A 72,089-nucleotide genomic window follows, 5' to 3' on the forward strand; every position below is an offset into this window, starting at 1 on the left:
GACATTGCAGCACACGCGGTAGTCATGTAATGTATTAAAGAATTTTGGCAGGCAACAGAATTCCTCATTAATACCTCCTAGTAGGGCTCCCCATAAAAGGTTTCAAAACTCAATAAAAAATTAATTAACTTTATTGTATTACTAGCTGAATGGGTAAAATCTTGGAAATGGACCAATCTTCTACTTGAAATGGTCCTTAGTAAAGTAAATCAAATTTACACTAACAAATGGCTGGAGGCGAAAATGGAAGGCATAAACCCACAAGGTACCGCTATACTAGATTCTCGATTCCAAAGATCAACATTATGGTAGGGTACCTGCACACTACCAACTTATTTTGTAGGTTGAAGGTAAAGGTGGCCACACACCATACATTGTTTTTACATTTCTTTTCAATTCAAGAATTACAATCAATTTTTCTGACTGATTGTAACATTAAAAAAATCTGACCAATGTACCACACACATGAGTTAAATTTTTCCCCAATTATGAAAAGAAATATTGAAAACTCAGAAACATTGCTTGGGTCTGTACATTAATACATTGACAATCTACCCTACACTATTCAATTTTCATAAAAATGGATCAGAAAAATCCACCGCTCCTGATCGACTTAAGATAGCCACACACAATTCGATAAAAACAATTGGATTTCCCATGGTTACAAAAGCTTTTTTTTTTTTTATTTGAGCAAGAAATGTAGATTTCCCTTTTTATAGATAAGTGGTAGATTTTTCTGATCAACTTTTCTGAAAATTGAATGGTGGAAATTGACGACGATGTGATTGTCGATTTCTTAATATACTGTATACACCCGAGCAATTTTCTCAGAGTAATTCAAATTGTAGTGAAGTCGGATCATTTTATTGTATTGTGTGTGGCCACCTTATGTCTAGCAAAATATACACAGTGGGCCATATCCTATTAACTTTTCTCCTGAGTTTTCTCCAAGGAGATATTTTCAAACCTTTGCAATCAAACACTTTTAAAGCTCCCACTTAGCTATAAATTACTCAAAATAAGTTTGTTTTTACTCATTTACCTAATTTTTAGTATGTTTTTAATTGCTAAATATGTTTGAGAGAAGATAAAAAAATATCTCCTGGGAGAAAACAAAGGAGAAAAGGTTAATTGGATAAGGTTCATTGTCTCCCTCGTATACATATTGCATGACTGGAATACAAATGAAAGGAGATTGGATGGACTTTCTCAGGGACCCCATCTTTGAATGTACACAAATATAAATAAGAATGGTTGAATCTGTCAAATTCCGAATTCACCAAAATTCCAAAATTTTGTGTGCAATTCTAAACTTCCCACTTTCTGAGTTTGCACTGTCAAACTTCAAAATATTTGTAACTTATTGAGAATAGAGGCACTCCAAGCTGTGCAATAATTACCCTAAGACACTGTTCACTGACCCGAGGAAGCGGGTTGACTCCTGTGAAATGCGTTGTCTGGTGGTTTTTTGTTTTTTTTTACAAATAAAGTACGGTACCTCTTTTTAACTCTATAACTATGTGTCATCCCAAGATTAAGTAACTCAAAATGCCTTTTCTACCTAGTAATGGGTGTGGTTATTAGTTTAGGCCATACACAGTAATTTTCCCCTTGTTGACCCTCACTACACTTTTTTGGTCTAGACATATACATCTGTACAGGGTGATTGGACCCATCACAAGTGGTTGCCATTATGCAACCTGGATTTGTAAGCACCATCAATATTGATCTTATTTATACTGCTTGTTTAACATACTACACCATAAGGGTCTCCTGGTCTCTCCTGTTCTTGTTTGCTTTTTCTGGAAGATCTTAGGATTTCCAGACATTCACAAGAAACTAAATCACTGTCTTAAAGAGACAGACCCCCATTGAAGGGACTTTGAAAAGTGTGCAGATCTCGGAACTGAAGCCTTGTTTACAGACACTATCAATGTCACCCTTAACATTCATAACTTCGTCATGAAGGCAACATTGCAGGGAACAAGTGCTGAATCGACACACAGCTCGACCTTTGCAGAGGAGGGACGATGGGGCAGCCAGGGCTGGATTTTTGGGAAGGCTAGTGAGGGCCCGGGCCGAGGGCGCTGAATGCCGAGGGCGCTTAGCGACAGGAGTCAGGATTGTCATTCCACTGAGTAGAGTAAATGGCCATCTCTCTCCCAGTTCGAAGCTGCCTGCCCCACTTTGCTGTGCGCTGCACGCTGTGACTGTGTGTGCTGTGGCGGTGGCCACGGACTGGACTGTGTGCACTGATGTGATCTGCTGCTGCCCCTTTCTCATCCAGATTCTGCTGTACTCTTCACCGCTGTTGCCAAGTCCCGATGTCCGTGCACAACAAAATCAGCATATCTCCACCTTCCTCCACAGGTGTGAATAAAGCTCAGTGGGCTGGGGTGGATCATTAAACAATGCGATGGAGCAGCTGTATTCTTGGCAGAGACAGCACCAGTCACCTCACATCAGATAAATTTCCTCTGGCATGTGTACGAGGCTTTACTATCATAACATATCATTTTTTACCCCCTATGCTCAAAACAGTAAAATATAATTTTTAGGTTGAGTGGTCCTTTAATTAAGATTGATGAGATGAGTGTATACAAAAATAGGTAGCTTCCTGCTGCACCATACACGCACCATCTGTTACTGTGTGCCGGTCACTCTGTAACTGGCCTGCTGTTTTACATCAGCTGCTCAGTGCTTTGCATCAGGGTAAGATTAGGTGACCTTTTGGCATACAACAATGGACACATTCTGATGTAAGCCTTCCACGCATCCATCGGCTTATGCGTTGCTGAGCACTGGAAGAACTTCATTAACTGTTTAAGATGTGCTCGAGTTTATGATCTGCAGCAACACAAGCTGCAGTGCTAGAAGGGTATACTTGTACCTCTAATATCTTCCAATGATAATATCTGATGCAATTAATGGTAGCCATACATCTAGCCATGATGGGCAGATTCAACCAAGAGACAAGTCTCTCTCTGATCGAATCTGAATAGAGAGACATCTGTTGGCTGCCCATACACCGCAGTTCGTTTCCCGATCAATTTCATGGTGAAATTGATCTGAAATCAGCCTTGTGACGTGCCATCCACAGACCCGACGCTGCCTCTCCTAATGTCCAATGTGCCCCCCAGTGCCCAATACAAGTAGTACATTACCTGTCTGTGTCCACCGCTCGCCCCGGGCTCCATCCTCAGTCCATACACGTGTCCCACGTGGTTGCCGGAGTAACGTAGGCATGTGTGACATCACACACTTGCCCAAGTGTACGCTGACAACCATATGGGGCGTGTATATGGATGAAGAACGGAGCTTGGAGCCATAGGTAACGTATACTGCACTGGGTGAGAGGAAGAACATTGGACATTAGGGGGATAGCGTCGGGGGTTTAGTTGTGTCCGTCGTTCGTCCCGATATCACTTGTCATTACTGCAGTGCACACAATTGGCCACGACGGCCCAAATTTTTACAGCATGTCTGATCAACATGCTCGGCCCGAAATTGGTCGCATCATTGATCGGGCATGTACTTGGTGGCACTGATTTTCATCCAATTCAATAATAATTATCAGATTGGATTGTTTATTGTCCGCCAAGTTGATAGTCGATGTATGGGCACCTTTACTGTCGTCTATGGTAGTCTCTTTCCTAAGGGCTCATTCACACTATGTGCAGTGCTGTCATAGTCGTGTGTGATCTGCATAGTAACATGAAAATCCATAGGCTGTCATGTTACCGTTCACAGCACAGTTGGTGTTCCCATGCGTTGTGATGTAGCACATCCCGGAACGTTCTAACAGACAATGCATGCAATTTACCAACAGTTTGTATTGTGGCTACTGATGTCCACGTTAAAAGACATGCGTTAGAAAAATGTTCACAAATTTGCGTTTTGCACACCTCGCAACACTATCGCATGATGCAACTTTTCGGCAACATTGCGTTGTGATCATTTTGTAACGTGCACAGTGTAAAAGGAGCCTGAGGGTACGAAGTGCAAAGGACCCACCTGGAGCGGTCCTAAACCCATGATCTACGGATGTGCTGTTCCACTTGGGCTTCCATTATAGGGTCTGCTTTACATATGTTTAAGGTTTTTTCCCAATTATTATAAGCATATATGCCAAAAATCCAAGGAGAACATTATTTGGTTAATAGGAATACAGGTTAGAGAGTCTTTGTTTTTCCTTCTTACCCATTTGGGAGAATCTCCTTCACCTCTTGTCCTTTCAGGAAGTAGGTAAATCTTTTTAGCCAGATACAGCATTTGTCAAGTTTTGTTACTGCCCCTCATTTTCTATATCCTAGGACCACCAAGTTGGTATTTGAAGCCATGGAGGTCTAACGGACAGGAAGTGAGAAAAAATGTTCCTAGAGAGCCACAGAGAGCAGTAAACTCTCAAAAGTCGATCTAAGCCGCCCTTTTCAACACTATAGAAAACTAAAATATATTTTTCTTAAACTTGACATGCAGGAAAACCCAGTATGCCTGACATACTGATGTTCTGTCTTCAGTAGGATTTGATTCACACTCCTGGAAGCAGCATACAGCAAGTCGAGTTAGGACATCTGATCTGCATACTTCGTCTAAGTCATCCTCAGTTAGCTGAACCAGATGATCAGCACATCAGTATAAAAAAATGATGTTGACAGTGGGACCCTTAATATTCCCGCAGTTTAGGTTTCTGCGCGCATTTTTCTGCGTACGTTTTCTGCCAACCAAGTGTGTTTCAATGCAGGAAAACGTGCATGTTTTTTCACAGCAGCTACTGTAATGTAATTGATACAGAAAACTGATAAAATGTGCAGAATCATGATGCAGAGTGTCAGTTTTTTTTTCTGCACACGAAGACCACATTAAGTGTGAACTAGCCCATTGATAAACATGAGTTCTCAGTTTTTCAGCGCAAAAAAACGTGTACAAAAACTGTCAAGTGTGTTCCCTGCCTTAAAGGGACACTTCATAAAAAAACCTTCTACCAGCCCCCTGCAGCTGTCCAGTGCCCACGTAGACTTGCTCCGATGCTCCTGGCCCCGCTGGCAGCCACTTCCGGTTTCGGCGACAGGAGCCGACAGGCCGGGAACGCGAGTGATTCTTCACAATCCTGACCGTAATAGCACCCTCTATGCTGCTATATGATATATGCTATATGTTATAGCAGCATAGAGGGCGCAATTACGGCCAGGATTGCGAAGAATCACTCGCGTTCCCGGCCTGTCGGCTCCTGTCGCCGAAACCGGAAATGGCTGCCGGCAGGGCCAGGAGGATCGGAGCGAGTCTATGTGGGCACAGGACAGCTGCAGGGGGCTGGTAGAAGCCACAGGTGAGTAAAATTCATTTTTTCAGTTGGCTTAAGTGACCCTTTAAGCGGTCCTGGGGCTGCCGCCACGGCCACACCCATCGGCGTGACGCGGTCGGCTTGGAGTTAAAAAGGATATAAATATGGCAGCCTCCACATGCCTTTAACTTCAGGTGTCCTTTAAAAGAGAAGTGTTTAATTAAGCCCCAGACTCTGTAAATCTGAAAATGTTCTTGTGCGCTATCAAGCCACTTGGAAAAATCCTGCAGATCACTGAAGCCTGCATATACTGATTCTCACATGATCACTCCTTGGCTCCTCCCATCTGATGACTCATGCTGTCTTCTCTCCTAAGCATTGACTGAGAACTGACAGCGTTTACCTTCCAGAAGAGAGGATTAAGGCGTAATCACATGGGAATCAGCAAGTTAAGCTACAGATCAGAGAGTTAAGTAGTCATGCACTTTTCCTGTGGCTGGATAAGACAGAACAGACTTTCAGGGAGAACAGAAACAGAATATGTGCTTTTATTGTGGTTTTTTTTAATGGTTTCTGTTTCAGGATATAGCAGTAAATTCCTATGCATGGATCTAACACAAAGTCTCCTTAGAGGAAACCTTAAAGTGACACTGAAGTGAAAAAAAACTTATGATGTAATTATTTTTACGTGTAGTACTGATAATTGATAGAACATTAGTAGCAATAAAAGTCTCATATTTTAGTTTTTAGATCATTACCTTTTTATAACATTGTATAATTCTGACATATTTACAAGTACAAGTCACACTTTGGGCTTGATTCACTAAACCGTGATAACTCATATCACGTCCGTTTTCACATGTATTTTCGCGTTTGTGCGTAATCGCGAATGGACCATGCGGGCTGGTATAGCTCAGGGTGCGAATACCCAGTCGGCCGGGGCTCTGCATTCTGGCTATTCCAGCCTGCACGGGGACAAGGGGTTACAGAGGCTCTGTAGGGGGGACCCCACATCATTTTTTTTTAAATTTCCCACAGTCTGAACAAAACAAAAGAAAAAAAAATATTTTTTTTTAAATATTGTTTCCCACTATCTTTGTAACATATCCTGCAAATTTGGTGTTGCTAGGATGTAAGGGGCTTTTGCTATTAACTGCTAAATTGTTTCACTAAGAACTGTCATTTACGCATTTAAATTTCACTTTTTTTCCTTTGAAACTTTAAAATCGATTTTCTCAAAAAGTATAAGGTCTTTTTAAAAAAAAATTCCTCTTGTTCCCACTGTTCTTCTTAACATAACCTGAAAATTTGGTGTTTCTAGCTTTTAAGGGGGCTTAGCTTTTAAACGTTAAAGTCGGCGGGCAGACATATTTTCAAACGACAGCAAAGCAGGGCTTAAAATGATAAATAACAATCAGGCAGGACAAAAAAAAAGCAGGATTTAAAACGATAAATTACGCTCACAAGGTCTGCGCCATTTTAACCTTTAAAAGGATAAATATTGTTTTCAACAAATATCGGGCGGAAGCGTGCGCCATTATTTAAATGGTGCCATTTTTCACTGTACGCCAGTCTGCTATAATCACTTTTTTCTGTCCCAGTTCCCTAATTAGATAATCAAGGAATGTGCAGAGAAACAAGGGTTTAGCGCTGTAAAACTAAAGCTCATAACTGGAGAGTCGGGACAAGAAGTAAAATTTCCCTAACATAGGTACTGACAACACTGGCTGAATAGTGTGATTGTTAAGGACTCTGCCTCTGACACAGGAGACCAGGGTCTGAATCTGGACTCTTCCTGTTCAGTGAACCTGCACCTATTCAGTATTGAGACCTTGGGCAAGACTCCCTAACACTGCTACCTCTTACTGAGCGCGTCCTAGTGGATGCAGCTCTGGCGCTTTAAGTCCTCCAGGAGAAAAGTGCAATATAAATGTATTTTGTCTCGTCTTGTCAATAACAAACTGACATTGGTTTAGGCCTCCCCCATGCCATCCAAAAGTAACAAAAAAAAGTTTGGCTGCTGCAGTGAGACCTTAAATCATGAAATGTTGTGTTTCTGTGGAATTTACTGTGTCCTGAAGGTCTTGTAGGTTTCACTGGCTTGTTGTATACTTACTGTAGTTCTAGAGAGTGTTGCATAATATCAGCTAATGGGAGAGTCATGCTCTGCATTCCTGAGGTCCAGGGAACACCTCCAGTCTCACAGCAGTACGCAGCGTCCTTGTCATTCCAAAACAAAGACATTATCAGTGTACATTTTATTACCATAACTGTGAAGGCAAGGAAATGGCAATCATTAATCAGAATTAAATGGGGGGAAAACGTTTAATGCCTGACTTTGGTTAAGAAAGGACGTGGAAGATTGTCTAGTTCCATGACATTTACAGAGCTAGTAAGTTTTTTAGAAAGATGTGAGGGTATTCAAGGAAGCTGAGCGAGGAGAAGTGATAAGAGGAGAGGAGGGAAGAGAAGAAAGGAAGGAAGAAAAGAAAGGAAGGAAGAGAAGAAAGGAAGGAAGAGAAGAAAGGAAGGAAGAGAAGAAAGGAAGAGAGGAGAAGAAAGGAAGGAAGAGAAGAAAGGAAGGAAGAGAAGAAAGGAAGGAAGAAAGAGAAAAAGGGACATATGCAATTCACTTTTTCTCCTAGGTGATATTTTTAAACTTGTCAATAAAATACATTTTAAGCCACCAGAAAGCAAGAAAATACTCAAAATAATTTTGATAGAACTTTCTCACCTACTTTTTGGTAATTTTTTAGTTGAAAAGTGCTGAGAAGTTATTTTAAAGCGAAGATGAAAAATTATCTCCTGGGAGAAAAGTCAGGTGAAAAAGTGAATTGCATATGGACCAAGGAGAGCAAAAGAGAAGGAAGGGAGGAAGAGATGCGAATAACTTTTTCTCCTGAGTTTTCTCCTATGTGATATTTTCAAACAAGTCTATAAACAACCTTTTAAACCACCAGTAAGCAAGAAAATACTCACAATAAGTTACTGTTAACTTACTTTTTGGGACTGTTTTTAATTGCAAAGTGCTGAAAAGTTATTTTAAATAGAAGTTGAAGTATTATCTCCTAGGAGAAACCTAAGGAGAAAAAATGAACTGCAAATGGGCAGATGAGATGTAAAACTTAGAAGGGAAGAACAAGGAGAGAAAAAGATAAAAAAAAAAAGGAAAGAGAAAGGAAAGAACTGTAAGAAAAAGGAAGGGAGTGGATGGGAGAGGAGAGACAGTGGAAGTTAAAGGAAAGGAGAGAAAAAAGAAGCAAAGGAAAGAAAAAGTGAGAGAGGGAAAACAAGTGAAAAAAGAAAAGAGAATAAAGAAAAGAAGACAAAGAGGGTAAGATCATAAAAAAGAAGGAAATAGAGAGGAGAGAATAGAGAAAATAATTCAATCCAAGGACCGCACTCACCAGGCTGACCCCTGGCAGAAATATGCCAAACCCCAAGTGGTGTTATCTCATAGAACTGGGTGTTACAAGTGTTTCAAATGCAATGTGTGCACAGCACTGAACACGGGAGGGTACTTCGTACATCCCCATACTTGTCAGAAGTACAACATTAAGCAATATCTTAACTGTGACTCTGACTTTGTGGTCTTTCTCTTGAAGTGTCCCTGTGGCCTTGCCTATGTTGGGAAGACCACGGGGCCATACAAGAAACGATTTCAGAGGCACCGCAGTGACATCAAAATGGCACTTGAGGCAGAGGGGAAAGGTAGGAAACCCGATGCCTCCAAACTGGTCGCATTGCATTTTTTGGAGGCAGGGCACAGCATGCATAGTTTAAGGGGGATGGCCATTGAACAGGTAACGGCCCCTAGAAGGGGTGGGGATCGTAAAAAGCGTCTACTGCAAAGGGAGGCGTTTTGGATTTTTACATTAAATACTGTTAAGCCTAATGGCCTCAACAGCAATAATGGGCTTGCATGCTTCTTAGGTGAGCGATGATGTGTCTTTATTATGTTTTGTTGCAACAAGTTGTTTTTAATGTTTTTATGAATGTTTATATATATTTGATATTTTTTAGGGTGGTCACATGCACTTTAATGGTTGTCTTGATATCTCCTGCAGTATATCCTTTTTTCTCCATCAATATGAATATTTGCATGTAATTTGGCGGCAGGTGACTGGACGGGTTGTGGTGGAAATTTTCTACATAACAGTTTAGTCCTTTTTCTATATAACAGTTTAGTCCTTCAGTCTGCTAGGCTCTATAGTCCAGGTACCCATTTGGAGGACATTGCGTTTGTGAGGTCGTATTTTGTCACTGCAAACAGGTCTATACCCGGTGGGTTGTGACCTGTTGCTATGGTAACGCGATACGAAGCGCACGCATGCGCGTAGAATTCAATGTGATGTGGCCGCGTGAACTTCCGTGATTATGGCGCAGGGCAGTATGCGACGTTACGATTACACGCCCCTTGGAGACTGCATTGAGCGGCTGGGCTATGCGCACGTCATGGCGTACATTGGTATGCCATATGACGATGCGGAGGTGCGTACGTGTGACGCATGACGCTGTTGCGTTTTGACTGGTGTATTCTCAGAGTGGCTGATTGGCTGAGCATGACGCCGAGCATGACGCCCATTATGCTCACGGAAGATGAGCGGTGTGTGGGAATTTACAGCGCGGCTGATGGAATCCTGGAGAGGAGCAGACTGATTGACAATGGGGTGAGCCAAATAGCATTGCACAGTGTTGTATTTTGAAAATGTAACGTTTTATTGATTGATGGGAACGCCTATGGGTGGGATCAGTAATCTCTGTTTGGGGGTATTTATTGTGGTTTTTGTATGGACAAAATGTATTTGTCTTTGCTGCTATCTGCCTTGATAAAGGGGACCCTGAGTGGCCCCGAAACGATCGTCGGCCTATGCAGGTCAGACTATGTATCTACACACATGTGATGGGACAATAAATTGATGTAAATTGCTCCGTGAAGTCTGTGTGCGGACTCCTTCATGACTACTAATAGAGAAAATAAGGTAAAGGAAAGAATAATTAGAAGATGGTACAGGAGAGGAGAAAGAAGAATGGAAATTAGTGGAAGGAATAAAGGGAAGAAGAGAAAGAAGAGGACAAAGTAGAATTAAAAGGAGCGGAGGTAGAAGAAGAGAAAGGAGAAAAGAAGAAGGGACAGAAGATGAGAGAATAAAGAGAATAGATAATAAAAAGAAGGGAAAGGAGAGGAGGGAAGAAGAGAAAGGAGAGAGGAAAGTAGGAATCTTGTGATAACAGAAAAGAGATGAGAGAAAAGAGGAAAAGATAAGATGGAGGACTGGAGAATAAACAGAAGAGAGGAAAGTCAAGGACAGGAGAGAAGAAAGGAAGGGACATAAGAAAATGAGAGAAAAGAAATGTGCTAGTTAGGATGATTAAGGACCTGAGAACTCTCTACTATCCCCACACTCCACCACTGCTCTGCCATCATTATCTCTGTACTGCTAAGCAAATACAGAGATGGATCTGCCTTATTTGCTTATAGCAGAGTCACAGATTTTGTAATATTGGGTCTTGCACAAGGCAACCAGCTGACCAATCTGTAACTCTGCCGGGGTCACCCACAATGCAGAGAGGGCAGCGAGGAAGAAGATGCTGCTCTGGCGTGTTTGCTTTAGTTAGCACACGGCAACCGCTTACAACACAAGAACGGTTTTGCTGATCCCAGAGATGTCTGCAACAGGTGATTACAGCTCAGTACTGCGATACCTGCCAGTCAAATCTCCCCAAATAAAGTAATCATTACCTGCTCAGTTTAAAAGATACTTTCAGGGATTAATGCTACATTCCAATCATGTATATTTCAGTGCTATGATGGCTACAGTAGGGTTACTGAATCACCACCGACATAAGGCTGAACTGAAATCTCTAGGCACACAACTTCTGGCACCCATAACTCCATTCTCTGACATGTGCTGGCTGTCCCTGATCCCTGGCTAGCTCGGCTGTCACCTCTCTCACCACCTTCCGCTGCACACCTACACTGACCATCCTGGCGCCGTGCTCATGTCATTTCCCCTGAAGCCCCATCCAGCCCACCTATACCTGCCCAGCATCAAGTGCTGACTGGCTATACTGGAAGCGGTGCATGCAGGTGCATCATAAGGGCTAAAGATTCAGGGCTTGAGCCCCAAATCTCCACCCACTGTGCCCAGAATGTCAGGCCTCGTAGTGCCCATCATGGTGCCCTGAACCATAGCGGCGCCAGTATCTGTTGCTATGATGCTGCACTGCTGTCTTCTCTCTCTGCTTCCCCCTGCTGTGTCCCCTTTAGGGCCCATTCACATGGGCTTCTGTAGGCAGCACATTTAGTCAATGCTTAACTTTTTTTCTGCCACCAAGAAGAAAAGCTTTTGGCATTGGTTCCCGTTGTTGCATCTCGTTTTGAGCCCCATAGGTGGGAACAGTACTGATGAGCACAACCATCATGGGACACTACGTGCAGCCGCTCAGGAAGTTAGATCAACTGCGACGTTCGCTCAGTCCCCGACAATCAACAGTAAAGGCATTGAGGTAAATGCTGCCATGTAACCCAATGCATAGTGGGATTGATCCTCGCAATAAATGACGAGGACGGATGCCTGCAAAAGCCCATCTGAAATGGTCCTAACTTGAGCAGAGTACAGTGCGGCGGTCAGCATCTCTCACTCACCTGCTACAGGCTCCCGCCAAACGCCCCTCTATGCTCAGCATGCAAGGAGCTGTTAATAGTATTACTGGTTATGTTGGCTTTTGTAAGTTAGGCTAAACCAATAGCAGTGGCGTAACTAAGGAGCTTGGGGCCCCAGTGCGAGTTTTACATGGGGCCTCAAGCACTGTATTGATATGGAGCCCCAAAACCTTCCAATGACAGCTGCAATGTCTGAGAAGTGTAATCAGAGCAAGGAAACGGTTTGGTAATGATTACCACTATTCAATGCAGATATAGAGGTGTTCATTACCAGCATAGAACCAATGAAAAGCTAATAAGACGAATGGAGGGCCCCTAGTGGGCCCCTCAGGTCCAGGGGCCCCAGTGCAGTTGCAACCTCTTCATTTCCTATTGCTACGCCACTAGTTAAATGTATAGCTTACCCCAAATAATAAACCACAGCCTTTAAAATAACAAATTGAGTGGTTGTATTAATTATTGTGTGTTATTGGCTCCTATGCACCAACCCATGCAAATGCTGTCCAGCTTGGAATTTGGCCAATCAAGTTGCACTTCTTGGTTACTTTAATTGGCCCAATTCCAGACTGCATACAATTTACATTCACTTTGCATGCAAGCTGAAATTATTATCATCTCTGACTATCTCTAGTATTCCCAAATAATGATAGCAATAGGAATAAATTACTTCCTCTCAGATCATAAGACACAGCTGCCAGAACATTGACCACATGAGGTTTGTAGAAACATAAATATTGTACAAGTTTGGTTGCACGTCACTGTTTATAAGGCACTGTTGCTTAGGTTGCTCTGTACAGCTGTTAAAGAGGAACTCCAGTTAAAATAATGTAATAAAAAAAGTGCTTAATTTTTACAATAATTATGTATAAATGATTGTCAGTGTTTGCCCATTGTAAAATCTTTTAAATCCCTGATTTACATTCTGACATTTATTACATGGTGAAATTTTTACTGTGGACAGGTGATGTAGCTGCTGCTTGCTTTTTTGGCAGTTGGAAACAGCTGTAAACAGCTATTTCCCACAATGCAACAGGGTTCACAGACAGGAAACTGCCAAGAGTACGTACACAGAATTTCTTTGTGGGAGGGGTTTCACCACAATCTCAGCCATACAGCGCCCCCTGATGGTCTGTTTGTGAAAAGGAATAGATTTCTCATGTAAAAGGGGGTATCAGCTACTGATTGGGATAAAGTTCAATTCTTGGTCGGAGTTTCTCTTTAAGCTGTTAAAAAGAATTACTGACTGGTGAAGAAAGTTTCCATTCAACAACTGCGCTGTTTGCTGTTAGAAAACAGAGCAGTCGTGTCAGTTTATGAAATGCTGAGATCAGTACCATGGGATGTACTTAAAGAGAAACTCCAAACAAGAATTTAACTTTATCCCAATCAGTAGCTGATACCTTTTACATGAGAAATCTGTTGCTTTTCACAAAAAGACCACCAGGGGGCGCTGTATGACTGATATTGTGGTGAAACCCCTCCCACAAGAAGCTCTGAGGACCGCGGTACTTTTGACAGTTTGCCACAATGTAACAAGGTTCACAGACAGGAAATAGCTGTTTACAGCTGTCTCTAACAGCCAAAACAGCTAGCAGCAGCTACATAACCTGCCCACAGTAAAAATGTCACCATGTAATAAATGTCAGAATGTAAATCGGGGAGAGGAAAGATTTTACAATGAGCAAACACTGACTAAATCATTTATACATAATTATTGTAAAAATTAAGCACTGTTTTTATTACATTATTTTCACTGGAGTTCCTCTTTAAATGAGGGATGCCAGCAATCTTAGTGTTTGACCGAAGCGCTTCTGCAAGAGGTTCCATTACTAAATCAAATAAAAGTGGGGAGAGGGGACACCCCTGCCTTGTGCCGTTTGTAATATGAAAGAGTTCAGAGGTCATGCCCGTTGAGTACACTGTAGCTGTAGGGTTTGAATACAAAGCCATTATTGCTTTGCAAAAGGGTTCAGGCAGACCAAAAAGATTAAGTGTATGTTCCAAGTAGCCCCAATGTATCCTGACGAATGACTTCTCTGCGTCCAGGGCAAGGAGCAGAGAAGGTATATTCGACTTTTCAGCACACTGAATAAGATTAATACATCTTCTTGTAGTATCTGAAGCCTGTCTTCCCTTTACAAATCCCACCTGGTCTTTATTGACTAAATACGGTAATATTTTCTCTAATTTATTTGCTAGGATTCTAGCGTATAGCTTTATGTCCGTATTTAGCAGCGATATTGGTCTGTAATTAGAAGGCAGAGAAGTATCTTTACCTGCTTTTGGAATGGTAACAATAGTAGCTTTAAGCATCTCTTTGGGAGCAGCTCCCTCTTTTTTATGACGTCATTATAGCATTGACAAATGAACATAAGTCACTGGAAGAAACACATAAAGTATTGGTCCACTTTAGCAATATTTCCTACTATAAGGTAAATTATTCAAAAATCTCAAATCATGGGTATGAATATTCCCAATCAAATACAACTAGAACTACAAAGTAGATTCCCATACACATGGGTTCAACACTCAACAAATTATTTGGGTATTACATTGACTTCTAGTTCCCTATTATACTCAGAAAATTAACTACCACTTTTGAAACAGATAGAAATGATCACAAAGACTATAGTCAGTATCGGCTATCTTGGTCAGGCAAAATCGCTTTAGTTAGAATGATGCTCCTTCCTATTATTCTATATGTATTTAGAACTGTAACTATTAGGCCCGGTTCACATTAGCGGTGGCCGTCCGGAATCGCCGTGCCGGAGCCGCACCGCTTGCAGAACGGACGGAACGGACGCACGGCATAGCAATGAAAGCCTATGCGTCCGTTCACATGCGTCCGTTCTGCCGGACCGGAGCCGGACCGGATCCGGGCCGGATCCGGACTCCGGCCTCCGTTCCAACATGCGCTATTTTTTGATCCGGCTCCTCCGGCAGCCGTATCCGGGGCGGAGCCAGACTCCACCATCCGGCCAATACAAACCAATGGGAACCGGAGAGCGCACAACACACTGGCTGAGAAATCCGGATGTTCTACCCCACTTCCTATGCGGATTGTTGCGGCGATATTGGATGGGGACACATGGGCAAGCATTTTGGAGTGGAGCAGCACAGCTGGATCCGGATCCGGAGATGTTGGCAGCATGTCGCAGGTGGAGGTGAGTGCTAAACAGCAGAGGGCCTAATTCCACAGGTCCCCCTTCTGCTGACCTCCCAGACCCCAACATTTTTTTTGTTTTTTACGTTACTTTTGCCAAACGGATCCGGATCGCATCCTGATGAACACCTGATGCAACCTGACCGGATCCGGATCGGATCCGGATCAGAACCGTACGGTTCCGATCCGGATCCGGTCCGGATCCGGTCAGGTCATCCGGTCCGTTTGGCAGACAACCGCAAGTGTGAACCGGGCCTAAGTGTCCCTAAATCCCTGAGATTACATTCCATAATAAAAAAAAATATTTGGGTGAACAAACAACCTAAAATAAATTTCAAAACACTAACAAACAACATCTCTTCGGGAGGAATAGGTCTACCAGACTTTTACCAACACTAATTAGCAACTACTCTAGAACAATCCAGGAACTTCTTTGTAAAACCAAGAGACACCTATTCGACATTAATGGAAAGCCAAGTAAAAAAACAATCTATGCCTGCCTTAATTATCAAAGCTATGTTAGGTAAAGCCGAATTCACTCATATGTTATCGTCCCAAATATGTACTCTAAAGGCCTGGAAAAATTACTATCAAAAGACACTGAGTAAACCTTTAGCACAAAGCTCTACTATACCTGTTCAGTGGTTAGAATATTTGGTGTCGGACCTCAATCTTTCCTTATGGAAGTCAGCCGGTGTGAGATACTTACATCACCTTTTCAACGGCAATTATATGAAACCATTCGAGGTAAAACAACAGCAGTATCACATTCCTTTAAACCAACTGCATACATATAGGAGAATATCACATCTTTTAAAAGCATGAAATGCTGAGAGAGGAAGTGGAAACAAGGAATTTTTATGTTCCTCAGCATGCTGGTACTGTGTGTCCCTCACCTGTCCTCAGGCTTGCAGAGAACAGTGTGGTGTGACCTGCTCTTCTGCGATAGGCGGAGCTTTGTGGTGAAGGAATGTAGAGAAATAGGAATAAAATGCTTTTAACAAATATGGTGTGCTGCACTTCAGGTTATCTTGTCAGGTATTACTTGACATTCAAGGCTCTAAACCACATGGTACCCAAATACATAGCGGATCTATTGGAACTTTATGGCTCTCCACGAATCTGGTTATTCCCAGGATACACTTAACATCTGGTGCTCAGGCCTTTTCCTATGCAGCCCCTACTCTATGAAACTCACTTCCACAGTGCGAAAGGCTCCTTCTCTGGACAGCTTTAAGAAAAGGCTAAAAACTCCCCTCTTTTCCCGAGCCTTTGAGACTGGATAACGCAGGTCACATCAATTTGAGTCCCCAGGGAGAAAAGCGCTATAAAAATATTATTGTTATTGTTAAACAGGAACTTTAACCCAGGATTGGAAGGCTTGTGACAGGAGTAGTACTTCTAAACTGTCGTACTTTGTAGGGCCATTTCATATTTTGTAAACTTAATTTTAGATGTCAGGTCCAGTTTAAAACTTAAAGTGAACCTCCAGACTAAAAATCTACTCAGCAGCACTGAAAAGGCTTGGTGTTTCTTTAACAGTTTCACAGCATCAGAACATTGTTTTTCTTACCCAAGCTTTATTTTTAGCTGCATAGAAGAAAACTGCCCGGGCATTTTTCCCCTGATGCTGTGCAAAGCATGATAGGATTTCTGATGTTGTTCTCGTTTTGCTGTTTTGGTGCATTTTTTTTTACATTTTGAATTTGGAATTTAAAGCCTAGCGTGCGCAGCTGGGAGGGGTGATCAGGACACAGGACAGTTAGAACTGTGTCTCATACTCCCTGTCACCTCCTTTCAACCAAAATGCCCCCATGAAATCACAATCATTTGCCTGTTCTTTTAAAATAGGGTGGGTACAAGATTATATAACCTATCTATTTTAATTAACATAACTAATGTAACTTAATGACAGAACGTTTGTTTAGGCTGAAGTTCCCCTTTAAAGTAGAACCAAGGTGACCCCCCCAAAAAAAGTTAGATACTTACCTAGGTAGAGGGAAACCTTTGGATAATACAAAGGCTTCCTATTTCCTTCTCACCCCCACTTCTGAACATATCTGTAACGATTGTGGAATTCTCTCCGTGATCAGCGCACAGGACGTGCGCTGACACTGCTGAAATCCTCCACAAGCGTGTAATTTGCGGGAACCCAGCAAAAGGTGCAATGCACCTGTAGAGGGAAATTCCTGTCGGCAGGTGGAGCTGTGGAGTGCAGAGGAACAGCTCCTCTGCCCTGCCACAGACGCCAGACAGGAATTGTACGAAGGGAAGAAACACAGGGCAAGATAGCCCTGAAAGAGAGAGATCAAAGCGACAGAGGGTATGTGTGTCCACCAATCTAGTCGCCACCCTGCGACGATGAACATACAACCATGAAGATCAGGTGAGAAGGCAATCGCAAGAGATGGCGATTGCTAACAGTGACACAAGACCGAATAAGCACAGATGAGGAATGTATGTATGTCCACCAATCTAGCCGCCAACCTGCGACGGTGGACACACAACAGAAGAAACCAAGTGAGAACGCAATCGCAAGAGAAGCGACTGCGAATGAGAACGAGCACAGAGACAGATTGTATGTGTGTGCACCAATCCAGTCGCCAACCCGCGACGGCACACACACAACAGCAGATACGAAGTAGGAACGCAATCGCGAGAGAGGCGATTGCCAGAGGTGACACAAGGCTAAAGCAAGACAGGGCACGAGAGTAGCAAAGGCACAGCAAATCATGCAATGAGAAGATAAGGAAAATAACAAACGCTAACTAAATGCGAACACCGCACTCATTCGCAACAGCGAACGCGTTTACAGTGCGGTCTCCACGTGTTAAGCACAACAGAGACAAGCACTCCTAACTAACCACCGACAGACAAACATGAAACAGAGGACGCGAGCGCTTGCTTAACGGTTACCTCACCGAGCCTCCAGCAAGCGTTCGTATCATACAAGACAGATACACGAAAACAGGAATAAGTGAGAGATACGATCCACTGCTCTTTCCGCCAGAGCGAGTGCGATCCAAGTAAGGCAACAGAGCTAGCAGGATCCACTGCTCTTTCCGCCAAAGCTAGTGTGATCCAGGTATAGCAAGAGAGCTTAGCAGGATCCACTGCTCTTTCCGCCAGAGTGAGTGTGATCCAAGTATAGAAACAGAGCAAGCTGGATCCACTGCTCTTTCCGCCAGAGCAAGTGTGATCCAGGTATAGCAAGAGAGCTTAGCAGGATCCACTGCTCTTTCCGCCAGAGTGAGTGTGATCCAAGTATAGAAACAGAGCAAGCTGGATCCACTGCTCTTTCCGCCAGAGCAAGTGCAATCCAAGTACAGCAAGAGGGTAGTAGATCAGAAGGATCCACAGCCCCCACCGCTAGAGGCTAGCGCGATCCATGCACGACAGACAGATGAACAGAAGGGCCTACCAGTAACAACCGCTGCTCTGGTTAGCACCCCACAGACAGACAGAACAGGCAATACAAATAATGCAATCCTGACTGCTCTAGCAAGGATGCCTAGTGCAGTCCCCAGATTTACGCTAAGCTAATCTTTAAACAATAAGCATGGCTGACACTCCAGGAGTGTTACACAGGACAAACCCTTATGACCAGCAAAGTACTGTGGAATCACATGGTATTTATAGAGCAAGCTTACAGAGGATGTGGCTAGGCAATTTGCATGACAACCGTATGCAAATTCCTCAGCAGCAAAACTGACAAAAGGTCTCTTTTCCAGAGCCCTGCAGAATGCAGACCTGAACAGTGGTCAAAAAGCTGCCTGCCTGCCTGCGCAGGCAGCTGAGTGGATCATTACAATATCCAACAAGAGTTTGTTGGATATGTTCTCATGCTAATACACTGCGTGGAGAATAGGGTAGGGTTAAGCTGTATTTTTGAATAATGAAACAGTTTTCATAGTAAATATCTTTTTGTTTTCATTTCCCGTCTGTTTTTTTTTTTTAAAGTGTTTTATTGAATTTTTTCAATAATATTTTGACATACTATACAAGGTGTGCCATTTATCCAGCATTTTGGCGACATGCCCCTGCATCAATTTTTGCATAACATCATACAAGAACAGAAATCGAGATTGGTTACAACAGTGGATTTCTTGCATAGGTTTCATAAACAATACCAGCCTCTCCCCCCCCCACTCCTTTTTCCCACCCTATCCCTCCCTTGGTCTCTCTACCCTACCTCCAGAAGGAAATGGGGAAACAAATCTTTCTTCCTTGCTTCTTAATCACTAAAACAAAGTAGTAACTTGAGAATACTGCCGTGGGTCTAGGAGTTTTGCCCTTGGATGCCTAGACCGCCCGAGATTTGAAGTTTTCCTAATGTGCCTAGGAGTTGTTGAGTGCAGTACCATGTGGAGTATTTGAAATTTTCCATGAGAGTATCTATTTCCTGTTGATTGAAATTAAATTGGATGAAACGCCTCCATATCTTGAAGAACTTGTTAGACCTTTTTTCTTTGCTTTGCAAAGTGTATAATTTCTCCAGTAGAAATAGTTTGAGAAGTTCTTCCTTGACATTGGTAATCGTAAGTGGATGTGGATTAATCCATTGTTGGAAAATAGCTCTCTTTGCTACAATTAGTATTAAGTGATATAAGTCTGAAGGCATTGATTTTGGCATTGAGTCTCTGGATTCAAAATGGTTGAAGACGCACAAATCTTTCTGTTTGGTAATGTCCTTGTTGCACACTAGGTTGGCATACCTGCATACCTTGTCCCAAAAGTGATTTATGTGTGGGCATTGCCACAGACAGTGCATCATATTAGCTTCCGGCTCTTTACAGATTTGGGGCACCACGGATTGTAGTGAGGTGGCGGCGTTTTATATTTTATGTTGTATGCGTATTTGGCTTTGTGAATCAGCAGGAGATTTGCAGTTCTCCAGGTTTCGGCTGTAATGAGTGAGCAGAATTTTTCATGGCCTCTCAGTAGTGTCTCTGCCAGGTTTTCACTCGCCCATTCCTTTCTCCATGGCTTGCATAGTAGCTCCTTTGCGTTTAAAGTTGTATAGGCTTTGAGACCTCTATAGATATCAGATAATGATCTCGGCGGTGTACAAGGTCCAATAATTCGATCTAGGGCGTTGGGGGTGGCTATTTTTGACTTATCAGTCACTAGCGCTCCAGTCATGGATTTTATTTGCATAAAGGCTAAAAAGTCTCGTCTAGATATTCCAAACTTACACTGTAGTTCAGAGAACGTTAACCAAGTACCCCTGTCTAAATGAAACATTCCCCCTAGATTTGACAAACCTTTACTATCCCACGTATGGAAAGTCTCCTGCTGTATACTCGGAGGGTAATTTGGGTTCCCCCAAATGGGCATATACTTTGATACTAGGCACGGTAATTTGAATAATTTTCTGATTGCTCTCCATGTTTGTATTGTGTCCCTGAATAGGATATTTTGTTTAAGGCGAACTGGGATGCTATTGAATTTTGAGTGTAATAGTCCCACCGGGCTCCAAGGTAGAGCCATTTCTGCTTCCAGAGCATAGTTGGAGAAAGCATGTGTTTTAAAAATCCAGTCTTGGACATGGCGTAGCAGAGCGGCCAGGTTATATAATCTTACGTCAGGTAAATTTAACCCTCCCAAATCCCTGGTCACTTTTAATTTTTGAAGGGATACCCGATGTTTTTTGTTTTTCCATATAAATTTCCCAAAGGCTGAATTTATGTCTTGTACATCCTTGTGCTTAAGTAAAAGCGGTAGCGTTTGTAACGGATATAATAGTCTCCCCATCGAAAACATTTTAACTAGAGCCGCTCTACCAGCCAGTCCCAGAGGGAGGTTGCTCCATTTATTTAGCTGATCAAGAACATTTTTGATAAGCGGGGTGATATTTGCTTTATAAATTTGGGTGGGGTCTCTAGTTATGTTTATACCGAGGTACTTAAAGCTGATTTTATTTATATTGATCCCCAGGACCTCCCAGCTTTTGACTTCTGCCATTTTTGATAGTGGCATCAGCGTACTTTTACCTATATTAACTTTGAAACCCGACCAGTAGCCTATGTCCTGGACTAATTTAAAGATCTCAGGTACCTGATTTATGGGGTCGGAGAGAAATATTATGATATCATCTGCAAAGAGACATTGTTGCACCCCTTTTTCCCCCACTCTTATTCCGGATATTTCTTTTCTCAGCATTCTGGCTAATGGTTCTACTGCTAAGTTGAAAAGAAGGGGAGAGAGGGGGCACCCTTGCCTTGTTCCCTTTTCAAGAGAGAAGGGATTGGAAATATGACTTTGCCCTAATATTTGGGCCTTGGGAGAGTTCCCGTCTGTTTTAAAACAATACTTATTGTTTACGTTTTCAGCTTTACTTCACTCCAAGTTGAAAACAATCTTTATTTATATTATGATTTTGTTTTCCATCTGTGGCCATTTTTCCCCGTGCCTCTATTTCACGCACACAACACCCCTTCTCAGCTCTGGGCCCCCCTGCGGTTGCTGGGTCTGCTCCCCTGTAGTTACGACCCTGTAACAGTTTTTAATATCCATTTAACAGAACACTAAGTTAATTCTGCATGGAAAAGTTTTGTACAAAACACTGCACTTTTTGCCAAATAAATTTGACACAGATAAACCAGATATAAGGCTCTCCTAGCGTCAGTGAAAGCGTTCTTCTTGATGTTTTTCCTTTCAGCCGCAGTGTGTGTCAGGGAAGATGATCCCTAGTCACATGCCTGGGGCTTGCATTAAGGAAACATTCTTTCACATTTCTTGGCTACATAGCCTAGCTATGGTAAAAGGGAGGGCAGTCCAAAACTCCCATTGACGACAAAAGGCCAAGCCACCCCCCTCCAGGCCCTCAGCCAATGAGACACTGAGTTGTGGTCGAGCCTTCTACAAGCCTTCCCTGATCCACACACACAGTCATGTGATGATCTCTAGTAGTATTCCTGAGCTGCAGGCAGACAGTGAGAGGCTGCTGCTGCTGCTGCTACTGTCATTGGCCATCAAGGACAAGCTAAGGGACAAACCCCAAACTTCCCCCTTCACCTTCAGGGATCTGCTGTGTTACTAGAGCAGCAGGTAAGGAACAGCAGGAGGGTGCTTTCTAAAAGAACTGCTGAGCTCTCCCCACTACCATATGGTGACTTCTGCTGCTGGCACATTATAGTGTTTTGGGGAGCCAGTGTTGCATTTCTGTTTATTTTTTATTTTCTATGTATAGAATATGAGAAATGAGTGACATTCTGGCTGTTGTGATGGTACCAGGTGCAGCTGGATTTCTGGGATTTTACAGTTCTACAAAACCTGTATAGGATAGCATTTGACCACATCTGGAAAATGTATACAAGTGTGTGATCTGTGTATAGGTTACTATATATGTGTGCATGTGTGTTGATGTAGAAATCTGCATATATATGTTTGCATCACGAGATATATGCATTAAAAGGTCCCTCTGTAGGACACGTGTACTGCGACGTGGTACTAAGTACAGGCGAGTGGGAGGTTGTTTACCATATCTGAAGCCTATAGATTGCCAGGGGGCAGCGTAGCATTGTATTAAGTGACCTACTTTCTGATTGTGCCAGTTTTTCCAGTATTTCAGTATATCCGGCATACCACTAATGTCACCGCTTCCTTGGTTTATGTATATATTTATAGAGTATGTACATATATTCTGTATACAAACATATAGTCACGTGCTTATACTGCTTACATACTGAACTTATAGTTAATTGTATAAGCAATTGATTGATTATATATTAATTTAATAATGCGTGATTAAAAGCCATCTCTAACTTTGTTATAGTGTAATATATATGTATGTGTATATATATATATATATATATATATATATATATATCAGACAGATAGATGGTAGATATGCAGATTATATTGGGCATTGATGTGTATGATGCATGTGTTATGTTTTAATTATATAGATATAGATTGATAGATATAGATAGATAGATAGATAGATAGATAGATGTGCAGAGTAGCAGATCGATAGATGGTAGATATGGAGACTATATTGTGCATTTATTTATAAATCAATAGTAATCATAATTTATTTGTATGATGCAATATATATATATATATATATATATATATATATATATATATATATATATATATATATATATATATATATAGGATAGATAGATGTGCAGAGTAGCAGATAGATAGATAGATAGATAGATAGATAGATAGATGGTAGCTATACAGGTTATATTGTGCATTTATGATGTATGATGCATGTATTATGTTATAATTTTTTGTGCTTATAGTATAACTGTGTGTGCAATATTTTCACCTTCCTATAGTCATACATTTGTGGAACATATAACATTATCTAAAAAAAAAGACTCAGATAAGATATCCCTGCAGTGGACTCCTACTAACTTTGTAGCTGATCATTTAATATTTACAGCCCACAAAAACTTGTCAGTATTTTTACCTCACAATACCTCAATTTGTATTTAGGTTCATGAGTAGGACTTATTGACCTATATCTATTTAAAACCATTTCAGATTTTTTCAGGACTGGGAGACGCATTCTTTCCCAAACCACCAGGGGGAGCTGTGACATGTAAGCTCCGGTACTTACAAGTTCTGGGTTGGGGTTCTTTGACTGCTCCTTTAAATGGGCTTTATCTATGATGCTACTTTTGCACTGACGCATTGTGTTGCGTCAGACAATATGAATGCACAGCTCACGTGATGCGATTGTATTGTAATGGTGCATCAGCAGTGCGGTACGGCGGAATCTGCTGGAATCACGTAAATCATGTTTTGCGATGCTGGACAACATGCATGTTTACAGTTGCAGTAGAGCATACTTTTCAATTCTTGTATGCTTCACTGCATGCATTGCATCACATACATTATACACAATGCAAATTTTCCCCACTGCTGCGTTGCAATCCTGTTTTTACAGGATGTGCAGTATAACGCACCAGTGTGAACCTAGCCTAATAATATAAGGTGTATATGGGATGAGCCATTGGCCACCCCATTCATGCTCTGGGATTAGTAAGTGTAACATTTTTACCCCATTTCTCCCATGTTTTTTTTACGGATGTTTAACCCTTGCCACCCTCAGAGCCATGGCTGCAGGAATGCATAGCAACCTGCTGGCGGATCTCTAGCAGAGCTGTTATGGAGAACAGAATGTTGACAGTATGAGCTGGAAGGGAGGGGGGAGGGTTACTGTCGGTCATGTTCAGCAGCAGAGGCCAGAGAGAGGGAAGTGGAGAACAGCAGCAAAGCCACTCAATAACAGGTTGTACAATGAGCCATTCACAAACAGTACCAAGGCAAAGGCGCTTTAACCATAACATTGCCACTTATTAACCCTCTCCACGCTGCTGCGCTAGCTTGGGAATACAATATCACATCGGCTGCAGTATTGGTGGTCTGAGGCATGCAGCTTCCATTCTGTGTGATTGTTTACAGTCCGGATCCAGTTTAGAAACAGTCATTAAAGGAACCCGAGGGGTGAGATCTATGGAAGCTGCCATATTTATTTCCTTGTAAACAATACCAGTTGCCTGGCAGCACTGCTGCTCTTTCTGGTCAGTGGGGTCTAAATCACTCACCTGAAACAAGCATACAACTAATCTTATCAGATTTGTCATAGACATCTGATCTGCATGCTTGTTCAGGGTCTGTGGCTTAAAGTATTAGAGGGAGAGGATAAGCAGGACAGCCAGGCAATGTGTATTGTTTAAAAGGAAATAATCGTAATCATAACATTTGTATAGCTAAATATCAGCCTCCATTTCCCTCTCGCCTCAGGTTCCCTTTAAAGCACACCTGAAGTGAGAGGGATATGGAGGCTGCCATATTTACTTCCTTTTAAGCAATGCAGATTGCCTGGCTGTCCTGCTGATCCTCTTCCTACACTCCTTTTAGCCACAGACCCTGCAAAAGCCTGACAATCAGGTGCTTCTCACTGTCTGAGAGGCTGGATTAGCCACATGCTTGTTTCAGGTGTGTGACTCATGCACTACTGCAGCCAAAGATCAGCAGGGCTGCCAGGCATCTACTATTGTTTAAAAGGAAATAAATATGGCAGCCTCCATATCGCTCGCAGTTCAGGTGTACTTTAAGCCTCTGCTAATGCGTCTCATCGTATTTATTCAGTAGATCTGGTGAATCTGGTTTTGTACCTCCAGCCATCTAAGTTATGCATTTGTATTGTGTTCTTTTATTTTGCCTTTGGACAGAGTCAGCGTGAAAATAGAAGATTAGTAGCAAAGAAAATAATCTTGTATTGTTTTCCAGCACAGGAAGAGTTAAGAAACTTCAGTTGTTATCTATGCAAAAGAGCTTCTCTGAGCTCTTCGACCCAACTTCGGTCGAAGACAGTCCTATATTCTGAAGCACTTATACATCAAAGAAACAGTGAGAGACAGCTTCAGATAAGGTTTTACTGCAGGGAAGTTCAAAAGGTCATTAGCTCTGCTCTGTTTTATAGGTTAAAATAGAATATGGTTTGTAAATTGCAAATATGACAGAATGATGCAATGTCATAAAAAAGCTATATACCTGAAAATAAAAACATTATTATTTATATAGCGCCAACATCTTCTGCAGTGTTGTACAGAGTATATTGACTTGTCACTTAACTCTCCTGGAGAGGGGCTCACACTCTAATCCCTACCATATTCATATGTCTATATCATGTGGTGTACTGTATGTATTGTAGTCTAGGGCCAATTTTTAGGGGGAAGCCAATTAGCTTATCTTTATGTTTTTGGTATGTGAGAGGAAACTGGAAGAAACCCACGCAGACAAGGGGAGAACATACAAACTCCTTGCAGATAGTGCCCTATGCTGAGATTCGAACCGGGTACCCAGGACCCGGTACCCAGAGACTTTTTTTTGCTACTAATGTTCTGTTTATTCCATCCTACACATACAATTATATCATCCGTTTTTTTTTTCGGTTCAGTGTCACTTTAAAGTCCCCTTGAAAGTAATTTGCTTCAAACATTGGGCTTGATTCACTAAACTGTGATAAGTCATATCACAGCCATTTTCGCATTTGCGATATCGTTTTGCGTGCAAATTCACAAAAATGCGCAGTTGCGCGCACAAATGAAAATGCGCATGAAATTGGACGTGATATGACTTATCACAGTTTAGTGAATCAAGCCCATTGCCTTCATTTATTTTACTTATTTGTTTTTGATACTTGCAGTTTCTGAGGACTAGGTTCATGCTGTGCTAATTCTAAAACGTCAGAAGATCCTTGAATCATTTTAGTCCATAAACATTGATAAATGGCTCCTTAACACCCCATAATTTCAACTCCTTGTTTTTGCAACCCAGCAGAAGCACTGAGACAGCTTTTTCGGTTTCCAGTAACATTTGCTTGGTGACAACCCATACTTGCAAGGACTTCCACTGCACCGTAGTTGTATTGGCTTTTGCCATTTTTGGTAGCTGATAGGCATGCTGGAACTTGCAGATCTTCAACAGCTGCAAGCTGATAAAGCGAGGTTAAAATAGTCCTTGGTGATAACAATTAGAAACATTCAGTTTCCCAGATTTCCGTGTGCAAAGTATGGAACATTTACTGTTTCTCTGGAACGAAGCATGTGATGCATGCAGCATTTCAAAGTTTGTACAGATGTTCCGCTTGGACTAACAGACCTACATCTGGAGCAGCATGGAGCTCATGCAGCGAAGTGTCAAAAATCTGAACCAGAACCATGAAAATCTTAGAAAAAAAATCATATTTAACTTGAGGTTGTGCTCCGGAGCATATTGGTAGTATCTAGTGAATACTGTCCTCAATAGACCGATGCTGGTGGCAGAAGTTGAATGCCCTCTTAGAAGTAGTAGTAAAAAGTTTGCCACAGGCCTCAAAGCAGGAGGGATTACCTAAAAAATATTCTAGATTGAAGCTGTGGAATGTAAATGCCTGGGGCCTCTGTAGATATTTGTAGCTTAGTAACTACTTAAAGAGAAACTCCGACCAAGAATTGAACTTTATCCCAATCAGTAGCTGATACCCACTTTTACATGAGAAAAATAATGATTTTCACAAACAGACCATCAGGGGGCGCTGTATGACTGATTTTGTGCTGAAACCCCTCCCACAAGAGGCTCTGGTACCGTATGGTACTCTGGGCAAACTGCCACAATGTAACAATGTTCAGACAGGAAATAGCTGCTTACAGCTGTCTGTTAAAGCCAGACCAGCTACATAATCTGCCCACAGTAACAATGTCACCATGTAAAACATGTCAGAATGTGAATCTGGGAGAGGAAAGATTTTACAATGAGCAAACACTGACTAAATCATGTATACATAATTATTGTAAAAATGAAGCACTTTTTTTATTACATTATTTTCACTGGAGTTCCTCTTTAACTAACTTTAACCCTTGTTGGCTCATAAAAACTTAACTGTAAGTCTGATGGTGTAGTTGTAAACAAGTGTTCACTTTCTTCTGAAAGGTACAAAAAAATATACAAACTTTTATCTGATTTCACACACAGAGAGTTATTCAAGGAATGTTTTTCAGAAGTAACGAGGTTAAGCTTTCGATAATCTCCTCCTTGGACTCTGGTGGACTTATCCAATAAAACAATGCAAGGGTCAAACAGCCAAGTTCAAACTGCAGTGCCTCTAGCAATTGTAATCTATCTTCTGCTGCCCAGGTTATAGTAAAGCGAATGCTTGTTGGTTGCTGTGGACTTTTGCTGCTCACACTGTTTCTTGGGTAATTCAGATTTTTCATATACTTGATTCCATCATTTTATGAGACATTTGGAAGTGGCTGTGTTGTGAGCTGGATCTATTGGAAAGTGGCCAGTTTCTTCAGTTGGGTCTATCCAGAAAAGGTGCCTGGAAATTTGGGTGCCCAGTAATGCAGATAGTAAAATATCGGTATTAAATACTGATATTTTACTATGGCCAAACCTAACCCTACTCTCGCACAGAACCTTACCACCGGACGCCTAACCTTAACCCCTTAACCCCCCTGCACCCACTGCCTGACTAATACCTACCCCCCCCCACACACACACTACCTCCCTAATGCCTAAACTAGACCACACACACACACAGACGCACACACACACACACACACACACACACACACACACTGCCTCCCCAATGCCTAAACCGACCCCCCCCCCCCCCACACACACACACTACCTGCCTAAACCCCTACCCCCCTTGCACAACCCGCCTACCTAACGCTTCACCCTTCCCCCCACAAAATACCTACCTAATGCCTAACCCTTAACTCCCCCCCCCCCATACAAAACTATCTACCTAATGCCTGAACACCCTGCTAGCCGCGGTGCAATGCTGAAAAACCCAAAACACATATTCTCCGGCTAAAAATATCGGCAAATTTACAGTCCGGCGCTCAATTCCCAGTATTTTGCATTGGCGCCTATATTGGCGGCGCCCAGTTAGTCCACTTGTTGGATGCGCCATTGTTTACTGCTTCGTCTGCAGTCTTCTACAACATTGTTCGAGGTCTTGCAATACGCGTCGTACAGATCACACTTGGCCAATTTAACAAATTTCTGCTCCTTAAAGCGGAACTGTAAATTCCCTGAAAACCAACTGTTTCACTTACCTGGGGCCTCCCCAAGCCCCCAGAAGCCGTCCTGTCCCGCGCCGGTCCTGCATGATCTTCCGCTCTCCCGCCACGTTGCAGCTTTGTTACCGTCGCCTTACGGCAACTGCGCCTGCGCGGACCATGCTACACGTAGCTTTGTTCACATTGCCGCGCAGGACGCTATTGCGGGCTGGAACGCAAAGAAAGCTTTGTGTAGCCTAGGCCGCACAGGTGCAGTTGCTGTCGACTTCTAAGTCGACGGTAACGAAGCTGCACCGTGGCGGGAGAAGGGAAGATCGTGCAGGACCGGACGGCTGCTGGGGGCTTAGGGAAGCCCCAGGTAAGTGAAACTGTTTGTTTTCAGGGAATTTACAGTTCCGCTTTAATTGCTTATTTAGGCATCATTATGGGAAGATCTTTGGTAACCCAAGACGTTGCTGCAAAATATCGAATCTATTCTATGGCTGTACTGTTATTGAGCTTTGAGAATGAATATCTGTACCGAAAAAGTCTTAGAAGATGCAACACATGAGATGAAGCACATGAGATCAAGTGACCCTAACATGCTTTTCCACATTATCAGTTCCATGCAGACATTACATTTTGTAAAGATTAAGACTTCATATTCTTGATCTCTTAAAGGGAATTTGAAGTGATAGGAATACAGAGGCTGCCATCTTCATTCTCTAATACACAAAGCTGCTGCCTGACTTCTGTTCTGATGCTCTGCTTCTAATACTTTAAATCTCTGGCTCAGAATGAGCATGCAGATGCTTGGGATGTGGAGGCTGCCATATTTATTTCCTTTCCTTTAAAATAATACCAATTATCTGGCTGCCCTGTTGATCTTCCTGGCTTCAGCAGTGTCTGAAACAAGCTGGTAAGTCAGACTACCTGATGTGCACACTACTGTGCTAGTGGCACAGGATCAGTAGGGCAACTGGCAAACTGGCATTGTTAAAAATGAAGTAGATATGGCAGCCTCCATATATCCCTCGCTACATGGTCACATTAAAGCCTCAACTACACGGTACAATTTTCGGTTAGATGAATCTATTAGATCATTTCCAACTGGTTAAATTGGATTACGTTAGATTTTGCAGTCGAATTTTGGTATTTATCAAAGCAAAATCTATGGCAAAATTGATCTGAAACAATTTGGACGTCTACACACAATGCAATTTCTTATTAGATCTATCTAGTAGACCCATCTATCTGATGGAAAATTGCACCGTGTAGATGAGGCTTTAGAAAGAATCATCGAAGAAGGATGACAACATCATGTGACTTTGGATTGGCTGCGCTAGTTGAGTAGAATGTGGAATTGTGTTGGGGAAATCCTATCACTGGAGTCCTTACATAAGTCAGAGTATTATCAACAAGTAGATCAAGATGTACAGGCAAGACAAGTGGAGCAGGGGGAGGTCTGATAAATATTAAACTCATGCTGCACGTTCTATGGTTGTTCGTATATCCTATAGGCTAGCCCTGGCTGTGATGGATTCCCATGTCACTGCTGCGTGCTGTGTGTTCTCCACTTGGACGAAATGCTGGAATTTCAGATGAAAGTCTTCTTCTCTCTGCCGTTGGTGGACTTAGCCAAGTAGAAAAATTTTAATTGCATCCAGAATTCAAATGAAAAAGACATTTGGGATGGTTTAAAAGGAATATTGAACAGTTCCAGCTGGGTATCCACAAATCCTGCTTCTAATTTCTCTATAGCAACTTATCTCTGCAGGACTATTCTGCAGTGTGACAAAAAGAACACTTGTTCCATGGATCTGAGCAGGCCTGTACTGGTTAGATCAGGGGTATCAAACTTAAATACTAAGTGGGCCAAAAATGAACCCTGGGACTGATTCACAGGCAAACCTCAATGTCTACTAACGCCACCTCCCACCTCCCTCCCTTATAAAGTTCCCTGGTGTCTAATGCCCCCCCTTCCCCTATACAGTTCCCTTGGGTCTAATGCCTCCTCCCTCCCCTGTACAGTTTCCTGGTGTTTAGTGCAGATATACAGATAAAAAGAGGGGGTGGGAAGGACAATCAATTGTGTAGTTTGAATTGTAACTGTATAAATGGTGTTAGCACAGAAGTATACTCACAAGAGTGGGTTACCTCCAAGGCAACCACTGTATATGAAAATGGAAAGATTTGCCTGTCCCCAAGTCGCTCTTAGTAGAAAAAGGGAAGAACCCTTCCTCCAAGGGTGGATAGACGTATTTGTCAGGGAACAGAGGTGCCAAAATAGTATAAAATATATTAAGACCAGTTAAAAATGAGGGAGGTAGTTGCCTGGTGTCCAATGCCTCTTCCCTCATCCGTACATTTCCCTGGTATCTAGTGGCCCCCCTTCCCTATACAGTTCCCTGGTGTCTACTGGCCCCCCTCCCCTATAGAGGAGGAGGAGGAAAAGTTAATTAGAAAAAGGCCCTTAGAGGTATAGGCACTTAAAGCAAACCTGTGGGTTCTTAGGTCAAAAATGTAGATACTTACTTCGGCAGAGGAAAGCCTCTAGCTTCCTCCTTCCTGCCGTTCCAGCACTGGGACCCCTGATTTTCACTGTACGCAACTATACGAGAACGAACGCGGTCGTACCACGCATACCCTGGACTGCTCGCACCTCCACAATAGCAAGGAGCCATCGCTCTGCACTAGTGTGCATGGTCATGAGCTGTCTGCACTTGCGCAGTGCAGCTGAGCTCTGTCGACAAGCCCTTGTTGAGGCTTCCCTCTCCTGAAATAAGTACCGAAAATTAGACACTTTTTTTCCCTTCAGGTACACTTTAAAAGTTTGTGCAGAAAAAAAAACAGCTTTCTCTGGTGGGCGGTGCTACAATTTATCCGTCACGTTGCAGGAGAAGTCCTGATTGGCTGACGCGGGATCATGACATACTTGCAGAGCTGCAGCTCTGATTAATGTGTAACACTTCAAAGTCACTGATAACATTCTAACAATGTCTCAGCTCAGGTCAGGAGCAAACACACATATATATATATCACAAAGTGGAGCAGCGGAGTGTATCAGCTGATTCGTTTTTGTTTGTCAAGTTTAAGAGTGAAAAACATTTTCAGCTTGCTAAGAAGGAAACAGGTGCAGCCATTAGCAGCGAGAGAATAACCCCTCACTGGCTAGCTTTAAGCAGAGCTGTAGCATAAACTGTAACAATAGCCAGGGATTTTTCCTAGAAGGCAACCAGCCTTTCCTAGTTTGGACCTAATTTACTTTTAAGAAGACAAGACTGGGACACCTAGGGAAATGTCTATGGCAGAGTTCAAAATAAGAAAAAGGAATGTGCTCATGATTTTTGGCTTACCAGTGTCAAATAACTCTACAGATCGCCTTTTCTCTTTATAATCTCCTAATCGAAATGGTGGCACTCTTTGCAGTGAAGGACATGACCCCACTGGTCATACCTCCCAACTTTTTGAGATGAGAAAGAGGGACACTTAAGCCATGCCCCCGTCACACCACTAGTCTCACATACCATAAAGATTTCATAAGAAAAAAATGTTGTTTTATAATTCAAACCACACTGGTCCTTTCTATCCTGGTTCATGTTCCTTCATAGGAACATTTTAAAATGAGTAATATATCAATTTAAGGGATGGGAATAAAGTTTAGAGTCAATCAAACACATTTTTTAGTAGAGAAATATATATTTTTACATCGAAAGAGGGACAAATTCCTGAAAGAGGGACAAATGAGGAGGAAAGAGGGACAGAGTGACAGGGCTCCCAAACAGGGACAGTTGGGAGCTATGCCACTGGTGAGTAACCCCAGAGGCGTATCTACAGGGTTGCAGGTATGGCATGTGCCACGGGTGCCTCGTTCTGAAGGTGCTGCTCTATAGCATCCTTGGTGTTCTCCATACAGATAGTAGTTCTTATCTGGGGGACATTCTGCTGCATGGTTACATCTTTTAGGGGGGACAAGCTGCCTAACTGTTATTTGGGGGATATTTATGGACAGACCTATTGCGATACTCCATTCTTACAAGTCGTGCTTCACTTCACAGTATGAGAAGATAAGGGGCGCCACATTCATTTTTGCCCAGGACCCCATTTTACCTAAAAGTATCCCTGTTAGGCACCTGTATTTTTTGCTGCCTGCTGTGACTTAAAGGACACCTGAAGTGAGAGGGATATGGAGGCTGCCATATTTATTTCTTTTTAAGCAACACCAGTTGCCTGGCAGTCCTGCTGATCCACTGCCTCTAATACTTTTAGCCATAGACCCTGAACAAGACTTCAACAGATCAGGTGTTTCTGACATTTTTGTCAAATCTGACGAGACTAGCTGCATGCTTGTTTCTGGTGTGATTCAGACACACCACTGCCAAATAGACCAGCAGGGCTGCCAGGCAACTAGTATTTTGTAAAAGGGAATAAAAATGGCAGCTTCCATATACTTCTCGCTTCAGGTTCCGTCCAAGCAGTATGTTGCCAGTGCTTATGGGCCCTAAATGATCTGTAATGATTGTTTTGGGTAACAAATTGTGCAAGTGGGTAAATACTGTAATAAATATGAGCTCTGTAAAATTTCTGCGAAAGATGTCAGTGCTATATAAATATACAATAATTATAATAATAGATTAAGTGTTGGCTAAGATTAATGGTTGGCGTACCAATATGGCTATAGTGTTAGACAATTGCCAGACTTTCTCCCTCTCTTTTGCATTTATTTGCGCATTTGATTGCACTAACAGCATTTTATACCTGACTTCCAAGTCCAAACAGAACACACCACATTTTCTTGCTGTTTATAAAAGAAAAAAGAAAGTGTTTCATAACTGACATAAGAGCTATGTTATGCAGCGGTTTAGATGCAATTAGCATTTATCACATTCCTTTTTAAGTTGACCTTACATTGTACAGGTCGCATTGGCCCTGGAAGCAATAGGGTTAACCCTGGTATATAATCCTCCATTGACTATTCATGTCAGCAAGCCACTGAGCAGTACAAGGAATTGAGGCCTATGCTGGAGGCAACATGACTGGGGTTTTCATATGTGCACAGTCACGGCCCTCATGTGATGGGGGGATGACTGTTACCCTTGTAATACACTTACTTTTTTCTGAGAAAGGGGTCATTATCCATCTCCCCCACTGGAGCCAGCGATCTCGCCCAGCACACGTTACTGATAGCCAGATTCAGCCACTGCCGTATGTCCCTGCATTAAAACATCTCATTAACCAGCAGTCCCGCCTTCCAGTTACCGTTCCGAGGGCCAAGTGAGTCATGATACAGAATGTACTCCGCGCTCCCTTGGCTGCTGAGTACAACCAAGACCTCTAGGCTGCACTTAAAGCAAATCTGTTCCAAAGAGAAGCGCTCTTGGACAAGCACAGTACTCTAATCAGATCAAGGCTTGTAACTATGAATGGTGGGGCCTCACAGCAGATTTGTAACAGGCACCATGATGACTGTCAGACTCTAGTGAGAACTGGGCCATTCTAGAGCAGTGATTGCACTGCTGTACAATACACGATCTATCTGCAGTCTTAAAGCGGGACTGAAGATTCAGTAAAATCAAAGTGTTTCACTTACTTGGGGCTTCCCCAAGCCCCCAGCAGCCCAAGGGCCCTGATGCGGTTGCAACCTCTGCAACCCCTATTGCTACGCCTACGCCACTGGTCTTTATTCCCAAGTGCATTACTGTTACTACACAGTTATGGTATATTACCTATTTAAAGTCCCATTTTTGCTTTATATGATTCGTAACATTAACTTACTAGTCAGACTATTGTTACCTAACCTAACCCAGTATGTCTACGTAACTCTTACTATTCTACAGTAAATCTGACCTGGCTGAAAGGCTACATCTATTTGCTGCTAAACCTAATCTGCCCAGACTTCCTCGACACCATAAACTATTGATACTTACATATCAGGATGGAGAGATCCTCCAGATGTGGTGCTAACATCATGTGACACTTAAATTAACTGTTTTGTGGTTTCCACTATGTCCTTACTAATAGATGGATTGAATATGTTACCAATCTGACATGTATGCTTTTTCTCCTGCAGGCCCCTTCTGTTTCGCTCGTTTTGCTTATGCTGCTGGGACCGCCTCACAAGCTGTACCAGGAATGGTCGATCATTTGCTTCTTAGCGATGAATGCTTCTCAACCACTCCATTTGCTGTTGGCTTCACTGCAGAGATGCTGATGGATGGAAGGAGGTACAACATGTTGCCTTCCCCCACGTCAGAAGATGACAGTGACTCTTCAAGTTTCCGTTCTTGTTCTAGCCCGGACTCTCAAGTTCTGAGCTCCAGTTATGGCAGCTCATCTAGTGCTGAGAGCCAGGACAGCATCCTAGACTATCTTCTGTCCCAAACCTCATTAAGTCACACATCGTTGTCTTGGTGGGACAAAAGAAAGCAACACACAATGGTCAAAGAGGAGATCTTCAGAGTTCCAGAATTTGCCATGGACTTGGAAGAAGCACCATTGTTTCATCCCACCTTGGATGAAATTCAGGAGTTTATTGAGGAAAATATGAACAATGACTTTAAAACTGAAACCCAAGGTGAAATTCAGGAACTAAGGAACTGTGGTCATTTGTTTTCAGAGCAGCTCAAACAAGCCCCCATGGTGGCCCCCAATAATCTGAAACAGGATACAAATGAGGAGTTGCAAAACTCCACACAAGAAGAAATTGAGAGTAAAACTTCGGGTGCTCTCTCGGTAGAGGGTGGTATACCAGTTATCCTTCAGATCCAGCCAATCGAGATCAAACAAGAATCCAATGCCAGCCAGAGCTCACCTTCACAGTTTCCCGAGAACATTAAAGTGGCTCAACTTCTGGTCAATATCCAGGGTCAGACATTTGCACTGGTCCCACAGCTGGTCCAGTCATCCAACATGTCCTCTAAATTCGTCCGCATAGCCCCAGTGCCCATTGCTGCTAAACCTGTGGGACCTGGAGGTGGGATTCAGGGACAATCTGGACAGATGTCAAGCCAGAAATTCCAAAAAAACCCAGCTGCTGAACTTATAAAAATGCACAAGTGTTCTTTCCCAGGATGTACCAAAATGTACACCAAGAGCAGCCATCTCAAAGCCCACCTCCGCAGACATACTGGGGAGAAACCATTTGCCTGTACTTGGCCTGGGTGTGGGTGGAGGTCAGTATTATTTTTTTGCTTTTTATCTGATTCTTAAATGATGATAAACTATAGCACACATTAACAGTGTCAAAACTGAATAATTATTTCTATTGAGATGTTATAATTAAACATACTGTTAGGCTTGAATCCACCAATATATACCAGAAAAGGAGATACTAACCAACTACAGAGGTTTCTGCCCTCTTTTTGAGATCTGTGAGCTTCAGGCTAGGCTTGTATGCCTGTCATGGTCATTACAATGATGTCCCAATCCTTCTCTTTATTCTATATGAAAAATGTCACAGATCCAGCAGGAACATTCAAAGTGATTGTAAGAATATATGACTGCAAAGTAGAACTTTGCATGCTCCCCATTAAGGTCCATATGAGACAGAAGCAGTCAGCAAGTCACTGGTTAATAGCTGTAAAGGAATTATCCGTTTTGGGCACACTTTCCTTCTCCTACAGTACTGAAGAATTCACTCTGGACTCTATCAGAACACTTGCTCCAACTCTGGTAACAGCGAACTGCCCATCAGTTCTATAACAGCAAGAGGTCTTTTTTATCTACCCGCTTTAGCTGCAGGGTCTAAATAGAGGGCCTAAATCTCAGGACTTTAAAACCCCAAACCCAACTACTAATTTTAATGGGTTAGGAAGATCAGCTTCTGTTTACAGGTGGTCTACATCCATGTAGTATCATGGGCAGTGTTAGGGTTAGGTTTAGGTTAGGTTAAGAGCTTGGCCAATACCTTTAATTTTAGGAATCATTTAAAAAGGAAACATCAGGGCTAGGCTCAGGCTGTGGTTATTGTTGGGCTTTTGTCAGTGAAAGTCTGAAGGGCAGAGTTCCCCAACCCTGTCCTCAAGGCCCACCAGCAGTACATGTTTTGCAGAAAACCACAAACATGCACAGGTGAGGTAATTAGTGTCTCAGCAGAGCTGATTATCTACCTCTGTGAATTTACACAAAACATGCACTGTTGGTGGGCCCTGAGGACAGGGTTGGGGAACACTGCTGAAGGGGAAGCATTTAGTGATAGGTATAGGAGAGGGTAGAAGTTGCAGCTCGGCATAGGAACATAGGTAAAGATAGCAATAGGCTAGGCTTGGGATCGTAGCAGGTTAGAGGAGAGGAGGAAGCCTGATTCTAGAATGCAGAGGGCTCAATTTCCACAATGATATTCCATAGCCAGATGTATTCCAGGTGTCGATCACTCACATGAGGCCAACAGAGTTTTCCAGGGATTGAGCAAAGAGGCCTTTCTGTGCTGTTCCAAGAAATTGTTGGAAATTTGGATGATAACATGCATCAGAAAGATGTTTGCTCAGGGTGTGTTTGAGTGTCTTCTGATGTTTGTAACCTGCAGTAAACTCTCCTTATTGCTGCATTACCCGGATCAGATTAGATCTGCTCCTTTTTGCATCCTTCCAGCCTGTTTTAACATGTGACCTGCTGTGTTTGTATGCAGCCCGTTCTGGTGACTCACACCTGACTTTCACTCGTGAGCTGACAATGGCTTGACTTTCATGGTTGTCTCGCTTGCCTTTAAAGGAAACTTGTCAAAGTTTATAGTGTTTGTAAACTAACGTGGCTTCTCAAAGGACAACTGTAGTGAAAGGTGCACGGAGGCTGCCATATTTACTTCCTTTTAAGGAATACTAGTTGCCTGGCTTGCCTGCTGATCCTCTGCTTCTAGTACTTTTAACCATAGACCCTGAACAAGCATGCAGATCAGGTGTTTCTGACATTATTGTCAGGTCTGGCAAGATTAGCTGCATGCTTGTTTCTTTTCTAATTCAGACATGATTGTAGCCAAATAGACCAGCAGGGCTGCCAGGCAACTGGTATTGTTTAAAAGCAAATAAATATGGCAGCCTCCATATACCTCTAACTACAGTTGTCCTTTAAAGGGATAAGCCCTGACATTCTATAGAACCGAGCATTATTTGCAATTTAGAACTTCTGAAAATGTTCTAGTTTTCAAAAACGAAAAATATTCCTGAACCTCTCTTTGGTCGAATTTTATGAGTAGATCAAAAGGATAGAGCAGAGGTGTCACTAGGGTGCGAAAACTCAAGGTGTCACCCCCTCTTACCCCATGAACCTCCAGACTCACCAGGTAGTAACATTGCTTGTAATGGGGGACATTAAGATGATCGCTATGTGGCCCTGGTGGCTTTTGAACTCCGTGATCAGCTTCAGTAGTGTCGGAATCAAACACCTGTCACTTCAGTCAGAGCACCTGTCCTGAATGTTTGTCCAGAGTATATGCCTGAAAGTATTAGGCCCCTTGCACATACAGCGTGATGCGTCGCTACCCTGACGCTCCCCCACCACAGCTCCTCGCAGTGGCCATTGATCTCAATGAGACAAGCCACAGTACCCACGATATGACGTGATGCAATGCAATGCGTTTCTGGCAAAGCAGAGGCTGAAACACATTGTTGAGTGGTACGGGCGTTACGGCACAATTGCATGCGCAGAACGTTGAAGTCGCATGACACACTTCCTTTCTGGAATGTGCATGTGACTGAGCAGACAGAAGCAAAAGACATCTGTGGTTGCTTGCATACACATTCAGGGAGGGGAGGGAGGCATACAGTTTTCCCTGTCGGCGCAATCTGCATCAGGAACCAATTTGCATGCAATAAAGTGGTGCGGTGCTGCATTGCGTTGTGCACATCACACTGCATCATGTGGTGTAGGCTATGACTAAGGAGCGAGTGGAGCTCCAATATGCATGAGCTATTTTATCCCAAGCCTGTGTCTGAGTACATTTGCAATAACGATTCACTACATGCACCATGTGTGCAACAGGCCTCAGGATGGCCAGGCAATATGCATTCTTTAAAAGGAAAAATAAATATGTCAGCCTCCACATTCCTTTCACTTCAGGTGTTCTTTAACTTATTTTGAGCACTCAGAACTAATCTTACAGTTTGCTACAGCCTTGGATTTCCCCACTACATGCAATACCGATTAGCGATTTTTAATCGATTTTCTCATGCGATTCCGATTTCCAATTTTTAATTGGAACTGCATGCTGCGTTTTTCTTTTGGTAGCATCCAGGGAAAATCGGAATCTCAAATCGGACTTGCAGTTTGCAGGGGGCCTTAAGGTGGCCACACTTGATTTTAGAATTACGATTTTTCCAATTGATTGTAACTTTTTGAAAAATCTGACTAATGTATAACACATGTATGTTACCTTTTTTCCCAATTATGAAAAAAAAAAGAAATCATCAATAACAATTGCTCAGGTCTATAAATCAAGAAATTTACAGTCTGTCCTACACCATTACATTTTCTGAGAAAGTGATCAGAATTTTCCACCGCAGCCGATAAAAATTGAAAATATGATCATATTTCTCAATTGAAATTGTTTTTTTTTTTGGTTTTTTTTTTTCATGCAACTGATTGTTTTTATATATAATAAAAAAACATCAACAACAACAACGGGGAAATCAAATGTTTTATTGTATAGTGTGTGGCCACCTTTAGGAGCACTGTGGAATTGCTGTGGTATTTATGCTTAACCCTTGCAATTTATAGGCCTGAACTAAAAGAGCAGCAACATTGGAATGTCAGATAAGTAATAAGGTGGATTTGTAGACCTTCTGAGCTGAATCCATAAGTGAATGGCTTGTGTAGAGGTTGATATGAATGCCTGCACGTCAGACCTGCCAGAAATAGGGAGCGCGTGATGTGTAATTTAAGTCCTGCTCAGGCGTACAGTACAGGCAGGTTATACGTTACATTCTACTGTACAGATCTGCTGACCGGTGGGGCGGGTTATAGCTCACAAGGTCAGGAAGGACTGCAGGGCTGTTTATAAGCTTGTATGCTTTCACTTTTATGCTTTTATGTGGACGATGCACACAGAGCGGCCTTCCATCCCTCACACCCCAGCCGTCACTACTGATTGCTGTTAGACTCTCTCTCCCCCCAACACCTTAATCTCTAATTATTTGTATTGCAGTCACTGCCATGTAGCTGAGTGAGTTGTGCGCCCCATCCTACACTGCGCCCTGAGGCTGAAGCCTCTCCCGCCTCTGCCTTGGCCCGGCCTTCGATGCACATCAATTAATCGTATATTGCTGTAGTGGCTAGCACTCTCGCCTTATAGTCTTCCAGTTCAAATCTGGCCAGGACATTATCTGCATGGAGTTTGTATGTTCTCTCCGTGCTTGCGTGGGTTTCCTCCTACATCTCCCAAACATACTGGGAAGCTACTTGGCTCCTCCCTAAAAATTTACCTTGATGATATTCCAAATATACATTGCATGTACCATCCACCACTACCTCTAGCTTTGTACTGACTTCTGCAGGACAAAGCTAGGCAGCTGCCCATCCTCTGCCTCTCCTGTCTGTGCCGGACTGATAAATAATAGGATCTGAAAGAAAAAAAGTGCCCCTGGAGGGTACTTACCTTGGGAGGGGGAAGCCTCTGGAACCTAATGACTATGGATCGGGTTGCCTGAGGAGTAAGGGGGAATCCTCGATTGGATCCAGAGGCTTCTCCCTCCCGAGGGAAGTACCCCCCAGCGACACTTTTTTTCTTACAGATCCTCTTTAAAGTGGACCCAAACTAAAAAACTGATTATGCCTTGCGAAACAATTAACATTACATTTTAATATGAAATCCTATATTTTTTTGGAAATGATAGACATTCATTTAACTAATTGTATACTGAAGCCTCTCCCCTCAGGGCATCTTGCCTAGACAGGATAGTATTGCACACTAGGAGAACAAATACACAGGCTCCAAGAATTGTAAACGCTGGTAAAATTGCAGACAAATCGTATTTGCATTTTTCCTGCGTTTGCGTTTTGCCACTCGTTTTTTTAATGCATTTGCAGATTGTGTCTTTCAAGTGTTTTCATTTTAAAAAACGGGGGTGGCCTGAATTTGATGTAGCAACCATACTTATCAAACATTTTAAACAATGGTGGAGGAGTAGCCTGGTTGTATTTTTATTTTTTAATGTATATTCTGTGGGTGCAAAATGGGCAGGTTTTTTTGTAGTTTGGTTCCTCTTAAATAGGTGAGCAAAGAAGTCAACAGACATTGGCCTCAATTCACTAAGCTTTATCAAACACTTTACCGAACGTTTGATAATTTACCTCATGGGTAAAATCTAATTTTGAATTCACTAAGGTGTTATATATTTATCCAATGTCTTATCAATACAACGTTCAATAACTCTATAACACCTTAGTGAATTCAAAATTAGATCTTACCCATGAGTTAAATTATCAAACGTTCGGTAAAGTGTTTGATAAAGCTTAGTGAATTGAGGCCAATGTGTTGGGTAAAGCATTTGCCCAACGCTGAACAAAGAAAGCTTTATTGCTGCTGCACATAGAACAGTCAAGTAACTTTTCATTTTCCAGTACGTCAGGCCTCATCAGTGAAAGTGACATGGCCCACGCACAGGAGTGTGCCTCAGATTGCACAGAGAAGACAATCAGGCTGCTCATGAATATTGCACAATCCTTTCAGCTGCTGATGTCACACTCTGTTGATCTGCAGGTTCTTAGTTAGTCATTCTCCTCTCTAAATGACAAATACTTGTCACGTTTCTGCCCGGTGCTCTACTGCAAGCTGGGCCTAATGTTGTGCATTATTGATATAGGCTCATTGATGTGACTGTCTCTAGGTGACATATAGAGGGAACATAAGTTTGCCTACCTAAAATCAAAAAAGTGTTTGAAATTTTTAATCTTAACGTGAGCAAAAAGGTGATCCCATGATGCATCACTTCAATTACTGAACTGAAGCATTCTGGGAGGTTGCTCACTTGAAGCTGTTTTAAAAAGCCAAGCAAAATTATATTTTGCATGGCTTCTTTAGCAGGGGGTATTTCGGTTCCTTCATGGCCTATACAAAATACAAATTTTTCTGGTTCTCATTGACCTCGTTCACTGAATACTCTGTAAAAAATAAATATATATAGGAATATTAATTCAGTCAGCCACTTGGAAATATGCATAGATGATTGTAAGAAATATGGAGGCTACCATTCCCATCCCCTAGTAAAAATACTGTATACCTGGGGAGTTGGTGAACAATGCCATTGGAAGCGGATGGGTACCGTCCGTTCTGCATCTGCATGCAGCAATTTCAACCAAACATTCTGTGTCTGCACCCAATCTGTTCCGCGTCCACTTGCCAGCATCTCCGCTCACCTGTTCCGCCACCGCCAGTCAGTCCCTTAAACAGCCTGGAGGCCAGCAGAAGAATGCCTCTTCATAGGTTGCAGCAGGCCAGTTCTCCCTGGCAACAGGGAGAATTTTCATTGGTCCAACATAGTTCAATGCTAGCATGGCTCTCCATAGGCTGCAGCAGGCCAGTTCTCCCTAGCAACAGGGAGAATTTTCATTGGACCAGTATGGTTCAACACTACACACTTTATTTTATCTTGCTTACCTTGTTTTTATGAGCTAATCCCAACACAGTCATTTCACATGCTGTGGAATTGCCCCAGCCGGTTGCAATCAATCAGGTGTGTAAAAAAAGTACCAAGGATTCCTGCCAACTCACTACACATAAAATACAAAATATGGGAACTTGTGAGTAGTCTGTATGCAGAAACAGAGTAGTGTTGCCATGGTTACAGAGCAGTACCCATGCTTTTCCAGGGTTCCATTCTCACATGTCTGTTATGGTCTGCTACAAAAACAATCTGACTAGTGCAGCGAGGAGAACGCCAGCGCATACCACTAAGGCTGCATCCGAAATGACCACCAGCTCAGTGTGCAGCACCTAAATAGATTTTCTGCACACTTCGCATTCAATTCAGATGCAAATCATATGCAAATCTGCTACTACTACATTTGGTTGACTAGTACAGTTTTTAAGACCGCAGACTGCGTTGCCATTCCTCTGATGAGTGTCAGCGGACTCTGCAACAGACCCCTGAACAGTACAGCACCTCTGTGCAATATGGACTTAATACAGATTTGTCCCGCACCATTTTTTTAAGCAATTGAACGCGCACTACGAAACTGGCTTGAGCACCGGTAAAATGAACTTGCCTTACGTAATTTTACTGACATTTGCTGATGGAGAGAAGGAAAAGATAGATAAACCATGAGTTAATAAATTAGGGGTTTGATTAAATAAATGCCGGTGGTAAATTTGCCATGCACTTGAGTATCGAGCACTGCGCAATTAGCGCAAACCACGATACTTTGTGAAACTGCACATTGCTATGGTAAAAGCATATTACACTATTCATGTAACGTGCATTACTGTAACAACAAGTGCATTACCCACGTACCACTGGCTGCGCTAATTGTGCAATGTGCACTATTTAAATGGTACAAATATCGGTAAACTTGTCTTACGCTATGTGCGCACTGCAAATTTATTGCCATGTTAGTGAATAGACTACTAAGTGAGAGGTTATATCAGACGAGTTTTGTGAATCAACCCCAAAAAGGTAACATTTGATCGGCTCTGCTTACAATTTTATTTAGATCTGTTGTTAAAAAATAGTTACAACCATGGCCGGATTTCAGGCAAGGCCACATAGGCCATGGTCTAGGGCCTAGGTTCTCAACGTGTGGTACGCGTACCCCAGGGGGTACTTCTGATGGTTCCATGGGGTACTCGGGCTTGATATACTTGACCAAGAATAACAAATTTAGAGATTTAGAAAATGATAAATCTTATTTAAACAACACCAAGTTAACTAGTTAAAAGCAATAGTAAATGCTTGGAAATTGTTTAGAACCAATTATCATGTACTACAATCAAATATATATTTGTCAAGGGGTACTTGTGATAATTTTTACTATGCTAGGGGGTACTTGGTGATTACTGGGTTTTAAAAGGGGTACATACCAATAAAATGTTGAGAAACACTGGTCTAGGGCACCAGGAAAGCAAGGGTCGGGCTGTGGGCTGCAGGATGGTAGTAGCAGTTAGCCTGCCAAACATTTATCCTGCTACACAGAGTTTGTGCATAAAGGTGGGTGGCTACGTGGGTGGCTACTAACAGCCGGATCGTGCATGAAGGGGAATCGAACAGGCACTTACAGTGATCTCTGAGCTGCCTGTCACTCACCAAATGTGCTGCTCGCCAAGAAGCTTACAATATAATCCCTGCCATCATGTCACTAACTGTCTTCAGAGAAGTTTACAATATAATCCCTGCCATCATGTCACTAACTGTCTTCAGAGAAGTTTACAATATAATCCCTGCCATCATGTCACTAACTGTCTTCAGAGAAGCTTATACTATAATCCCTGTTATCATGTCACTAACTGTCCTCAGATGAGCCTTCAATCTAATCCCTGCTGTGTTGGGGGGGCAGCTATGTGATAGTGGGCCTTGAACAGTAAAAAGTGCAAATCCGGCCCTGGTTACGACATACCAATTTTACTTCTTTCTCTTGCCAGTATTGTTATCCAGTTGATTCTAGCTTTCTATGCAGTAATACTCATTACGGCAGCCAACAAATGCTTCAGCAACTGGTTTGCGGTTTGACTCATTATCAGGAGTGTCACGGACAATTAGCCTAAATGACTGCAGCGCCATTACCTGCGCCCTGCAGTGGACCAGCCTGGAATATATATTTCTTGTCATGGTGAGGAATTATGGGAGAGCAGAGAAGCAGTTATGACACATCACCCATCTGTCCTGGGATCAGGCAGGGAGCACCAGGCGTCATGAGATCTCATTTTTTTTTGCGCTGAATATATTAGCGGGAATTCTGTGTCTATACTGTGATGAGTACCTTGGAGAATACAGAGGTGTGGGAGACTTCTCAGGGGAGACTCCGCTGGTGACAACTGGTTGGGTGAACTTATTGTCACATGGCAGCTAAGAAAGACTATGTGTATTGTAGGTTATGTTGTTATATTGTATCCTAGAAGCTGCTGAAAATAAGCATGTGCAGGACACATTGACCAATCATATTTGATGTTTCTCAGCCAGTAGTGAAGCAATAGGAAATGCAGAGGTAGCGGACACACCAGGGCCCCTGGACCAGAAAGAACCCGGTAGGGGCCCTCCTTCAACTGATTTATTAGCTCTTAATTGGTGCTAAGCTGGTAATGATCACCTCTATTTGTGCTTTGATTAGTTGTAACTATTAAAGCAGTGTTCCCCAACCCTGTCCTCAAGGCCCACCAACAGTGCATGTTTGTATAAATCCATAGAGGTAGTTAAGCAGTTCTGCTGCAACACTGATTACCCCACCTGTGATTATGTGTGGTTTCCTGCACAACATGTACTGTTGGTGGGCCTTGAGGACAGGGTTGGGGAACTCTGCATTAGTGGACTGTTCTCCTCCCCACCCTACACCTCTCTGACACTGCAGCTGTCCTTAGCAGGCTTTGGTGCGCTACATCAATTGTTATGTATAGAACACTTGAGGGGGCCCAATGTAAAACATGCACTGGGGCCCACAGCGCCTCAGCTAAGCTACTGTTCTCAGCTTAGACATTTTGCATATAAAAGGTAATTCATGCCTAAATTACACTCTGGTTAGTAATGTGTTTATGCTTAACACTCCTTTCTAGACACGTATCTAAAAGTATGATCTCTGCTGGGTTAAGGGAATCCGTTTCAGGCTATATGGACGGTGCTGCTTGGATTGCATCATCCAGCTGTTCAGAATGCAAGGGGGAAGACACAGAATAGATCTATTAGACTATAGAGTAGAGTCTTGGTTATCTGGCACTGATGGGGATTGGCTGATACTCTAAAAATAGGTCTATTTAAAGCGGAATATAACCCTGCATTTCAACTTTGCTCTAAAACATTATTTACAGTATATTATATGCAACCAGCATTTTTTTTTTTACTAGACCAGCACTGGAAGGGTTACACAGTGCTTTAAAGTTCCAGGAGATTTCTGCAGACGCATCGGAAGCTGACATAGATACATTTTGTTTACATAAATGTATCTAAGTGTTGAATGTGACTCTCTCTCTGACTGAGAAGGAGTTGGAGGACAGCCAAAGAGTGTGTAACATTTCTCAATAGATACATATAACTAAACAGAATGTAACAATCTGAACTTCTGCATATCTCTCCACGGAACTTTAAACCTCTGTGTTTAACCCTTCCAATGCTGGTCTAGTAAAAAAAATGCTTTTTGCATATAATATGCTGTAAATAATGTTTTAGAGCAAAGTTGAAATGCAGGGTTATATTCCGCTTTAATACAGTACTATACCCCACTCCATATACATACAATGAACTCTGTATTAAATGTTAAAATGCAGTAATTTAAAGTATAATAAACTTGTGGGAGCTGTGGAACCCAGTCTTTAAAGTGTACCAGAGATGGTAAACTATTGCTAATTTATACTTACTTGGGGCTTCCTCCAGCCCCATGAGCAGCACGAGTCCCTCGTCATCCTCTTAGGGCACTTCGTTCTGGTGGTACGACTCCCAGTAATCTGGTCAGTCACTGTCAGTCGAGGACTGATGCGCATGCGCGGCTTGGCCAAGCGCAGTCCTCCTACGCGTTCCTGTCCCCTGGAGCGTTCTGCACCTGCGCAGTACTACAGTGCTGGTGCAGGACACTCTAGGGGACGAGAGCGTGACAAGGGGTGTGCGCACAGCCGAGCAGCGCCTGCGCTGAAGGCCACGACTGCTTGGATTATTGGGAGTCGTAGCGGCTGAACGGAGTGACCTAAGAGGACAATCAGGGCCTCAGTGCTGCTCATGGGGCTGGAGGAAGCCTCGGGTAAGTATAAATAAGCGATAGTGAACCATCTCTGGTTCACTTTAAGCACAACAGAGCCCACAAACAGCCTAAGAAGTTGGCCTTCACTACAGTGATTTGCTCTAGTTGGTTAACTAGTTGAGTTCCAAATAACTGGATCTCTACTCTACTTTAAGAAGGTAAATTTCACCAAGCATTGCTTATTAGTAGGAGGGCTTTTCAGTCTCTTTTATCCCCCTATACATTCCTAGTGGTTTGAGTCACTCTAACAAGGTGCTCACAACACAGATACATGTAAAAAATGTGGAGTGATGGAAGTGGAAGACTTCAACCAATAAGCATGCACCCTGAAACTTCACTACTTGGGTGTTTTTGGGAGGAAATTTTATGAACATGTTTTGTGGTTTCAGCCCGCTTTCTCAGGTATCAGTGCTCCTAGAGGCAGGAAACTGTGTATGAGCAGGAAGGCAGGAAAAGAGTGTGTATGAGCACTTAGTAGGATTGAGTAAATAGATAATAGCTAATAGGTGACAATATTCCCTTGGTTTACTACTTTGAGTGGCAAATATAGTTGAGTAAGTTGGCAGGACTGGTAAAACACATCTTTTATTGCTTATTATAACCTGTCTCGGCAATAAAGGATCATGTAGTAAAATTTCAGAGGGTACCGGTAATTGTTTCACAGTTGAAGTCTTCCACTTCCATCAACTTACCGGTAAATCTTTTGTTATAAATCTTTGTTGTGGGCATCTCCTATACTACAGAGATATTAGTAAGTGTTTATGAAAAATAAACAACCAAGAAGGTTTAAGGCTTTTCAGGGAGAGTGAAGGGGGAAAGCCCCAAAAAAGGCGTGACCATGAAGTTGGAAGTCCTGTTCCCCACTAATTTCCATAGATGGGGTAAATGTCAGCTTTTGTAGACAGTTTCCAGCACGCACCACTGGGGTGGAACTTTTAGACAACTGTCTAGGATGAGATGGATAACCGTTCTTACGTAAGTGCTGTTATCCTGTAACAGAGGGGTCACTATGCAAGAATAATAATCTGTAGTAATCTGGCCGTACATTAACCTGAAAGATGGCCCAGAATCTCCAGGGGTCTTTAAATGGATTTGGCATACGGTCATCCTTGTTTTTAAGCCGTTAACCAATTATTTAATTTTCTTTATAATTGAAGTTGCTGTAAGCAATCAGTGTATCCCAAGAGAAGGGATTTGGCTGTTACGTACGGTTGAGCACATCCAAGCTTTCGAGTATGTTTGCGATATATCTGAAATTAATGTTTAGTAAAACAGATGCAGATGTCTGAGATAGAAAGCCTTTTCTCCAAGCAACCTAAGCTGAACTTCAGGGAAAATTTGTCCCTGATTTGTTTTAATTTTAGAAGGCGTGGAAAGGGGTAAGGACTTGATTGGGTTATTTGCAGTTAGCTGTGTCCTCATTGGAGATATTTATTATTGCTTCCTGTTTCTGTGACTTCCGTGAATCGCTACAGCTATAGTCTGAGCACTGGTGGTCCTGGAGACAGGAAATGAGGAAAAGCAATGACAACACTTCCCACTCTAGAAAAAATGGTTCACCCTTATTTCCTGTCCCCAGGACCACTAGGGTTCACATTACAGTTCTATAGGGATGAATAGATGGAACTATCCATAGGGATCCTAAGAACAGAAATTGGAAGACGATCTCATAACAGGGATTCAGGCAGCAGTAAATACTCCAAAGCACGTTCTACACTATTCAAACTGAAATAAAAATGTTTTAGTGACCTCTATAATTGGAGGATTGGAACCCATGTTGGATTTTATTGACATCTTCATCCCTATTGAGAATTCCCTGTGTTGGTGAACCCTGGGTGTGTTAAAGAGGCACTGCAGGATACCCACTTTTATAGTAATCTTCCTGGTTTCAGCATTAGAAACATTGCCTTTCCTGTATCTATATATTGCTGTGTATTAAATAAGCCCTGCCCTTCCAGTAAACCTAGGCTGATTAGCTATGTAGAATTCTCTGCCCAGAGCATTCTTGGAGACCAGGTATATTTTGAACTGGCTTTGGAACTCTCAGTAACCAAACATTCCATACAGATCACCTTACAGGACTAAAGATGTCGCTACCGGTGAGAAATTTCAGAATGTAAATCTGGATGAGGAAAGTTTTTACTATGGGCAAACACCAACTAAATGATTCATAAATGAGTATTGTGAAAAAGATACATTTTATTATTTTTATTAATTATGCTATTTTCACTACAGTTCCTTGTTGAGTTGTCATACATGTATTGTAAAATATTGCATGGACTAATGTACATAAGCTGCTCCTGCAACCTATAGAAAATGGCCAGCACATATCTTACCGATTTTATTTTTCCCCTTATAGGTTTTCTCGGTCGGATGAGCTGTCCCGCCATCGGCGCTCCCATTCTGGGGTGAAGCCCTACCAGTGCGCAGTGTGTGAGAAGAAGTTTGCCCGCAGCGACCACCTGTCCAAACACGTCAAGGTCCACCGATTCCCCAGGAGCGGACGCACCACTCGGTTATCAAACTGAAACCGGCCATTTTGGTGACTGGCGCCCAAGCACTTTTGTCTGTCTTCCTGTCGTAACTTATTGTATGTGGAAAAAAACAAAAAGACCATCGGCTCAGTATGGACTATAATACTCCACGTGTATTTAACATGGCTGTGAATGGAGTGTCTTCTTCAGGAATAATGTAGAATTCCTTACAACAAATTTTGGAAGCAAATATCTCTTTGAAAACAAATAACTAACTTAGGATGATCAATGAGATGCAAATCATTTCTCCTTGCATTCAAATATCATGTGCATTATATGCAGTTCGAAATTGGACCAATCAAGAATAACTTCCTGCCGATTTCTATTGGTCCAAATTCAAGCTGCATAACATTTACATTACATGTTAATTCTAGGGGGATTTATTTGCATCTCATTGATCATCCTTACCTATAACCTAACAAGAGGTGACTGAATATTCCTGACCCCCTCTGTACCATGACAGGTTCCCCTATATTGTGAAAGTATCTGTAGGCAGAATGTATACTGTTAGCCCACAGCAACCTATCCTATCACTGCCTTCATCTTTCTAGTGCAGTCTGAAGACCACAAGGGATGTTCTCATTGGCTGAGAATGGCAATATTGGCTCGTCCAATCATTTGGAGAAAACATTTCTCCACAGAAAACCACAGATTGCCAGAGATCTAAGCAATTTCCTTCAGCTTTGCTATTCAGAAATCACTTAAGTGTCATCCCAACAAAGGTGCTAGGTATCAATGAGAAATAAATGTATGTGACATATTTATATATATATATATTTTGACAATGCAAAGATTTTGTAAAGAGCCTGCGATTTCTCACTGGGCATAAGCAAAATGGAGAAATATTACAAATATCTTGATTATTCTGAATGTTATGCCATTCTTAGTTACTGCTAGGCAGCCATTTTGTTGGCTACATCTACAATTTCAAGTAAACAGAGGTGGCCATTTTATTAGGTGGGAATTCTGTCATCCAAAAAACTGGAGAAGTTGCCTGCAGCAGCCAAATGCGTTTTCTATCTCAAAGAAGGGGTGTGAATGGTTGTTGATAATTTTGCCAGTTTTTGCTGTTTGGCACCTCAGAATAGACCCAGACCATAATAAGATCACCATTTTTGGACAGGACAAGAAAGTTCCTTAGATATGCATCCAAAAATGTACCTTGTATCATTGTGTCTGACAATGGACAGCGTATCTTGCTTCCACTAAAAGACATGTGGCATTTATTTCATGAAAAAATCCATATCAGTATTCTGTAGGCAGAGGTAAAAAAGTGATGAAAAAAAAAATAAATTCCATTTACAGGTAAAAAATTATATAGGCTGTAACAATATTTGTTTTTTGTTTTTGTTTTAATTAGGCTTGTGTATTGAAGCTTGTGATAGTGAAGAAAAGAAAAATCTCTTAACATGAACATTTCCACTGACTCGGGAAGGGAATTAAGTTGAGCCAATCAAAGCTTCTAGCTTTTGGTTAGTTAACATGTCAGTCAGCATATATTAGCCTTGCTTGGCTCTATTCTTCTCTCTTCCTACATCAGTGATAATTTGCACGCTGCTAGGAGAATTTCTTGCTTATCTGTGCTTCTGAACACAGCCTATATCTCCTATGTGTTTTCCTGGCTCTGATATGACCAGACTGTATGCCCAGATTCTGAAAGAGGCGGCCATTTTGTCTGTGAACATTCTCTGTGAGAAGCTGCTGAGTTTAGTAAGGTACACTGTGTGTTGTGCAGACCAGGAATCAATAAAGCTTAATTTCTATCTTTCTATCCGATGCTGGAACAAATAATGTGTGGGGCAGGGTTGTAAATTTGTGGTATATGTACAACAAGTTCTATTTTTGTTGCGAATGAATATTTTTCTAGTTAAAAAAAATGAAAAACAATATGAAAACATTGCAAGAAGAAGACAAACATACTGTGTCCTTAATGACAGCAGACATTTTTGAATTCTTCTCAAGTGCACCTTGAAAAGTATGACAGCTATTATGTCCTCTGTGGCTCTGTCAACAAAATACCTGAAGTTTAAGGGGTTGTTTACACAAGGAGCAGCGCTGTGTGGTGTGGTTTCCTACTGACTCTACCTTAAGGCCCTAGTATAAACGAATAACACCTGCACCATACTGAGGCTAACAGCTGTTTAATATTTATTGGTCAGGCCAGTTTGCAATGATGCTAAGCTTCATCCCATCTTAATTATGAAGAGGCCTCGTGCCTACTGGTTGCAGTGTGGTGCTACTCCATCCAATAGACATCAGTAATGCCATGCATCCAGCACATCAAAACAGTATGGCCAGACCAGATTTGTTTTTCATTGCTCTACACCACTCAGTATTGGTATCAAATGGCATTGGCTGCTTTAAGGTGGCCACACACGATACAATAAAATAATCTGATTTTACAGTAATTCGATAAAAACGATCGGATCTCCTGAAAAATCAAAAGCTTTTTTTTTTCATTCGACTGAAAAATCCGATCGGATTTCCCATTTTCTTCGATTTTAATAGATCCGGAATGCCAGATATTTTTCTTCAATCTTTCTAAAGATTGTATGTTGTGTGTTGGATTGTCAATTTATTAATATACACAACCTAGCAATTTTGTCAGAGTTTCCAATCATTTTTATCATAATTGGGGGAAAAATTGAACATACGTGTGTGGTATATTGGTCATATTTTTAAAATGTTAAAATCAGTCAGAAAAATTGATTGAAATTCTTAAATTGAACAGATATCTAAAAAATTGTATGGTGTGTGGCCACCTTTAGTGTGATTGGGCCTTGATCTCCTTATTCTCTCACTGACAATCACATATATCCTGCAGTGATACAGTGTTATTAAACAAACAGCAACTGGCAAGTCACAGGATAGATTTCGTTATTAAGCGCATTGCTGTTACTTAGGTGACTGCAAGCTTTTATAAGCATCAGCATAGACTGGGCGTGACTTGGGATGTGGCAAGTTTTGAGGGGAGGAGTTTAAGGTGCCAGAATATTTGTGCTTAGATTCCACTGATAACAATATGGGAATTTGGGGACTAATTCTTGCACACAATCCGTTATGCTACACATTTATTCAGGTATCACTGTCCTGAGGTGTTTTTTCTTTTAAGTGTTAGATGTTTTTTCGGTTTAGTTCAGTTGAGGCATCTATTTATAGGCATGGCCTTTGCTATACTACCAAAAGTATACGGTAACTTTGATCCCATACAATACAATGTATTTCTCCCTTCAGTGCCTGTCAGACCTCAGTGCAACAACAACAACAAAAATCATTAACTGAATTTTATATTTTAAAGCTTAAAAATTGCTGTTTTCTATTTTGAATATCAGCCTTAATTGATCATAGAAATCAGAGCAAAAAAGGGTTTTATCTCCTGTTAAAAGTGTGAAAAGTCTATTTTTTGTAAGCTGTCTTAAACCGTTTGTGGCCGAACCTTTTTCAGATAGCGCTGCTTTCTTTTCGTGTTTTATATACGTATATAGGTCTCTCTAGCTTCAAAAGGGTTAATGAGATGTGCATTCCTTATTCATGTAGAAATGTGTCTATGTCAAACGATCTTATGTCAAAGGCAGGTTCGGGAGGCCAACCTTTGCCAATATGGACTCCGACATGGCAAGAGGACGGCCATTTTGTACCAGAATTCAAGGCAGGGTGGGCTATCGACACACTAAGGCATTAATCTAAATACAACATGGCTGTCTAGTACAGTATGACCGACTAATATGGCCACAGAATGGGCTATATGAATGGCTCAAATATCAAACTGGACCTGACTCTAAGAACTAATGTACCTAATCCCATTGAATTGGGAGGGTGACATGGTTCCCCGTCCTTCCACCTCCAACCTGCCTCTGAACAAGACGTTAATTCCTCCTTTTCTGAATGTATGTAAATACTGTATATACATAGAAGTCTCCATATAAAAAATATCTTTAATAATGTATCAAAAATGTATGTAAATTAATTCAAAGTTAAAAAGTATCTTTATATGTACATAAATAATACTGTATTTTTCTTTTATGGTTCCCATAAGAGTATATTTACTTTGACAATAAACTGAAAAACAGATTGTTTGCCTGTCTTTATTTTGTTATTTTTGCCATGTGCTACCTTAACCACTTCAGCCTTCAGTCGTTTTTCACCTTATGCATCCGAGCAATTTTCACCTCCCATTCATTTGCCAATAACTTTATCACTAATTATCACAATGAATTGATATAATTGATATATATATATATATTATTTTTACCGCCACCAATTAGGCTTTCTTTGGGTGGTATATTTTGCTAAGAATTATTTTTTCTAAATGCATTTCTTACCAGAATATTAAGAAAAAAAATTGAAAAAACTAATTATTTCTCAGTTTTTGGCCATTATAGCTTTAAAATAATACATGCTACCATAATTAAAACCCACATATTTTACTTACCCATTTGTCCCGGTTATTACACCTTTTAAATGATGTCCCTATCACAATGTATGGCGCCAATATTTTATTTGGAAATAAAGGTGCATTTTTTCAGTTTTGCGCCCATCACCATTTACAAGCTTATAATTTAAAAAATATTAGTAATATACCCTCTTGACATGCATATTAAAAAAAGTTCAGACCCTTAGGTAACTATTTATGTTTTTGTTTTTAAATTGTAATTTTTTTTAATTAAAAATATTATTTGGGTATGTTTTCGGTGTGTGAGGTAAACAGTTCATTTTAAATGTAATTTATTCTGTGTGTGTGAAAAAAATGTATGTACATGTAGTTTTATTATTTGGCCCCAAGATGGTCACAGTCATTTTTTTTTTTATTCCATCCTGTAAGCGAGCACTGTTGCTTACAGGAAGTATAGGGAGGACGGGATTTTTTTTTCTTTGTTCAGAAAGACCGCAGCTTCTCATGGAACCTGTCGGTCTTTCTAATGGTGGCCATACATGGTACAATAAAAACATTCGATTATCCCGTTTATTCAATCTAAATGAGCGAATCAAATGAAAGTTCAAAATATTTTTTTTTCGATCAAGAAATGTGAACGATTATCTCGTTATTTTCGAGAAAAATCAGATCGGACATGCTGGAAAAATCTTTATATTCGATCTAATGGACTAATTGAACTAAATTATCTAATCCAAAAAAATGAAAAATTGTACCATGTATGGCCACCATAATGGGGACTGAGATCAATGAATGGGAACTGAGTTCCCATTCAGTGATCTCCAGGATAATGGACGAAAGCATGCGGGCGAGCGCGCGATCGGCCACAGGAGCGCGCGGCAGCAGCCTTTGGACATCAGCAACGTCCAAAAGGCTAAAATGGTTAATTAATGTGGCGTTATACTCCCAAAACAAAAATTTCAGTTACTACTCAGTTACTATTTAATTACATAAAAGAACATTTGAAAGCATTCCCGCTGTGTAAAATTGTTTATTATCGCTGCATACAGCAGAAGAAGCTTGCTTTTCTCTGGTCCATCGGCAAATGTAATAATTGCCGCCTGCAGTTCTCTGTATGTGTATTCACTCTGCCCCCTCCTTCTGCTAAACAGACACATTGCCATGGCAACAGCTGAGTCACTTCAGCAGAAAAAGGAAAGGACAAGGTGGTAGATGACTCCCTACTTGATGTGTGCTGAAATGCTGATAAGATATGCACAGCCATGATTAGCAGTGCAAACAAGCAAATGAGAACCATACAAGCAGTGGGGAAGATGTCTATCAGAAACATAGTTTTCAAACAGGAATCACTATTAGCATACCCTGCAGCTAGATTACTATCAGCACAAGCATAGAGTAATAGCTTATACCGTACATAATGGAGGTGACATGCCAGTCTTATAAAACGGAACTAAAATCAGTAATGCAAGAATTATTATTTTACAATATAGATCTTCATCTTCAGATATTTCGAATACAGTTAAGTGTAAGCATGTTAAAACATTTAAGCCCAGTTCCAAAATATCTCTACTAGTTCTGTGTAGACACTCTAGACTTAGCTGGTAGCCAACTACGATTGGCAATTCCTGCTGAAGGATGTGATCTTGTCAGGCAGGTCTGTCTGCTGCTCTCTGGCTCCTAGCCTTCCAAACAACATTGTGCAGCAGCCATCTCTCCCACAGACTTCTTTAGGTCAGTTAACCAGTTTCAAATCATGACTTGTAACTTTGGAAGCTTCCTTTGATATAAAAAGTTTGGGCACTCTGCATGTAAGATATCAAATGAAGCATTTAGAACAAGGCCTGATTCTGGGCATTAATGTGTACCTATTATGAAGACTGCCACATCTCTTTAGTGAGCAGATAGATAGACCCTTCTACTTATTCCCACTGTGTCAAAGTCAAAGGATCAGCAATACAGCCATGCATGTTCAGGAGGTCAAGGCCTCCATGCTCCCTATGTAACAAGAACAGGCTGCAGTTTTTCAGAATCTGAAAGCCAGCTCATAGAACCATGCAAACAGGGGCACAACTAGAGGGGAGCAGCCAATGCGATCACAGGGAGGCCCAGAGCTGTGCCCCCCCCCCCAACTACTAACCTTCCCTTCCTCTGATATAGCGGACTATACTTCACATCAGGTGTTTCTGTGGCTACACTTGTTATGGGTGTGAGGATCATGATGGACACACTTGTTTTCTGACCCTTGTAAGATGGGCTCCAAGGCCGTGAAGGGCACCAAAGGGAGGCAAGGGAAGGGGTGTGAGCATTGGAGTGCCACACTGATTACGCATGCTTATTGTGGCTGGGCACTGGGAGGGAAGATTTGCAGAGAGTGTATTTGGGAACAAGTGCTCTTGGGTGGGGGTTGGGGGGTCATTTATCAGTTAGGGCTAGGCATCAGGAAGGTGTTAATGATACAACAACACAATAACATTTGTAAAGCGTTTTTCTCCCATAGGACTCAACGCTTATCAAACAATAAGGAGTTGGTTAAAGTACAACTGAAGGATATGGATGCTGCCATATTTATTTCCAATTAAGCAATGCGAATTTCCTGGCTGTCCTGCTGATCCTTTGCCTCTAATACTTTTAGCCATAGTAGCAATAAACCATGACGAACAAGCATGTAGATAAGGTGCTTTGGCTGAAGTCTGACTGGATTAGCTGCACGCTTGTATCAGGTGTGTGATTCAGACACTACTGCAGCCAAAGAGATCAGCAAAGCTATGGTGACAGGTATTGTTTATGAGGAAATACATATGGCAGCCTACATAGCCCTCTTACTTCAGTTGTCCTTTAACCCCCTTGCCGTTCCAATTACTGCCGCAAGGGGGCAGCGCAGCACTTTTTTTAAAAAAATTTGATTTTAAGATCATGTAGCTAGCCTAGCGCTAGCTACATGATAGCCGCTGACAAGCGGCATCCCCTTATCTACTTCGATCGCCGCCGGCGATCTGCGCAAGCAGGAAATCCCGTTGAGAACGGGGTTTCCTGCAGGGCTTCCCCCGTCGCCATGGCGACGAGGCGGGATGACGTCACCGACGTTATGGACGTCGGGACATCAGAGGGAATCCCGATCCACCCCTCAGCGCTGCCTGGCACTAATTGGCCAGGTTGCGCAAGGGGTCTGGGGGGGGTGGCGCGGCGGGTAGCGGCGAATCGGCGGCGAGCGGCGGCTAGCAAAGTGCTAGCTGCGTTTAATAAAAACAATATGTGAAAATCGGCCCAGCGGGGCCTGAGCAATCCTCCTGCACAGGTTACCCCGAGCTCAGCTCGGGCTAACCGGCAAGGAGGTTAATCATCAGGTAGGGGGTTAACCTTAGGTGGGAGATTAAGGTTAAGCATCAGGAAGAACGTTAACATTTGGGAGGTGCTTCAGTGATGCATCAAGAAGGGGTTAAGCTTAGAGGGCATAGGGTAAGGGGAGGTTAGTGTAACAGTTAGGGTTAGAAGGCTGGGGTGAGGAATAAGGTTAGTGTTAGCCATCAGGAAAAGAATAATGTAAAAGGGGAAAGCAACCAAAACAAACAACAATCAAAAGGGCCTCAGAAGAGAGGACCAGGAGCTTTATAAATATAATAGGTTCAATAGGAACGAAAAATATGAGTAGCTGTAAACTACTCGCAAACCTCTGTGTAGGCAGATGGAGATATTAAACTTGTTTCCACTCAGGCTGGTGTCCCACAGGTTTCTTTGCTTGGCCATTCACCAGTCAATAAAGTAGCAGTAAACTAGTGTTCCAGGTTAAATGCATAATATTATGAACTATGGTAATTTGGGCTAGGAAGCATTCTGAGCAATACGTTTCGTAGATGAGCCCACTTCTTCAGGTACAGGAGTGCATCAAAACCACATTTTGAGTGTATGAACATCTCTTGTTTATTGCATATACTATTATTGTTATTAATTTATAAAGAGCCAACATATTCCCCAGGACTGTACAAAGTAAGAAGCAAACATGGGGTACATAATAATACAGACAATGGTATTTAGTACATTCTTTGTTATCTACCATGGGTTGTCCTTTGAGGAGGTGGGTTTTGTACTACTTTGTGTGGGGAGATTTCATTTTTTAGGATTTGTTATCGATGGAGGAACAATGGGGCAGAAACGCCAAAGTAAACAGCAAAAAGCCCATCTACATGCCGGTACACACCGATAGCAACCGTTTCTGCCAAACATCCAGCATGTGTACAGCAGCCCTGACTCCCTATGGCCTCCGCCCAGCTGTCCGCTTAGCGAATCAAGAGCTTTGTTCTCTCCATTCACGCGCCGCGTGACATCACCACCGCACTATTCCATCGGCCCTCCACATTGCACCAGAATATGTCGCTAGCCTGTACAACGTTGGCCCTGCAATGTCACCCAAGGGATCAGACCAGGATCCCCATCAGATGACATTAATCAAGCATGTGTATGAGCCTTTGCAGTCAAACCACCATGACAGTGTCCAAGTGAATAGCACAGAGCCAAGTATAGCATATGACTGCCTTCTTGTTCTGCTATCCCAATAGAGTAACACTGGGTTTATTAGTAACCCAAAATAGAAGATAACCTAGAAAAGCAAGAATCACAACATGCTGTAAATGTCCCTGCATACCTGGAAATTTTGTTGTAGCCATTCTTGCACGGAATGTTGTTTGTTACTTGGGAAACTAAAGGTGGCTTAGAGGAGAACTATGATTTGTGACACACACGACTTCCTGTTCAGCAATTTCACAGAAGGTTTTCACCAGTCATTACTTGTGAGCATAACATTCCTTAAACGTGCTAATTTGCTTCTGATTAGTGTCGGGGATACTTATTCACTGAAGTCTGTAGCTCTGTAGCTATGGCATTGGCTAAATACCTTTTTTTTAACCATTGCCAGTCCTGTGCATATACTTAAATAATTGGCAGCTAAGAGTTCCAGGAACAGATAGACCCATGTTTGTCCCTAACCTGCATTTTACACTGTATAGCTGAATATTAAAGGCTTCCTGCACTACAGGATATGACATCACTGGTCACAAGACCAAGCAGGCAGGAAAAGTACTGGCAAGTAAACAAAGCAAGTAAAAGTAGAGCCGGAGATTACGGCACAGCCGGTGCCACTATAGACTGTAATAGGAATTACAGCTAAAGCAGAGCTTGGACAGTAATTTGGGTGCCATCAAAAGAAGCAGCCGTAATTACTATAGAAACAGCGTAATTCTGCCACTAGCTGTTGCTGGTAGCCAAATTATAAGTTCCCCCTGGGTCCATGACGGCCTGGAGGGGGAATATTAATTAACGCTGCCGGGACTTGTGCAGGAGCAGGGTAAGCCATTTTTCAGCTTCACCTTGCGCCCAAATTTCCCATCGGCTTAATTATAGGTACACACTCTTAACACCATGTTGGGAAGTTCAAATTCCCTTTCCCCTTGCTCCACATTTGTGCATATGTTAGAATAGGACTAGGGCTGTAGATATAGTACATCTTTGCGGCCATCTTCTGTATAACTTATATGGGTATAATTGGTCCATGGGGAGCCCCTCCCCCATGAATTTTAAAAGGACTTTGCAGGTTCCTTTTAAAGTACTCCTGAACTGTAAAAAATTAACCTGTTAAAAAACCCCACAGTATTACTTACCTACTCGAGTTTTCCCTCACTGTCTTTTTGGTCCTCTCTATTCTCCCGTTCCACCGCAATTTTAATTTGTAAATGTGAGCTCATGCACAACAATGATCCTGACTCTATAAGTACTTCCGGGTCAGCTCCAGTTCCAGCAATATACTGCGCATCCGTGTGTAACAGCAGGGAGAGCAGATCCTAGAGATGGACAGAGCTCGTTGAGTAGGAAAAAAATGCCCCAGGGGGCACTGAATGGAGAGGTTTGTGCACTGGCAATAAAACTTTAGCAATACCAATAAAACCATTCTCTCAGTGGTACTTTAAATCCATAGGAAAGGGGCTGGGGGGGAGGGGGTGTGCTACCACTCAAGTGTTCTTAGCACTCTAAATGCATCAACATGTTCCTGTGATTCGCAGCTATGCCACTGTACACACACCTATACACATTGCGCACACATAGTGTAACGATGAAAAAGCAGAAAAGCATTATATTCCCATTAAATCTTGTCAACAGCATGTTTAGCACTCTGAGGACATCCAATATGCACAGGAAATGTCTCATTACTGCGACAAAAGCGGTCAGGCAAGTGACCTGGGTCACCCGCGGAGGCTTCTGACCCCGAGGCTGAGAGACCGGCTCACTTGTTGTTCATATTTTTCTGTTTTCCACCGCTAAAAAATCAGTCTAGTCATGGTTCATCCAAACAAACAGGTGTATCTGCCTAGCGGCACAGAGCGTCAAAGCCCGGGGGTTAATCATTACATTGACCCTTAGCTGTTTATCCAACTCCTGTTATCCTGCTCTGCTGCAAACAGCAACTTGTTTTGCAAATGCCATTGAAGTTTTTATGTTTATAATATCTTTGTTTTTTACTCGTCTTATTTCATTGCGTCACTCTTGTCTGTGGAAATTATAACAACAGCATTTTACAAACCCAACCTTGTCAGATGTCACCCAAACAGTGTCAGAGAGTTAGAGGATTCCCTTAATGCCCTCAATCAAAATCATCAGCTAAGATTGACCATACATTATTCAGTTTTGCCGGCTAAAAGACCTTCCAATCCAATCCAATAATTTTATTGAATCGGAGGGGAATTGGTGCAAAAACATGGCCGCCTTTCGATACTTGGTGAAATGTCCGGTCGTAATTGGTCAAAAGCATAGATCGGGCGCAGGTGAAAGTCAAAAAATTCTAATGTCATGCAAAAGTCCATTTATTTCAGTAATTCAACTTAAAAGTTGAAACTAATATATGAAATGGCTTGAAGGAGACAAAAGGAAACCGAGAGCCTAATATAGTGTAGTATCTCAGTGACAATTAGTCAGGTGTACAACAAAGGAATGGTTATTCATGGAATAACACAGCGCCAAGACTTGCTGTTGTATGCTTGCATGCACTGCCATCCACCTCCAGAGATGTGCTCCTTTACTCTGCAGTCCTATCGTGCAATATATGCACTCAAAAAAAGGAAGATGGGAGAAGTTTCTCTCACTGGAAGTAAAACCAATCTTTTTATTAAACACAACACAATAGGTACAAATCAGAAGACTCACATCAGGAGGGTCCCATGCCTCTATAGGACCCTCTCCTGGAAACCTCGCTTCCCACCCTTGTGGTACTCTGAGCCAGAAAACCGATCAGTGGTGTCAGTGGTGCCCGGCCCGCTCTCGTCCCGACTAGTTTCGGCCTTCCGCCGTCATCAGGGGATCCCTTTCCCTAGGAAGAAGGAAGGACATGCGACGCACCTAAGTGGCAACTTCTGCTACGCACTACCCCCGACGCTGTGCCCCTCTCTCAACCACCACCGATGCGCCCGGGCATTCTCCCGCTCTGCCTGCCCCTCGAAACAGGCCTGCTTTTAACAATGCCTAATGCTAAACCTTCGCAGCCGCCTTTGCCGTTTAATGTTTCCTCCTCTATTTATCTGGTGCCGACCATCTAATCCCTACATTTATTGGGTGCCTGTGGAGGGGTATTTTGGGTGTCCTAGAAGGGGGGACCCTCACAACAGTGGGGAGAAGGTTTGCACCACTCAATACTGTGTATAATGTGTAGTGTGACCGCACAATAATGTATTACCCTGTGGTCTTTTAAGAGCTAAATTCTTCCTTAAAGGATACCCGAGGTGACGTGATATATGATGAGATAGACATATGTATGTACAGTGCTAAGTGCTGTATACAAATAACTAGGCTGTGTTCCTTTTTTTCTTTTTCTGTGTGAAAGAGTTAACATTTAGATATGCAGTGATAGTTTCTCTCAAATCGTACTTAGCCGGACTGTAGCATAACCCTTACTGTTAGGGATTTACAGCCATAAAACTCTTTCCTGGCAGAGAATGGCTTCTGAGAGCAGGTGATAGCTATAAAAAAAAGTCAATAGTTCATATATTTTAGCTTCTGGTAAACTGAAACACTGTGCCAGCATATGAGACAATACAACATTAAAGTACAACTTAAATGAGAAGAATGTGGAGGGTGCCATATTTATTTCCTTTTAAACAATACCAGTTGCTTGGCAGCCCTGCTGATCTATTTGGCTGCAGTATTGTCTTAACACCAGAAACAAGTGTGCAGCTAATCTTGTCAGCTCTGACAATAATGTCAAAAACATCTGCTGCATGCTTGTTCAGGGTCTATGGCTAAAAGTATTAGAGGCAAAGGATAGGATCAGCAGGATAGCCAGGCAAAAGGGAACATGTCAAAATTAGCTGCCCTCAACTCCACTACCAACCACTAGTCTAGTTAGCTGCCAAAAAATGTTCAGTTCCAGTGGAGTGCACTATCCTTAGATCACCTCGATCGATTATTCTTATCTGTTTTTCCTGTAGTAGCATGTAGTAACGGCATAACAATTAAACTTGTGGTTTTACACATGATAGTTTCTTTCTGAGTTGAGTGATACTGGCTGCACTATTGTGTGTTTAGTGTTTATTTAAAGGAGTATTCCACTCTGAGGGCCCTTTTCCACCAGCGCGTTTGCGCTGGCTGAATCGCAAAACCGCAAACCGCTAGCGATTTTACAATCGCTACGGTTTGCTTTTTAACATAGGAATCGCGGTAGGTCATTTCCACTACCGCGATTCGCTTTTGTCGGGAACGCGAACGCGCGGCGGAGCGATAATTGCCGCGATTTTGCTATGCAGTGCATAGCATAGCAAAATCGCGGCCGCAAACGTGGGGGGAATCGCCGGTTTTGCGATTCAGCAATCGCTAGCGTTCAGCATGAACGCTAGCGATTGCAGGTGGAAAAGGGCCCTGAGAAGGGTCATCTGATACGGATAATAACTTCTAAGGTTATGGAAGCTGATCGCTACTACAGGAAAAACAGATAAGGACTGCCAGGAATTGGCAACTGGCATTACTTAAAAGGGAATAAATAGTGCAGCTTCCATATCCCTCTCACTTTAGTTGTCCGAAGCATTAGTTTTTAGCTGATACAATCATTTTTAGGACTAGGAAAATAGATACAATTGTTTATCTCATCAGTTAATTTTCAATTCAGGTTTCCTTTAAAATGTTTTGGTAAGTCAACCATTCTTTTATTCCTGTTTCCATCTGAGTATTCAGTTGCTTGTTGCAGAACAGTCTGTCTCCGCCCAACACCACAGTACAGCCAGCAGAGACTGTACATAAACACGCCTGCCACTACGTATATTTGCAAAACACAGACTAAACACACTGTATAATGTACTGGTATTTTTAATTATATTACAGCGGAATGAAACCCAGCAATTCTTCTTTGCTGTAAAACATTATTTACAGCATATTATATACTACCAGCATTTATTTTTTACTAGAACAGCATTCAAAGGGTTAAACACAGGACAGAAAAGCTCAATGCCAGGAAAGCTGGACGCATCCGAACTGGAGATAATGTTATCTTGTGTTTAATTGTATCAAGTGAGAAACGTAAACAAACACTTCTCGGACACAGCAGACTCTCCTGAACAAAGACAGACAGTCAGAAATTATTTCTGCTTATATTTCAAGATGGAAAAAAAAAAACAGTTATGAATAAAATGCAAAGTCAGCTCTCAAAGCAAAAAAGTGTACTTTGGAAACTTGTAATTTCTAAATGAATAATAATACTTATGCACAAAAGCAAATATGATAACCGTAAAAAGTAGGAAAACCTGTTTTTATTGAATATTATGTCAGGGTTTTATACCGCTTTAACATATGCAAGGCCAGATTTTTTGTTTTTTCGGCCCTCCCATTCCATGTGTAACATCTATGTACTGCCGACCCTCTCTTTCATGCACTGCTCTCTTGGACATCAGCTTCCCTTTCCATGTGTTGGTCCCCATTTGCAGCCTTTTCTTTCATATGTAGCGACTCCTATTCCCTTTCCAGGTGTTCCCTGGGGCTGCAGCCGCCCTATGGCCGGGGCCCTGGTGGCCTTCCCAGAAATCCATCCCTGAACATACGAGGGGAAGTATGCCGCTGTTCCTAGACTTTGGAAGGTTTCTGGCTGCACAGAACAAACAGATTCCCCTTCCTTATTATCAGGTTATCTTTTGCAGTGATGAGTCACAATGTCACAAGGAAGTCAAGTATTTTTAATTGTCATTTGCTGATCGTTATAGGCTGTTTGTCCCCTCTCTGCTGTACCTCATCTATTCCGATTTTCTGAAAAATTATCCAATTCAATTAAAAACCTGCTGACAGGCAGCTGGCTCGCCAACAGGCTAAGGATATCTGAGATCTCTACACTTCACCAAATACTTAATTAACTGGTGAGATAATCTGCTCCTTCCCTCCCCCCTTTTTAGCTGAAATTCCAGCGAACAAGATTCAATGTTTAACCACTTGAGGACCCACCCTTTACCCCCCCTTAAGGACCAGCGCTGTTATTTGTGATCTGTGCTGGGTGGGCTCTACAACCCCCAGCACAGATCAGGGTGCATCTAGAGCGATCAGATCGCCCCCCTTTTTCCCCCACTATGGGGATGATGTGCTGGGGGGGTCTGATCGCTCCTGCCTGCCGGTGTTGCGGGGGGGGGGCACCTCAAAGCCCCCCTCCGCGGCGAAATCCCCCCCTCCCTCTCCTACCTGTCCCCCCCGGTGTTCCGGGCTGCACAGGACGCTATCCGTCCTGTGCAGCCAGTGACAGGACGTCCCCTGTCACATGGCGGCGATCCCCGGCCGCTGATTGGCCGGGGATCGCTGATCTGCCTTACGGCGCTGCTGCGCAGCAGCGCCGTACAATGTAAACAAAGCGGATTATTTCCGCTTGTGTTTACATTTAGCCTGCGAGCCGCCATCGGCGGCCCGCAGGCTATTCACGGAGCCCCCCGCCGTGATTTGACAGGAAGCAGCCGCTCGCCCGAGCGGCTGCTTCCTGATTAATCAGCCTGCAGCTGGCGACGCAATACTGCGTCGCTGGTCCTGCAGCTGCCACTTTGCCGACGCGCGGTATGAGTGCGCGGTCGGCAAGTGGTTAAAGCAATGAAAGTCTGGACTTCAAACAGGAGCTGTCCTACTATGCCTACCTAAGGATAACGATACTGTGAAAGAAACTTGAAGTGACAGGAATTTGATGGCTTCCTTTGTTGTATTTCTTTTTTAAAAATGCCATGTGGGTGGGTTTTATGTTGATCCTCTGCTTTTAATAAGTCACTGATCCAGAATAAATATCAATACCAGGGACTCTGACTCTATGGGCTGCATGTTTTTTCCAAGCTGTTACTGGAGCCAAAACATCACTACAACATCTTCCTTGAAGAGGAACTGTAGTGGAAATAACAATGAATAAAATTACTTATTTTTTACAATATTCATTTATAAATTATTTAGTCAGTGTTTGCCCCTTGTTAAGTCTTTCCTCTCCCTGATTTACATTGTAAAATATATTACAGGTGGTGCCATCTTTAGTTCTGCCAGGTGATCTTTGCGGAATGTTCATTTTAGTCTACTTGTACAGCAAATTGCTTGCTTAGCAGTTGGAAAAAGCCATTATTTTCCACAATACAATGCCGTTCCCAGACAGCAAACTGTCAAGACCATGGTCATGACATCACACTGTGGGAGGGGTTTCACCACAATATCAGCCACGCAGACCCTCCCTGATGATCTATTCGAGAAAAGGTAAACATTTCTTGTGGGAAAGGGGTATTGGCTACTGGTTGGGATGAAGTTCAGTCCTGTGTTAAAGTTCTCCTTTAAGGTTAGCTTCACACTGCGGCATTGCATTGCACTGCTGTAAAACAGGATCGCAACAGGGGAAGAAAAGGGAAAAAGTCGCATTGTGTGCTGTAATGTACCATGGGACTCATACTGAAGCATACAGTCAATGAAAAATTTTCTTCAATGCAACTGTAAGTGAGCAATTTCTCTGAAACTGCATAGCTTGCCTTTTGTTATGCCAATGTGAACATGAACCGTAGTGTTAGCAATGCGGTTTTATTATATGACGCAACGCTCCAGTATGAACGTAGCTTTAAAGTAGAGATTAGTAGTGATAGTGCCCATATTTTTCTCATGCAGTATTAGAGTAAGGTATCACAGTTTGCAGCAAGCCAGGGGCGCCTCCATGTTGGCCTGTCCAGCACAAGCACAGGATGACAATCATGATCATGGTTGGTTGTAGAAAGCTGCTGGAAGTAGACAAAAATGTCTACAAAATCCAAACAACTCTAGACAGACAATTGTAAAGGGAGTCTGGTAATTGAGAATCTGCAAGACCTTATGATGGAGGTGCACGTAGTCTAGATAATTTACTACTGGGGCTTCCAGTTTTTGACACGAGGAAGTGTGCCAATAAATTGATACCAATTGTGGTATGTTCACCTCCTTTTTAACATTTTTTTTTCTCTCTCTTTTATTTTACTATTATTGGTGCCTCCAAAAGTTAGTTCTCTTTCATCGGTCTTTGGGTTTTAAACGCTAACCCTTATTAGACCGTGACAGGTTATGGGATATCTCGCCAACCTTGAGTGAGGTTGGAATCAATCCTCACACCTGCCGTGTTATTGCTTGTCTTTCGGGTGACCAGTGTTTGTAAGTATCCATCCTCATTCTTATCTCTTAAGTATTTATTTAAACTATTTGAAATAGTACATGATGATTGGCTCTTGGTTTTTTACATTCTTCTTTTGAGACTACTTTTTATCTCCACAGGCATTTATCTCCAAGGTCTGCAAGACCTTTTGGTCAGACAATAGGTCATGGGTCAAGTTGTGGGTGCCGTTCTAATACCAGTTAACAGGACACGCGTGCTGATGCCTAAACTGCCTACTTTGGTATACCGGTTGGCTTACCTTCTCTTAGTAATTGATCTTTAGGCAAGACGTGTTTCTTCAGACACAGCCAGGCTTCATCATGTGAAATCTCTCATATATAAACTCCTCAGAGCTTGCGCATCTCTTTAAGATCTAGTGAATAAAGGTCAGTTACCCAACATTCCAGTGCCATCTATGAGAAAGTAAGTGAACCTTCCACACACCATGCTTTAGGGTACCTCTTCTTCCCAGAAGTATCTGCTTCTTCCCACCTCCTTAAAGACGCATGTTCTAAATGATTCAAAATACCCAATTTTACATAAATGATCCTGGTTTCAGCATCAGAAATACTTCCTATACTGTATATATTTATAGCTGTGATGTCACAAAGCCTTCTCCTCCCAGTGCACTCTGGGAGACTAGGTGTTGTTTCTGCTCTCTTTAGAACACACAACAAGTAGACTGCAGTGATGATCTTTGTAAGCAATAAAGATATCGCCACCTGTGATAAATTAGAGAATGTAAATCAGGGTGAGGAGGGATGTTACAATGGGCAAACACTGACTAAATAATTTATGAAGTAATATTGCAAAAATAAGCAATTGAATACATTAATCTATATTCAGTAAAGTTCCTCTTTAAGGACCCAGTAGAGGTCCACCTCCACTCTCACCCACCATACCATAGTGGATTCAAGTGGAGCAACTGTCAGAGGAACTTCTCTTCACCTCAGTAAAGAAACGGCGGTACCCAAGAATTCACTCCTGGAACCATATCAGCAGTTGTCTGAGTCACCTATACTGGGGGGTGACAGCTAGCTATATGTACTGGCCTGGGGGGTCATCTGGCTACGTATAGTGTCGGGGATGTCACCTGGCTACCTATACTGGGGGAGCATCTGGCTACCTTTAGTGGGGGGTTGTCTTGCTATCTATTCTGGGGGGACATCTAGCTACTACCTATAGTAGGGGGACATCTGGCCACCTATACTGGGGGGACATCCTTTCAACAGGGTGACTGAAGGGGGCCCTAAATTTGTTGCTCTGCTTGGGGCCCTGTGTGGTGTTAATTCGGCTCTGTCTGAGTGGCAGTATACTTATCTACATCCCCAGCTATATTAAACAAAATCTGACTCCCCAGACCCTTTTTTGTTGTTTTTGGTAGACAGGAAGAGCTGCTGCAGTTGTAGACTCAGTGGATCCATCTAAAACAGGTGGAGAGCAGACACAGTCCCTGTGGACAAGACCTAACATCTGGTAACTATCACCAGGGTATGAAGTGGCAGTAGCACTGGTAATGTCTACATAACGGGAACAAACTGTGACACGTGGTGGCTGTTGACTAAATATTTCTTTACAAATTTCTGTGCTGAGAAGGGTGGCGATGAAAGACATAAGCCTGGAGCTTGGATGTGCCTGTTCTTAATGGTGCTGCACAGAGATATGGCAACTCCTGAACAGGAAGGCTCGGTTTCCACTTATAAACAGATCCTATGTAAAAAATATGGACTGATTCCACTAACTTTTTTATACTGGATCTGTTTGTTGCATTGCAGTAAATGAAACGCAAAGTCCAGACCTGCTATATTTTTACCGAATAGCGAATGCTTTTCCTATAGAAACCTATGGTGGAAACGCATCCGCTTCACACGCAAACGCTGAACTGTTCACTACCAAACATATAGAGCCATCGCAAGGGGGAAATGAGCCGAAGAGGATTTTCAGTTTTTATGGGCACCCCTTACAGTAATCCCACATTTAACGTATTATTCACATATGAAGATATTGCAGTTTTCTTGGCTGAGATGGAAGAAATATAGACACATTGCTGAGCCTGAGACATGCACTCTTGGGATATTCTCACCTCCTGCTTGTCAATTTTACTAGCAGTTGGCAAATGGCAAAATGAACTGACTCCCTCCACTGCCCTCTCCCTCCTGTGAAATTGCTGTTTTCCAAAGGAAACCTAGAGGCAAAAATTAAGTTTGCCTTCACCTCACGCCACTATTGGGGTAGTTATTTTATTGTTCCCTTCTGTATCTCATTCACCATCTGTACTGCTCAGTGATGAAGATAAGGCCGCACCCTCTATTATCCATAGAACAGTGAAGTATGTGGTTCGGAGTGGCTAATTGGGTGCATAGCCAGGGTGCTAAGCAATGGCACCCATCTGATAGGGCAGTGATGGCTAACCTTGGCACTCCAGCTATGGTGGAACTACACGTCCCATGAGGCATTGCAATACTCTGACAGCTTTAAGCATAACTCGGGGAGGCAGATGCATGATGGGATTTGTAGTTTTGTAACAGCTAGAGTAAAAAAGGTTAGCCATCACTGCGATAGGGCAAAGTACAAAGTAGGTTAGCACACCACATCTTGACACTGAAGTAGTATTTATTCTCCAATGCAGAGGCAGCCTTAGAGTACGCAGGACTTGGGGCAAGTGTCATATGCGGGGCCTAGAGACAGAGTATAGTTGCCCCCAGTAAAGGTAGCCACTTATATGTGCCTCCAGTATAGGTAGTCAGTTATAGGTGCCTTCAATATAGGTAGCCAGCTATAGGTACCCCCAGTATAGGTAGCCTGGACAGGGGAGCAGCGGGCACACAGCAGCGGAGAGGGGCATCTGACTCTCCCCTTTCCCTTACCTGGGCCTCTCCCCTTCCGCCCTCCCCCCTCCAGAAATGAGTGCAGTGGCAACAGGCGGGGAACAACTCACCTCTTCCTGGTTCCAGGTGCTGGAGCTCTGAGCATCACTGGTCTTCTCAGTCTTTAATGCCGCTCACTGTACTTCCACTAAGTAGACTGGCCAGTTCAAAACCTGTCCGTTCTGTCAGATTTTTTTTTAAAAACAACATTTTTATTGGTAAAATTGCAATAGCACATAATAGTAGCATCAGAATGATCACAGAAAATTGACCAAAATTTAAAAATTATTTTCCTTGCAGAGTCAAGCATTCCCAACATTTTTCAACAAAAAAGCAGCAAAACTCGGAAGGACCATAACATAGCCAGATACATATGTAACATACCAAACCATCTACTCCATCAATCCTGCTCTTATGCTAAAGGATGCATAGCACCTAATAGAGACCATGGGGTTGATTCACTATACCGTGCTACCGTGACGCGCGTAAATGTTTACATGCGTAAAGGTTTGCGCTAACAAAGGTCTTCGCGTGTTAAAGCGGCAGTTACCACGCAAAGACCTTTGTTAGCGAGCGAGCGCAAACCATTGCGCACGTAAACATGTACGCACGTCACACTGCGCGCTAAACGCATGGCGTGCCTGTGATATGTGTTAGCATAGTATATTGAATCAACCCCCATCTATCCAGAGTTACATTCAACTTTCCCTAAAGTGCCGTGCAGTTGTTCAACCTAATACCATTCTGTATACAGTATATAAATGGTTCCATTAGTATATTTATTTCTGCCCGTGAATAGTAGTAAGTGATGAACTTCTTCCATCTTGCAAATAACCGTTTTGTGTACTTGCTCCTATGAGCCGATGTTATAAAGTTTTCTTCCTCAATTCCTTCTTTAATTCCCCTAATTTAGGTGTCGTAGGGTAAATCCACCAAATAAAGATCACTTTTCTAGCTGCTATAATAATAGTGTGGACTAATTTGCTTGGCGTTGCCTTTGTATCTGAATCTGTACCAGGGGCATAATAATTAAAGAGTAAGAGAAGGGGGTCTTTCATAATCGTTTTTAAACACATCTTCTCAGGGGCATAGCTAGAAATGACTGGGCCCCATAGCAAAAAAATTTTATGGCCCCCCCCCCCCCCCACGACCTTCCAACCTCACGGACCTCGGACCCCCCACCCAAACATTTTGTGGGGAAATCTGCTGACAGATTGTCGGCAGATTTCACCACAAAATGCCACCAGATTTTCGGCCGGTTTTTCCCACAAATTGCAACCAGATTGTCGGCAGATTTTTCCCACAAATTGCAACCAGATTGTCGGCAGATTTCCCCACAAATTGCAACCAGATTGTCGGCAGATTTCCCCACAAAATGCAACCAGATTGTCGGCAGATTTCCGTCACAAATTGCAACCAGATTGTTGGCAGATTTCCCCACAAAATGCAAAAAGATTTTCGGCAGATTTCCCCACAAATTGCAACCAGATTGTCGGCAGATTTCCCCACAAAATGCAACCAGATTGTCGGCAGATTTCCCCACAAAATACAACAAGATTATCGGCAGAGTTCCCCACAAAATGCAACCAGATTGTCGGCAGATTTCCCCACAAAATGCAACCAGATTGTCGGCAGATTTCCCCACAAATTGCAACCAGATTGTCGGCAGATTTCCCCACAAATTGCAACCAGATTGTTGGCAGATTTCCCAACAAAATTTAACCAGATAGTCAGCAGATTTCCCCACAAAATGCAATCAGGTTAGCCATATGGGTGCCACTGCATGTCCCCCCATATAGGTTAGTCTTATGGGTGCCACTGCAGCCCCCCCATGTAGGTTAGCAAATATCAATATGGTGCCCTGGGCCTGGCCACTGCCCCTGTATAGGCTAGCATGGCCGGCCAGGCATGGGTGGGGGTTGGTCAGCAACTCTCTCTCCCCCCCGGCCCCCATCGCCCCCATCCCCCCCCCTGGCCCCCTTGCACCTCCGTCCACAGGCCACAGCAGCCAGCACCACCAGGCCCATACTTACACAATCCTGTAGCTTGCCTGGTGTGGGGTCGAGTGACGGGTCGGGTCGCTCCTCAGGTCATGCACGGGTCCAGTCCAGGCCTCCAGCTCCAGGGCATGCTCTCCCGGCTCCAGGACACGCTCCTCTGCTCCGGCTCCAGTCACAGCACTCTCCGAGGCAGCCAGTCCGCAGTCCGCTCCCTCCCCGTGAGGCCTTTGCGACGTCACTCCTCCTTCCTCCCTGGCTGGCCGGAAGCCCGGAACTATAAAGTAATTGCCGGGTCGGCCGCCAGGGAGTAGATCAATGCGCGCCAGCCGGAAGTAGTCTTCCTCCTCACCAGCCACTTTTAGAGATGAGGGGGGCCTGCTCTGTTATAACTATCGGGGGGATGCATTACAATAATAAAAAAAAGTCCTCTCAGCTACGGGCCCCCTGTGATGTAGGGCTGCCAGGGGCCCCATAGCAACCGCTATGGTTGATATAGTGATTGCTACGCCGCTGCATCTTCTTAATCAACCGGTTCTGTCAGATTTTAGCTGCTTTTTTGGGGGCTGGAGTGGTCCTTTAAGGTACTTGCTCAGATAACTGTTTTACTGAAAAATGTACAAATATAAGAGGATTTATATTTGCAGTGCAAATCATTTTGCTTAACACTTTTCCAAAGGAAGGAAATTTTAAGAAAATATGAAGAAAATTATTTTGAAATAATTAGTGCCACAGAGACCTTCCACATCCCCCCTTGTCTCAAGGGCTCATTGCATGTCAACAATTTCTATTTATCAAACTCTACAGTACTTATCAAGGTCTCCGGTTTTTCGCTGTAACAACTATTGGTAGAGCCCGCAGTATGTTTCAGCTGAAGGCCACAACATAAAAGGAAAAATAAAAGTTAATGAGTAACTAAAATATCCTGCAACTTCAACCAAGTAACAGAATTCTTCCTCGGTAGGAACAGGACGTGTGCAAAGTGCAACGGAACGCACAAATAAAGTAACAAAACAATAAAGATAGCTACACTACCAAACATCAAAACAAACACAAAACATGGGAAATAAGTATAAGGAAGAAACCAGAAATCAGACATTAAAATGAAAACTGAAAGGAAAGAATAGCATAACAATAGTGAACAAAAGGAACACCAGTCAGCTAA

At 42.5% G+C, this 72,089-nt stretch overlaps 1 protein-coding gene across 1 annotated transcript; it reads left to right on the forward strand.

Moving 5' to 3' along the window:
- Nucleotides 1–22,017: 22,017 nt before the first annotated feature.
- On the forward strand, nt 22,018–53,101 carry KLF15 (KLF transcription factor 15). The gene is made up of 3 exons (XM_068253076.1): nt 22,018–22,164; nt 34,702–35,803; nt 48,856–53,101. The coding sequence occupies exons 2-3, from the start codon at nt 34,764–34,766 to the stop codon at nt 49,022–49,024; spliced, it is 1,209 nt and encodes a 402-aa protein (XP_068109177.1). The 5' UTR covers nt 22,018–22,164; nt 34,702–34,763; the 3' UTR covers nt 49,025–53,101.
- Nucleotides 53,102–72,089: the final 18,988 nt, after the last annotated feature.

This window comes from Hyperolius riggenbachi, chromosome 9, assembly GCF_040937935.1.
Source record: "Hyperolius riggenbachi isolate aHypRig1 chromosome 9, aHypRig1.pri, whole genome shotgun sequence".
Classification (NCBI taxonomy): domain Eukaryota; kingdom Metazoa; phylum Chordata; class Amphibia; order Anura; family Hyperoliidae; genus Hyperolius; species Hyperolius riggenbachi.

What these genes read in the sequence shown, in the direction of transcription:
- KLF15 (XM_068253076.1), top strand. Translation starts at nt 34,764, where the DNA reads ATGGTCGATCATTTGCTTCTTAGCGATGAATGCTTCTCAACCACTCCA. An exon ending in TGGCCTGGGTGTGGGTGGAG is followed by an intron (nt 35,804 to 48,855) that starts GTCAGTATTATT and finishes TTCCCCTTATAG; the next exon opens with GTTTTCTCGGTCGGATGAGC.